Source organism: Amblyraja radiata, chromosome 16, assembly GCF_010909765.2.
Source record: "Amblyraja radiata isolate CabotCenter1 chromosome 16, sAmbRad1.1.pri, whole genome shotgun sequence".
Lineage (NCBI taxonomy): Eukaryota > Metazoa > Chordata > Chondrichthyes > Rajiformes > Rajidae > Amblyraja > Amblyraja radiata.
In genome coordinates, this window is record NC_045971.1 from 6,731,581 (window position 1) to 6,803,669 (window position 72,089).

Below are 72,089 nucleotides of genomic sequence, written 5' to 3' on the forward strand. Positions count from 1 at the left end.
AATGATACCAGGCTTGCCAGATGACAGATGCCCACGTGAGACATTATAATAGTTTGAGAAAAGCAGTGGTTTGTATTCAGGCCTTCTACCGCGGGGTCAAAGCCAGAGAATTGGTTGAAAAAACCAAGGCAGCACGCCATATTTATTCAGTCTTAATGATATGCATTACAAGCAAACATTTCTTGATTCAAAAGGTGGCTATAGTCACTCTGCAAGCTTCATTCCGTGGGTACCGATCAAGGGTACACTACAGAGCTTTGCGACAAGCAGTCATTTCAATCCAGGGATGGTACAAAGCATGCAAAATAGGGCAATCCCAGTTTGTGCAATATCAGTCAATGAGGTATGCAACCATTACCATTCAGTCTGCCGACAAGCGTATGGTGGTTAGGCAGTGGGTTAAGCAAAAGAGGGCTACTGTAAAAGTTCAGTCCGTACTCCGTATGATTTGGTATAGGAAAGACTTCCTCAGACTGAAATATACAGCAATTGTAGTGCAGTTTCACTACCGTGCTTATGAAGCAAGAAAACTATACAGAGCGCATATCAAAGCCACTGCTGTATTGCAAAGACAATATAGATCCTACTTCTTGATGAAGAACCAGAGATGTGACTTAAGAAGACTAATAGATGAACAACAGAAAATGCTTAAACGATACAAAGAACAGTTAAATAAATGTGTGCCAATGAGTAAAAAGCTGCTAATAGAAAAGTCTAAACAAGAGAGGCTTGCCAGTTGAGACAAAAGTATGCAGGGCCGATTGCGACTAGGTCACTTCACTACAGTCCGGCATGGAGCCTCCTTCACTGAGCAATGAACAGATGGTTATGCATTGCAGAATCTTATTAAACAACAAGAGCGGATAAATACACAGCGTGAGGAAATTGAGCGACAGAGGAAGCTGCTAGCAAAACGAAAACCTGTAGCCATGCCACCTACAAATAATGAACATAAACAGAGGAAAACAAAGCAGAACATGAAACGTTAACTTTAGCAAAATATCATGCTCAATGCGTTTTACGCACGCTTTGACAGGGAGAATACTGATGTGCCTTCCCGATCCCCCATTCGCTGTGATGGCATTTCAGTCTCAGTCACAGAGGCCGATGTCAGGAAATCCTTCAGAGGGGTGAACCCCCGAAAAGCACCTGGACCTGATGGTATACCCGGCCGTGTTCTAAAAACCTGTGCGGACCAACTGGCGGGAGTTTTTACGGACATTTTCAACCTCTCACTTCTGAGGTCTGAGGTCCCCACCTGCTTTAAAAGGGCATCAATTATACCGATGCCCAAGAAGAGTAAGGTGACCTGCCTCAATGACTATCGACCAGTGGCACTAACACCGGTGGTGATGAAGTGCTTTGAGAGGTTGATCATGGAGCAAATCAACTCCTACATCGACAAAAACCTGGACCCACTGCAGTTCGCGTACCGCCACAACAGATCAACGGTGGATGCGATCTCGCTGGCCCTCCACTCCGCACTGGACCACTTGGACAACAAAAACTCATATGTCAGGCTGTTATTCATTGATTACAGCTCGGCATTTAACACAATCATCCTCTCCAAACTGGTTACCAAACTCGCAGAACTGGGTCTCTGCGCATCCCTCTGCAACTGGATCCTCGACTTCCTCGTCCACAGACCACAGTCTGTTCGTATTGGTGGAAATGTGTCAGCCTCAATAACAATCAGCACGGGAGCACCTCAAGGCTGCGTGCTCAGCCCCCTGCTGTACTCACTCTATACCCATGACTGCGTAGCGAACCACAGTGCGAACTCCATCATCAAGTTCGCTGACGACACCACTATTGTGGGGCGTATCACTGATGGGGATGAGTCAGAGTACAGAAGAGAGATCGAGCAACTGTCCATATGGTGCCAGCGCAATAACCTGGCCCTGAACACCAGCAAATCCAAGGAACTGATTGTGGACTTTGGAAGGAGTAGGAGGGGGACCCACAGCCCCATTTATATCAACGGGTCGATGGTTGAAAGGGTCAAGAACTTCAAATTCCTGGGGGTGCACATCTCTGAAGATCTTTCCTAGTCCGAGAACACTAACGCAATTATCAAAAAAGCTCATCAGCGCCTCTACTTCCTGAGAAGATTACGGAGAGTCGGATTGTCAAGGAAGACTCTCTCTAACTTCTACAGGTGCACAGTCGAGAGCATGCTGACCGGTTGCATCGTGGCTTGGTTCGGAAATTTGAGCGCCCTGGAGAGGAAAAGACTACAAAAAGTAGTAAACACTGCCCAGTCCATCATCGGCTCTGACCTTCCTTCCATCGAGGGGATTTATCGCAGTCGCTGCCTCAAAAAGGCTGGCAGTATCATCAAAGACCCACACCATCCTGGCCACACACTCATCTCCCTGCTACATAGAAACATAGAAACATAGAAAGTAGGTGCGAGAGTAGACCACCAGGTCCGTCGAGCCCGCACCGCCATTCGCTCATGGCTGAACACTAAACAGACACACTTACCCACAAACAGTAGACACAAGACACAGAACACAAGACACTACCCTCCCCTTTATACCGCTATCACCCCTCTCCACCCCAAGAACCTTCAGGTAGAAGGTACAGGAGCCTGAAGACTGCAACAACCAGGTTCAGGAATAGCTACTTCCCCTCAGCCATCAGGCTATTAAACCTGGCTCGGACAAAACTCTGATTATTAGCAACCACTTCCTGTTATTTGCACTACCAGTTTATTTATTCATGTGTGTATATATTTATATCATGGTATATGGACACATTTATCTGTTTTGTAGTAAATGCCTACTATTTTCTGTGTGCTTAAGCAAAGCAAGAATTTCATTGTCCTATACAGGGACACATGACAATAAACTCACTTGCACTTGAACTTGAACAGGAAGAAATCTTCAAACTAAGGTTAGAATATTTAAAAAAAGGAAGAGGCAGAGATACAGGCAGTGCTAGAGTGATTAGAAAGAGTTCACAATTTACACATAAGGGAATGGAAAATGATAACACATAAAGCAAGGTGTAATGTATTTGGTTTAAGGAAAATGGGTGGAATGGAAACAATTATAAGTGTTAAGTTTAGATATGATTATTACGGTTATGAGGATGTATTGTAAGATGACTTTAATACTACAATTTTGCAACAGTGTATTAATCAATTACATTTTAGGTAAAGAGCATAAACCATGAAATAGAAATGGTGTTACTTGCCTCCAAGTTAAAGGGGAGGAGTGTATGCATGAAATATAATTAACATATTTGATGTCTCGCGCAATGGTACGCATGCGCAGGAGAGACTCTAGGTTGCGTCCTGAAATAAAGTAGCTTGTTAGTCCGAGTATTATTTAATGTCCGTTTCCAGCACCAATATACAACAGTACCACAGCCACACACTGCTCTCTGCGACTTGCTTCACTCATTCTCTGCAGTCAATGGGCTTCTGCTTGTCAGTGCCTGGGCATGTGCCTCGCTCTGCGACTGTGTGAACGGGCAAGGTGAGTGAGTCAGTGTTTTATGGTATTTGGCTCAATTGGAATTTTACCTCTGGGCCCCCAGTCCCACGTGTTGATCTCTGCCTCTCCAGTGTTCTCTACTCGTTATGGTTAGGTTAGGGGCGGGTTGTGAATGTAGGTGATGCTGCGGTACTGCGTCTCCACCAGTGAGCTGGGAAATGCCGAGGCTGGGCACCAAACGTGGCACAGAGCGGGCAGAGGGAAGCGACACCAGAACAGGTACAGAGCTGGATATACACACACGCACGATGCTGGCCGCTGCCCTCAACGACAGCAGCTTCTCATTCCATCCCGCGAAACCGTTGCATCGTCAACGATTGACAAAACCACCTCCTCGTCCTCTTTAGTTCAATGTCCAGCCTGCCCGGGAGGAGTATAGGCAATAAACACAGCGTGGGTTTATTGGTGTGTGTGTGTGTGTGTCTCCCTCCCTGGGGCAGCTGAGCCCAGTGTCAGTAGACAATGACGAGAGGGCATTCTGTCCCCCGTGGAAGCTGGAGAAACTTGCCTTGCCCACTACCGCTCAGCCAAGCCAGTAACAGTCACAGGTCAAGCTAAAGGGAGTGCCCCTCTGCTCTCTGCAGGGTTGCCATAGTCTGCTCTGAACGGAAGCCACGCAAGGGGGGGGGGGGGGGGCGCGAGTAGTTGTTTGTATTTGACTTTTTCACGGGAGGAGTGGGGGCAGCATCTGATATAATCCACGTACTGTAGGCGGGGGCCATGGAGGAGATTCCTTCAGCTAGCTGTCTCAGCCATCCATTGTTCTCACACACCTGGTATTGATTTTGACAGTTCATGTGTTATTGGAGTACGACTAATTGTGTTCAATAGTAATTTTTAAACAGGATGGGGAGGGAGGGTGGGGATATGTTTGTGTCTGAGGTATTTGTGGAAGAGAAACACAGAGCATGGAAACTACAGTATTAGTATCACTTTCCTAGTTTTCATACATTGCAGCTCTTCTGTCTGACTCGCATTTAATCATCGAGTGTAGTCTTTTAGAGGGGAGATCTGATTTTAGCTGGTTTTCAAGGATCTGTTTTTGTAGAATCCCTATTGAGTATTGTAATACTGCTCCTACTGTGTCACTAAACAGGCGAGCAAATATTATTGTGTAATAAAACCCAAAAAACAGCTTTGAATGAGTTCTACTCTTTGCAAATGATTCACACTGGGTATGCAAAAATGCTGGAGAAACTCAGCGGGTACAGCAGCATCTATGGAGCGAAGGAAATAGGCAACGTTTCGGGCCGAAACCCTTCTTCAGACTGATGCTACACTGGGTATGGGCGTGTTCACTTCTTTCACCCCTCCCATCCCCGGTTATCAGTCACTGTGGCGTCGCTGCTCAGAGCTGCCTCTTTTACTCTACGCTGCCCCATAAGTAGAACATAGAGTGTAGGAAGGAACTGCAGTTGCTGCTTTACACCAAAGATAGACACAAAATGCTGCAGTAACTCAGCGGGACAGGCATCACCTCTGGAGAAAAGGAATATATGATGTTTCAGGTCGGAACCCTACTTCAGACCATAGAACAGTATAGCACAGGTACAGGCTCTTCGGCCCATAATGTCTGTGCCGAACATGATGCTAAGTTAAACTGATCTCGTCTGCCTGCACGTGATCCATATCCCTCCATACCCACGTGCCTATCTCAAAGCCTCTAATGCTACTGTCGTATCTGCCTCCACCCCCAGCAGCGTGTTCCAGGCCCCCACAACTCCTTTAAACGTTGCGCCTCTCACCTTATAGTTCTACCATCTAGCCTTTGACATTTCCACACTGGGTAAAAAAGGTTCTCCCTTCCCTCATAATATATATATACTTCTACCTGGTCTCCCCTCATCCTCAAAGTGATTGAGATAAAACAATCCAGGTTTGTCCAATCTCTGCTTGTAGCTGGTCTCCAATGTCCAGCGTTTCCTGTTACTTCAGACCTGCAGTCTTTACTTCATTAACTCTTCATGTGGGGAGATGGGGTGAAACATAGAAACATAGAAATTAGGTGCAGGAGTAGGCCATTCGGCCCTTCGAGCCTGCACCGCCATTCAATATGATCATGGCTGATCATCCAACTCAGTATCCCGTACCTGCCTTCTCTTCATACCCTCTGATCCCCTTAGCCACAAGGGCCACATCTAACTCCCTCTTAAATATAGTCAATGAACTGGCCTCGACTACCCTCTGTGGCAGAGAGTTCCAGAGATTCACCACTCTCTGTGTGAAAAAAGTTCTTCTCATCTCGGTTTTAAAGGATTTCCCCCTTATCCTTAAACTGTGACCCCTTGTCCTGGACTTCCCCAACATCGGGAGCAATCTTCCTGCATCTAGCCTGTCCAACCCCTTAAGAATTTTGTAAGTTTCTATAAGATCCCCTCTCAATCTCCTAAATTCTAGAGAGTATAAACCAAGTCTATCCAGTCTTTCTTCATAAGACAGTCCTGACAGTCCGTGAACAGAGAAGGAACCTGGGCAAAGGAGCCAAGGCTGATTCTGAGCTACGACAAGGGTTTAAAAAGCAGACAAGGCCCCTCACTGCTGGTTCTGGCGGTTAATTCGATGTCAAAAAAAGATGCAAAGTGCGGAAGCACCTCAGCGGGTCAGGCAGCATCTGTGGAGAACATGGAAATGCGATGTCTCTGCTCGGGACCTTTCCTGAGACTGATTGTTGTGGGCTAGATGAGAGGAGAGCAGAACAAACCTGGCCAACTGACCATTGGGCAAAGGCCAGAGAGGAAAAGACAAGAGGCATGTGATGGGGATAGAAGAGGCATAAATTGTGAAGCCAGAGGAAGGAATATAGGTGGAAAGGGGGTGGAGGGAGAGGGATAAATGGGTGAGCAACAAGATGAGGCACGGGGAGAAGTTTTAGTTTAGATGCAGCGCGGAAACAGGGCCTTTCAACTCCATCGATCCCCGCACACTAACACTATCCGACACATTTGGGGCAATTTACATTTCTTACTGAAGCCAATTAACCTACAAACCTGTATCAGAATCTTCTGGAAATATTTTGAGGATGTAACTAGGAAAATTGACAAGGGAGAGCCAGTGGATGTAGTGCACCTGGACTTTCAGAAAGCCTTTGATAAGGTCCCACATAGGACATTAGTGGGCAAAATTAGAGCACATGGTATTGGGGGGGGGGGGGGGGGGGGGTAATAAAAAACGGATAGAAAATTGGTTGGCAGACAGGAATCAAAGAGTAGGGATTAACAGGTCCATTTCAGAATGGCAGGCGGTGACTTGTAGGGTATCGCAATGCTCGGTGCTGGGACTGCAACTATTCACAATATGCATTATGATTTAGATGAAGGGATTAAGAGTACATTAGCAAATTTGCAGATGGCACAAAGCTGGGTGGCACTGGTGTGTGGAGGATGCTATGAGGATGCAGGGTGACTTGGACAGGTTGGGTGAATGGGCAGATGGAAATGTGGAGCTGAGGTTACAATCAAAATGGTTGTAATCGTATCCAATGGCATTTAATATTATTATAGGGTGGCAGGTGAGGAATTTATTCCTTGGAGCACAGGAGGCTGAGGGGGTGATTTTATAAAATCACAGAATGGGTGAATGTACAGAGATTTTGTTCGAGGTTGAGGAATCAAGTACTATGTATTCCCCCGACGATTAACTGACTCAAGAATCGCAACCTAAAACGTTGCCTCTCCATGTTCTCCAGATACTGTGTGCCCCATTGAGTTACTCCAGCACTCGGCCTTTTTGTGAACTAGCATCTGCAGTTCCTTGTGTCTGCACCTTCCGGGTCCACAGTAGCACATGTCCCTCTAGTGGTCATGGAGCTCAGTGCAGACCAGAAGACAATATAGTGGCTTCCAGTGTTATACTGTATTGTCATATGTACCGAAACGGGACAATGAAATCCTTACTTACAGCAGCACAGCAAGTTTGTAAACACCACTCAATAGATTATTTAATGGATAAACAATAAAAAAAGTTCAATACATAAATATTAGCGCAAAACAAACCTGATTCATTCATCACAACTTTTGATTAGAGATTCATTCTACCCAGGTGTACTTTTCCACTTGAGAGCAGGTGACCCAAGGGTTTCAGTGGCCCAGACCTATTCCTATTGATCAGCTACACAGTGCTCGACTATTGGGGAAATATAATGATCTACTTTTGTTGGAAGTGCAGTAAAGCAGGATATAAGGAGGGAGTCTTTCTGCATGAAACTAGGAAGTCAAGTGCTATGCTATGGGAAGTGGAAGAGGAAAAGGCCACAGTTAGATCAGCCATGATCTTACTGACTGGTGGCTGGTTTGAGTCTACATTGCCTTACTCTGCAGTTGATTAAAAATCACTTCTCAGCCACACTTCAGCTAGGAAGCCTCCAGGTGCTGCAGCATGTTTAAAGTAATGGTCAGGCAATGATATGAAGGAACAGGGGTCCCACACATTGCTGGCACACAGGTGTGTGGGAAGGAACTGCAGATGCTTGTTTAAACCGAAGATAGACTCAAAAAGCTGGAGTAACTCAGCGGGACAGGCAGCATCTCTGGAGAGAAGGAATGGGTGATGTTCTGGGCCAACAACCTTCTTCAGACTGGTTAGGCACATGGGAAACGAGAGATATAGACGATGATGAAAGATAAAGAACGTGGCACACAGGTTGTTATTCCGTCAGCCTGTTTGTTACAGGAGCTCGTTGAGGTGGGCAGCTCGGCCTTTACTAACTGTAATAAGTGATAGGAGCAGAATTAGGCCATTCTGCTCCTCAAGTATGCTCCACCATTCAACCATGGTTGATCGATCTCTCCCTCTCAAATTCATTCTCCTGCCTTCTCCCCATAACCCGACCCGTGCTAATCAAGAATCTATCTATCTCTGCCTTAAATGTATCCACTGACTTGGTCCCCACAGCTGTCTGTGCCAATGATTTCCAGATTCATCACCCTCTGATTAAATTTTGCATATCTTTCATTTTTTCTTTATCTCGCTATATCACCGTCTATATCTCTCGTTTCCCTCTCCCCAGAATCTGTCAGAAGAAGGGTCTCGACCCGAAACGTCTCCAGAGATGCTGCCTGACCCGCTGAGTTACTCCAGCATTTTGTGTCTCCCTGCACTACATGGTCAGAGTGCCAGCAAGAGTGTTATGCCTTGGTGATATGTAAACTGCAGAGCCCACATGAGAGTATCATTTCTACAAACGGAGCAAGCTAGTAACCCGTCTGCGTAGAGTGCCTTTCACAATGTCCCACCACACTTTACAATCAATAAAAAGATTTTAATTGCCGGCCCTGCTGTAACACTGGAAGGCGGGCCGCCAAAACGCAGACTGTGGCTCCCACAAGCAATGAGGTAATGTCCAGTTAATATAGAAACATAGAAAATAGGTGCAGGATTAGGCCATTCGGCCCTTCAAGCCTGCATCGCCATTCAATATGATCATGGCTGATCATCCAACTCAGTATCCTGTACCTGCCTTCTCTCCATACCCCCTGATCCTTTTAGCCACAAGGGCCACATCTAACTCCCTCTTAAATATAGCCAATGAACTGGCCTCAACTACCTTCTGTGGCAGAGAGTTCCAGAGATTCACCACTCTCTGTGTGAAAAATGTTTTTCTCATCTCGGTCCTAAAAGACTTCCCCCTTATCCTTAAACTGTGACCCCTTGTTCTGGACTTCCCCAACAACAGGAACAATCTTCCTACATCTAGCCTTTCCAACCCCCCCAAGAAATTTGTAAGTTTCTATAAGATCCCCCCTCAATCTTCTAAATTCTAGCGTGTACAAGCCGTGCCTATCCAGTCTTTCTTCATATGAAAGTTCTGACATCCCAGGAATCAGTCTGGTGAACCTTCTCTGTACTCCCTCTATGGCAAGAATGTCGATGCTTTAGTGATCTTGATGGAGGAATAAATATTTGTCTTGGATCTAAATAGTCACGGGATCATTTAGCTTTAAGCTGCTGGGTGGGATGGGGAGTTGCAGACAGACGAGATAGGACACTTCATTCTTCACCAGTGCCTAAAGGAGAGGTCTGGACCTTTGATGTACAGGAAGGAACCGCAGATGCCGATTTATTACAGAAGACAGGCACAAAATGCTGGAGTAACTCAGCGGGTCAGGCAGCATCTCTGGGGAAAAGGAATAGGTGACGTCTTGGGTCGGGACCCTTCTTCAGATTCTGGACCTTTGCTGTTTGCAATACACCATGAGGGACCACGGACAAGTTAGCACATGATAAACAGCAGTGATCTGGAGCCAGATGGCTGGTCTCCATCCAGAGAACAAAATGGGCAAAGGAATGGCAGATGCCATTTAATCCTGAAAAAATCATGGCATTCTGGTAGAAAGAATACAGGATAAAATGGTGGCATCAAGTATTGAAGAAGTAACAACTTGGTTTACCAGTGGCGCAGCTGCTCGAGAGACCCGGGTTCAATCCTGACCTCAGGTGCTCTCTGTGTGGAGTTTCCACAATATCCCTGTGTCTGTATGGGATTGTAGGTCAATTGGGTTGTAAATCACACTTGGTGAGCAGGGAGTGGATGAGAAAGTGGGATCACAGAACTAGTGTGAACGGCTGGCTGATGGACACAAAGAGCTGGAGTAACTCAGCGGGACCGCCAGCATCTCTGGAGGGAAGGAACGGGTATCGTTTCGGGTGGAGGCCCCTCTTCGGATTGAATGTCACGGGAAAGGGAAACGGGCGATATAGGCGATGATGTAGAGAGATAAAGAACAATGAGTGGAAGATATGCAAAAAAGTGGCCATGAAACAGGCCGTTGCCAGCTGTTTGTTGGGTGAGAACAGCTAATGGCCAGTCAGCATGGAGTAATTGATCTGACCTTGAGCAGGGTCTCGACACTGAAACATCACCCATTCCCTCTCTCCAGAGAGCAGCCAGTCCTAAGGAGTTACTCCAGCATTTTGTGTCTATCTTCTGACCTTGAGAGAAGTGGTTCGGAAGTCCCAGCGGCGTCTGAGACACAAGTACTCACCTTCCTCCACGCAGTCGCTGTGACTTCCTCAACATTTCCGCCTCAACATTTAATTCCTCAACATTCCGCCTCAGCAAATAAAAAAGCATAAATACATGTGAAAAAATAACTAATTTATTGAATTTCCCCCCTGAAACAATCCTGGTTTGCTGCTAGTATCCATGGAAAAGAATAATATACAACAGAATTAAGTGATTCCCTGAAAAAAAAAATCAAGACATTTGTTACAGGCAACGTCGTAATGTGAACAAATCCGACAGAAAACTAACATTTAAATAGAGAGCGAGAGACTCCATCATTCATAACTTACATAAATAAGTACAAAACCAAAATACAACAGGAGGGTTATTGGTTATTCTGCAAAGGCTTCAGTGATAAGTTCATAAACAGGTGAAGGCTCCATCTGTGTCACACCCATTGTTTTCAAGCAGAGGCCAGCCAGCAATACACTACACCAGGCGCCGGGGTCAGTCAGCTACAACCATGATTTCAGGACATACAAACTCTCCCCCTGAGCTTCGGCCACCAACAACCTGGGGGGACGGGGGGGGGGGGGGCAATGGCAGCGCAGAGGCCGGGTCTGTACAGGTGGGAGATGCCCAGGTGGACACACCTGTACATTGGCCGTTGCACACCATCACAGTGCCCCACAACCTGCACGTTTAACCTTGATTATCCGTCACTTTTACACTATTATACATGGAGAAAGGGCCAGAACTCTGCTATCGCTGTAGGGCCAAACTCAATTCATCCAGGTTCAGGAACAGTGCCAGTGGCAACTCGTTAATAGAGTGCCAAGTGTTGAGTTGGGTCAGGATCTGGATCTCTGGGTCAGAACCTGCTCCCTTCCCCCCCTCCCCCCCCCCGTGCAGCATCTGCCTGTTTGGGCCAATGGCTCTTCTCCCTTGGATGGATGGAGTGGGGGGGGGGGGGGGGGGGGAGAGAGAGAGAGAGAGAGAGAGAGTCTGTCACCCCAAAACTGAAGAGCAAGTGGCCAGACCCAGAGAAGAGCAGAGCCGGAAGATTTAGGCAGAAAACGCACCCACCCCAACCCTCTATCACAGTTAGATCTGAGCTAAAGGGCTTGTCAACTTGTCAATTGGCAAAGGTGCCTGAAAGGGAAGCTGGATAGGTCTGATGGAGGAGGACTTCCGGACAAGCAACAGAGGCTGCTACTGTGATGGGCAAACACTTCACACTTGCTGGGATGATTGGACACATTTGAGTTCTGTAGAACCCCATATATTGCCCTTGCCGTTTGCTCCAGCCAGTCTCACGGCAGCTCGGATACAGGGTGCCTACAAGCAGGCCGTTCTCCAAGGCACTGGAGGACAAGGGTCTACCCTCACTCCTCTACCCTTCCCCAACGGCCCATGTCAAAGACCACATCAAGGGCAGTGTTTAAGAAGGAACTGCAGATGCTGGAAAATCAAAGGTAGACAAAAATGCTGGAGAAACTCAGCGGGTGCGGCAGCATCTATGGAGCGAAGGATATAGGTGACGTTTTGGGTCTCGACCAGCATTTTGGTCTATTATCAATAGTGCTGATCTATTTGAAATAAAAAGAGTGATGGAGAGTTTTTGGTCAGGTAACAAATTTTGCACCTTCGATATTTCTGTATTCCCTTGTTCTTGAGTTTAAGTTTTATCCATCATTCAGGTGAGTATTGTCGCCTTTTTCCTTCGCTCCATAGATGCCGCCTCACCCGCTGAGTTTCTCCAGCATTTTTGTCTAACATCAAGGGCAATGAGGGCTTTGCATATTGTAAAACTGCCCTTGGGGTGGGGGGGGGGGGGGGGGGGGGGGGAATAATGCACAAGCGTAAAGGTCCCTGTAGTCACTGGCGGGGCAGCAGGTACCAGGTACATGTGGAGCACTCACCCAGCGAGACTCAGCAGCATCCAACACACACACACACAATAAACAACGCATTGCACTGCACAAGTGACAATAAAGCATCATCAGTTATACTGGGGCCACACTGCGGCCCCCCCCCCCCCCCCCGCGGGGCCAGAGGACAAAGGGCCGAGCGACTGCGTGCCACCGAGACCCACACAGAGACGAGGGATGAGCCGTACAACCCAAATTAAACATTTCACACAAACATGGAGACTCCGTGGAGTTGATGTTAGTTATGAAGGTCAACACTATTAACTTTTCCTTTATGCAGACTAGTTAAGGGAAGAGTTAGGCATCTTGCAGGAAATAAAGAGTGAAGAGAGGGAGGGAGAGGGGGGAGGGACACCGCAGCACCTTCAGACCCACGACAGGGCTTCATAGAGAGAGCCGCCAGCCAGCAGCTGGAGGCTGGAGAAGCAGCAATGCTTCAGAGTGGTGCCAGTACATCGTTCTGGCTCCTTGCCTGGTCGTCTGGGCAAGTGGGGAGAGTGAATCTAGGCATCCTGAGCACCAGGGGTCGACGCTGTCAGAGTGGCGACGGTGGCTGTTTCATCAGCCAAACATGCCATGCAGGAGTGACGAGTCCGTACCGTGTGGGTGCTGCAGCAGCGGCTGATGCGGGGGAGCTGCAGCCAACCTCAAGCTGATCGGCAATGGACGTTCCCCCCCCACCCCCAGAAACTCAACGCCATCCACCACGGGGGCAAGAAGGTCTGGTCTCTGAAGGTGGTGTGTGGGTGTGTGGGGCTGGACAGGTGGTTTCAGTGGCCAGTCTTGTAGAGGGAACCATCACCACACCCCGAGCCAGATCCTCACTCATACACACAGCACACATGCATCCTGGAGCTACTAACCATCCCTGCACCAACCAGAATAAAACTAACCCGTGGAGATTACAGAGCAGGGGACACTCCAGAGCTTGGAGCCCAGCTCGTGTCTTCCCTACTCCCTGCATCACCAAGTTACAGCCCCCAGCTAACTACTCCTCAATATCTCACACCAAGAGTTTCACTTGGATCACCATTGATTGAACGGCATTTGGCTCCCGTGGCTCTGATAAGCCTGGAAGCGGTTTATTTGCCTTTTTCCCTCTTCCGACACGCATCAACCCATTTATTTAATCTTCCATTAAAACTGGTTCAATACAAATGGGGTTACTAGTTAGACAGCACAAGGCTTCAGTAAAGCACGGACATGGCCCGAGCATTCACTACCATCAATATTTGTCCGCAAAATCTGTGTCCAACATTGAAATGATTCACCCGATGGCTTCACAAAAGCTCGCTCAGCTTGTCTCCTTCCCCACTCTCAACCCAACATAGCATGGCCCAATGTGAGCAGGTGTGAGTGGACTCAGTGTGGGTCAGAGGGCCTGCTTCCATGCTACATCTTCCAACCACAAGGCCTGCAATTCCTCCTTGTAAATCACAGGAGGGACAGGAACCCACGCAGCCTCCACTTGCAGATCAAGCCACAGGGTGCTGGAGTAACTCAGCGGGTCAGGCAGCATCTGTGGAGAACATGGACAGGTGACGTTTCACAGAGTGCTGGAGTAACTCAGCGGGTCAGGCAGCATCTGTGGAGAACATGGATAGGTGACGTTTCACAGAGTGCTGGAGTAACTCAGCGGGTCAGGCAGCATCTGTGGAGAACATGGATTGGTGACGTTTCACAGAGTGCTGGAGTAACTCAGCGGGTCAGGCAGCATCTGTGGAGAACATGGATTGGTGACGTTTCAGAGTGCTGGAGTAACTCAGCGGGTCATGCAGCATCTGTGGAGAACATGGATCCTTCTTCCAAAATGACTGTGGTTGGGGGAGGGGGGGGGAAAGAAAACTGGAAGGGTCCCGACCTGAAACGTCACCTATCCATGTTCTCCACAGAAGCTGCCTGACACGCTGAGTAAGCCTGCACCTGCAGTTCCTCGTGTCTCCACAAGTAGATCCCCTGATCGTAGCTGAACTCAGGATATAATGAAGAGCTAATCGGCTGTGAGGCAAAGGGAGGGTTCTGTACACAGTCAACTCAAGACTTGGATCCTAGTGACACGTCATCGGTCCACTGAACAGCCAGGCGTGTGGTGCCGAGGGGAGAGGGGGACACTGCCTCTCTGCTTTGGAACTCCTTTTGCAAGGAGATCGCTTTTGAGCATTGCACAACTCAATGTTGCTGTCTTGCCCTTTGATGTACCAGCTACACAACCTGCACCATTGTGCATTTGAGAGCATCCAGAAACTTGCGGTTCGGAAGTCCCAAAGGCCATCAAACTCAACTTCAGTCAGGGGGGGGAGAATCAGTGATGTTGAGGATGGAGGGGAAGGAGGAGGTGTACTGTGGTGGGGAAGATGCAATGGCAACCGATAGGGTGACGCTGCCAGCATTGCAAGGATGCAGCAGAGATGATTGTACAGGGCTGGAGCTGTTTTATTTGGACCAGAGTTTGAGAGAAGAGTAGAGGAAATAGAATGACCAATTCCCCTTTGTAGTTGAAACCCAGGCAAGCAGGAAGAGGATGTGGGGGTGGGGAAGGATTAGAGGGGAGAGGTATTTATGCCACAGACTGTCATTAGGGCATTGAACTCACTGGCGGAGACCCTGCCCACATTTCAACAGACTTGCATGTGGAGCAGAGCTGAGATGGGCAGGGTTATGAGCCCCGTACTCATCGGTGGGACGAAGAACTCCCTCAACACAATGGGTCAAATGCACTCTGGTGATGCTGGCTTTTTGTGATACACAAGGGGCTCAGCTAGGCAACTTGTTTAAGAAAGAACTTCAGATGCCTTAAGGGGTTGGACAGGCTAGAAGCAGGAAGATGGTTCCCGATGTTGGGGAAGTCCAGAACAAGGGGGTCACAGTCTAAGGATTAGGGGGAAATCTTTTAGGACCGAGATGAGGAAAACATTTTTCACACAGAGAGTGGTGAATCTCTGGAATTCTCTGCCACAGAAAGTAGTTGAGGCCAGTTCATTGGCTATATTTAAGAGGGAGTTAGATGTGGCCCTTGTGGCTAAAGGGATCAGGGGGTATGGAGAGAAGGCAGGTACAGGATACTGAGTTGGATGATCAGCCATGATCATATTGAATGGCGGTGCAGGCTCGAAGGGCCGAATGGCCTACTCCTGCACCTATTTTCTATGCTGGAGAAACTCGGCGGGTGAGGCAGCATCTGTGGAGAGAAGGAATAGGTGACGTTTCGGGTCGAGACCCGAAAGGGTCTCGACACGAAACGTCACCTATTCCTTCTCTCCACAGATGCTGCCTCACCCGCTGAGTTTCCAGAAGGGTCTCGACCTGAAACGTCACCCATTCCTTCGCTCCACAGATGCCGCCTCACCCGCTGAGTTCCTCCAGCATTTTTGTCCAGCCAAGCAACTTGGTCAGCATGGACGAGGAGGGGCCCCGAAGAGCCTCCGCTGTCTGCGATGGATAATGCTGACTTCTGGGTCCAATGCCAGCCGTCGAAGGGCAAGCAGCTGGTCTGCTAATGTCCAGGGTGGTGTGGAGTTCAAGGCAGGGAAAGAGACAGGTTAAAGCAACCCCCCACCCCCCACCCCATCCTCGCTCATTAAATTAAACGACTATATTACAACAAAACTAAGCTGCTGTGCCTAATAAATACAGCCATCGCACCCAAGGGCATTCATTCACTTGCCCATCTCCCCCACACCACACACAGGATTTACCACCACCACTGGAATCCACACAGATCATGACCGACTCTCCCCCTCTCCACACCGGCTGCCTGACCTGCACACTTTCAGCAGTATCTACCTCTGTTCCCAGCAGGCTCGAGACAGCCCAGTGTCTTACAGTAGACATTAAATTAACCACAACTTGCCAACCTTCTCAGCTGTGGCCATCAGTGACTCTCACCCCAAATCTCAAACGTATGCAGCCACTTTATTCGGTAGGTTGTACCTAAATAAGAATAAATGCCCTTCTTAATTCTTTAAGGGAAGTATTCAGGCAAGAACGCACACAGCTTATAGATTGTGTGTGTGTACTGTGCAGAGCAGCGGGTGCTTTCAGCCTTGCATCATTTAGATTCAATAATATCGTTGAGTAATAAGGGAGTCTGGATCGGAGACAGAGCACGATGTTGGCCATGACCACAATGGCCCGTGCTCCAAACTACCACCACCTCTACACGCACACACATACACGCGCACTCACACATGCGCACACATACACGCGCATGTACACACATGTGCGCACACATACATGCGCATGTACACATGCACGTACACACATACCCGTGCATGTACACACGTGCACACACATACACGCGCATGCACACATATGCACACGCATGTATACACACGCACGTACACACACATACTCGCGCATGTACACGCGTGCACACACACGCGCATGTACACACACACGCGCATGCACTCTTCACCCGAGGGACATTACGGGCATGTGGACATTTGCTGATTTCCCAGCTGTGGCCAATCTATCAACTCAATGTATAAAGCTCTTGTCACCGACACTTGCTGGGATATTTCTCCATCTTAACTGACCTGCAGCTGCCAGATTTGCAAGATATTTTCCAAAACAAGAAGGTGCAATTGTCAGTCATCTATTTTGTTTGTTTTTAAAAAGCCAGCGATGCGGCTTTTACGGTGAGCGCTTTGCGAGTTCAGTGCCAGGCCGGGCTGTGGGTCTCACTTCTTCTTGCTGCCTTTCTTCTTGTCCGGCTTGCCCTGCTGGGTGATGAGTGTGTGAGGCATGACCAGCATGCTGCCGTTGTTGGCATATTGCAGGGTGTACTGGCTGGGGCAATAGGGCCTCCCGTCCTCATCGCGCAGGCGGTCAAACACCTCCTGGTAAAGGCCCTGCAGTTTCTGCTTCATCTGCCGCAGGGACTTGACAAAGTCCACCTTCTCCTTCAGTAGCCGGGCCTTCTGCTTCTTCAGCTGCTCCACATCCTGGTCCAGGTTTAGGATGGTGTCCAGCTTGCGCTTGCGGCAGTTCTGAGCCGCCAGCTTGTTCTTGCCCCTGCGCCGGATGTCGCGGATCAGGGCGAGCTGGGGCTCCGTCAGATGGGCCTTCTTCAGCAGCTCGTTGAACTCGTCCACAGGCAGGTTGACGATCTTGTCGTTGGTGAAGGGGATCTTCAGCACCCTGGCCCGGCGCTCGTCCCGCCCCACGTGCAGGTCGATGCAGCTGCGACGGGTCTCCCTGAACCCCGCTTTGTAGCCGGGGCCGGGGGGGGAGTGGGGGCTGGAGGCAGAGGCTCCGGGCGGGAGGTTGTAGGTGTGGTTGTGATGGATCTGATCCAGGTAGGGCGGAGAGTGGAAGTAGCTGGGGTTCTGGTAACTCATGCGGCAGAACTTGCTGAACTCCGGCTGATGGCCTCCCACCGCACCCTGGCCCTCCTCCGAATCCGTGTCCTCTGAATCGGAGCTGTAGCCCACCGCTCCCTCCTCGGAAAGCGACAGAGAGGAGGATGAGGAGGAGGAGGAGGAGGAGGATGTGGTGGAGGAGGATGAGGACTCCGAGCTGCTGGGGGAAACTGGGCTCTGGCTGGAGTCGAGCGAGAGGCCCGAGTCGGAATCGAGCTCCTCTTCAATCTGGGACGTCTCCATTGGGCCGAAACCTTCCTCCATGGCCAGGTCCATCAGGCTGATCTCATCCAACATGGCGTCGTCCAGCAGCCCCCTCAGAGGGTCCGCCATGGCTGGACTACACGTCTCATTGCCCGTCCCGTTAATGCGGTGAGGGAAGAGAAGCCCGGTGAAGTTGGTGGAGCCGAAGGTGGTGTTAAAGTCGGTGGAGTTGGTGGAGGCCAGAGGCTGGAGGCTGGGGCCGCTGCCCACTGCCACGTTGGCATTGAAGAAAGGAGGGAAATCCTGTCCACACAGAGGCAAGGTGGCATCATGGAGGCTGACGTCCTGGTTGATGGTGGTGGTGGGAGGCTGGATGTAGCTCATGGGCAGCTCAGCATTGCCGTTGCTAGTATCGTCACTAAACGAGGCTGCACTGTCGCCCATGTCCATGTCCTGTGTACGGGGTGAGAAACACCATGTTAAACATATTACCTACATACAGCTCATAAGTGATTGGAGCAGTATTCGGCCATTCGGCCCATCAAGTCCATTCAATCATGGCCGATCTATCTTCCCCTCTCAACCCCATTCTCCTGCCTTCTCCCCACAAACCCTGACACTCGTGCTAATCACGAATCTGTCAACCTCTATCTTAAAAATATCCTCCGACTTGGCCTCCACAGCCGTCTGTGCCGATGAATTCCACAGATTCACCACCCTCTGACTAAAGAAATTCCTCCTCATCTTCCTAAAGGAATGTCCTTTAATTGTAACTCTGGTCCCAGACTCTCCCACTTAAGTACTGACTATGGGAGCTGTCTGTGGTAGTGGGGAGCAGCTGATGGAGACCCAGGAATAGGTGCAGAGCCTGGAGCCAGGTCTGGCATTGGAGCCCACCGGGAAGGCCCAGTGCATGCTTACAGCAACAGTGCATGCTGCAGCCTGGGTTAACCTGCTCTACCCGTGGTCGTGCAACACTAGGTGGCGAGGGTGAGGGTGATGCAGGTTTGGGCAGAGTGCACTCCTCCTGCCCATCCCCACACAGACACATTAGTGGGAATGACAGAAGACAGGAGCATGGGGTACTTCAGTTAACACTGCAGCCACATCAGCCCAACTCATGCCGGCCGGTCGGCATTAGCAGCAGAAAATGCTTCAAACAATCCACAGGTCGGCAGCATCCGTGGAGAAAGAAACAGATACATCGCCGGTCAACGGATCAGTCCCGATGTAACGTCAACTGCGGTTCTCTCTCTCCCCACACATGCGACCCAAGCTGCAGAGTATTGCAGCAGGTACGCAGTGTGTGCTCGTGGTTGCTGGCATCCTCACTCAGTGACACACAAGGCACAGTTTATATCTGCAAGGCCGCGCACGGCAGGCAGACCCGGCGTGCACGACTTACACCCGCCAGTGGTTTGCAGCTGAAGGAGCGTTAAGTTAAAGCAAAGCCTAGACAGCGTACCTAGACACAAAGCAAAGAGAAGAAAGGTGCAAAGTGCCCACCTGGAGGTCCATGAGGGACAGGAGGTCCTGCCACTGCTGCTCTAGGTCTAAAGGAGTGTCCTGTGGCGTGAGGAGGGGTGGACGGAGGGTGGTCTGTGAGGATGCAGGCGGGCTGTCACTGGTACTGGCCAGAGCACTGTCTAAAGCCTCATTCAGCTCTGAAGACACGGCCGCTGGAAACTGATAACAGAAGACAGGGCATTCAGTCTCTTGCGGTGCATCAATGTATCCCAGCAGCTTCCTGCGCAACAAGTGCCCACGGAGCGAGTGGCAACACCAGGAGGCATCACGCACACACACCATTCAACGCACGGAGCATGTCACGCCACACTGAGGCCCAGCGCTGGCTGCTTGACCGTGCCGTACAATAAAGAGACAACAGGCCTCTCTCACTCACTCACTCAGTTTGACTCGATGGTTAGTGGCCGAGTGATTTGCAACGAGCAGATGCCGTGTCCTGATACCCGGCTAATGAGAACCATGAATACATTCTACAAAACATTCCAGCCAGACTACAGGGCTAATCTGGAGAAACTCAGCTGGTCAGGCAGCATGGAGGGACTAGATAGGTAGCACGGTGGCTCAGCGGTCCAGTTGCTGCCTCATAGCGCCAGAGACCCGGGTTCGATCCTGACTACGGGCGCTGTCTGTACGGAGTTTGTACGTTCTCCCCATGGCCGCGTGGGTTTGTAGATTAATTGGCCTCGGTAAAAATTGTGAATCCCTAGTGTGTGTAGGATAGTGTTAGTATACGGGGATCGCTGGTCAGTACAGACTTGGCGGGCCGAAGGGACTGTTTCTGCGCTATATCTCTAAACGAAACATTTTGGATAGGAGTCCTTCTTCATTCTGGGTACCAACCCAAAAAGTGGCCTGCCCATTGCCTCCGCAGATGCTGCCTGACCCGGTGAGTTGGTCCAGCTGTTCGTTTAGCTCAAGGTGCCAAGCATCTACAGTGTCTTGTGTCTACACGGGTGATGTGCAGGCTTCAGTGAACAGCTGGGAATACCACCCCAATTCATCCATTAATGGTCCCCTCATCTCACTCTCAACACGTCCAAGCTTCCTGCCCTCATTCTTCCCGCTGGAGATGGGTTGGCAGTGCCCAGCGTGCAGTCTTTGATTAGCTTCCCCTCTCCCAAACTGAATCTGAACTTTGGAGACACAAGGTACTGCAGACGCCGCAATCCTGAGCAAAACACAGAGTGCTGGAGAAACTCAGCGAGTCAGGCTGCATTTGTGGAGGGAACGGACGGACGACATCGAGTCTGAAGGGTCCCAAACCCGATCCAGTGTCTGACCGTTACCCTCCACAGACACTGTCTGACCCGCCGATGTCCTCCAGCACCGGCTTTTGAACCGGAACTTCGATGTCTTCACAAATGGCGTGGCTCACCTGTATTCCAGACCTGCCATTCACACGAGGCTCGCAATGACAGTGACTGCTTGACACCAAGTCAACACCCACATCCTCACCTGCAGCTCTGTTCATTCTTCACACTCCCAACCTCAGCAGTTCCCCGTGGCATTGGAACACATGCACTGCTCCAAGTGCAGCCTCCCGCATATCCCACATTTCATCACCCCAACAGTCACAGTATGTTTCCAGCTGCCTTGCTCTTGGAATTCCGGAATTCCTTCCAAGCATCCCCTTTGTCAATTTTGTTTGTGGTTTGTGTGTGATAACACTTTTGAAGTAACAGCAATATAGTGTCATACAGCATGGAGACAGGCCATTCGGCCCAGCTCGTCCATGCCGACCGATGATGCCTCATCTAAACTCATCCCGTTGGGCCTTCCACTCTTTCCGATCATGTACTGATCCAAGTTCCTTTTAAATGGCATTGTCGTACCTGCCTCAACTACGGACAGGAAGATAGACAAAAAAATACTGGAGTAACTCAACGGGACAGGCAGCATCTCTGGAGAGAAGGAATGGGTGACAATTCGGGTCGAGTCCCTTCTTCCGAGTCTCGACCGAAAACGTCACCCATTCCTTCTCTCCAGAGATACTGCCTGTCCCGCTGAGTTACTCCAGCATTTTGTGTCTATCTTCGATTTAAACCAGCATCTGCAGGTCCTTCCTACACATTTCAACTAGGTACAAACTCCGTACAGACAGCACCCATAGTCAGAATCAAAGCCGGGCCTCTGGGTTTCTGTGAGGCAGCAACTCTGCTCCCGTCACCATAGAAACATAGAAATTAGGTGCAGGAGTAGGCCATTCGGCCCTTCGAGCCTGCACCGCCATTCAATATGATCATGGCTGATCATCCAACTCAGTATCCCGTACCTGCCTTCTCTCCATACCCTCTGATCCCCTTAGCCACAAGGGCCACATCTAACTCCCTCTTAAATATAGCCAATGAACTGGCCTCGACTACCCTCTGTGGCAGGGAGTTCCAGAGATTCACCACTCTCTGTGTGAAAAAAGTTCTTCTCATCTCGGTTTTAAAGGATTTCCCCCTTATCCTTAAGCTGTGACCCCTTGTCCTGGACTTCCCCAACATCGGGAGCAATCTTCCTGCATCTAGCCTGTCCAACCCCTTAAGAATTTTGTAAGTTTCTATAAGATCCCCTCTCAATCTCCTAAATTCTAGAGAGTATAAACCAAGTCTATCCAGTCTTTCTTCATAAGACAGTCCTGACATCCCATGCCAACCCTTGTTTTCAAACTCCTTCACCCACAGGTTAAAACTCAGGTCCAGCAACATGTTGTTAATTAACGAGTCAGCGCAGCCTCTTGTGATGTTCACAAGTCATAGTAGAATGAGGCCATTCGGCCCATCGAGTCTACTCCACCATTCAATCATGGCTGATCTCTGTCATCTAATCCCATTATCCTGCCTTCTCCCCCACAACCATTGACACCCGTTCTAATCAAGAACTTGCCTAATCTAATCTCTGCCTTAAAAATATCCCCCGACTTGGCCTCCACAGCCCTCTGTGGCAATGAGTTCCACAGATTAACAACCCTCTGGCTAACAAAGTTCCTCCTCACCTCCTTTCAGAAGAGGGCCTTTAATTCTGAGGCCATGACCTCTGGGCCTAGACTCTCACCAGGGGAAACATCCTCTCCAGCGTCCGCTCTATCTTTGCCTATCATTATTCAGTACTTTTCAATGTTAACTGACAGCATTTCCAATGTAGGAAAACATCAGGTTACACAGAACTGATGTGACCAGGGGGAGAGTCTACACTCCTACATTCCTTCTCTCCAGAGATTCTGCCTGTCCTGCTGAGTTACTCCAGTATGGTAGACAAAAGTGCTGGAGAAACTCAGCGGGTGCAGCAGCATCTATGGAGCGAAGGAAATAGGCAACGTTTCGGGCCGAAACCCTGAAGGAAATAGGCAACGTTTCGGGACGAAACCCGGAAGGGTTTCGGCCCGAAACGTTGCCTATTTCCTTCGCTCCATAGCTGCTGCTGCACCCGCTGAGTTTCTCCAGCACTTTTGTCTACCTTCGATTTTCCAGCATCTGCAAGTTCCTTCTTAAAAACAACGAGTTACTCCAGCATTATGTGTCGACACTTAAAGAGTTCCGCTCACAGGGAAATGATCATAATGTCTGTGAGTTTGGCATCAGTAATATCCAGAGGGTGCAGGACGAGAGGGTTAACATGCACCTCTGCACTAATCCTTAGCCGTGTGCCAGCAATGCCGAACACTCACTTTGGGAAGCACCCACCCCCCGCTGAGGTGAAGGAGAGGAGCGACTACCAGCTGCCCACTTTTAGCCAACCTGGACGAAGGACCATAGAAACATAGACATAGAAACATAGAAAATAGGTGCAGGAGTAGGCCATTTGGCCCTTCGAGCCTGCACCGCCATTCAATATGATCATGGCTGATCATCCAACTCAGTATCCTGTACCTGCCTTCTCTCCATACCCTCTGACCCCTCTAGCCACAAGGGCCACATCTAACTCCCTCTTACATATAGCCAATGAACTGGCCTCAACTACCTTCTGTGGCAGAGAATTCCAGAGATTCGCCACTCTCTGTGTGAGAAATGTTTTTCTCATCTCGGTCCTAAAGGATTTCCCCCTTCATCCTTAAACTGTGACCCCTTGTCCGCACACGGCCAGTGAGTCTTGGGTCAATGTCACAAGTGGTTTACCTCAGAATCCTCAGCGAACGGGAACGTTTCCTCCAGGAGACGGAGACATTCCTCAAAGGAAGGCGTCTGGTCCACCAACTCCGGCACCTGCAAAACACCACTGGTCAATATACAATACAATATACAATATTTATTCATTGTCATTTGAACCTCAGTGAGGCTCAAACGAAACTCTGTTTCTACAGCCTTACAAACAAAACAATTCCTACAAGACACACAAACAATTCAATTCACACAAACATTCATCACAGTGATTCTCCTCCTCACTATGATGGAAGGCAAAGTCTTTTCTCTCCCCTGCTCTCCATTTTTCTCCCGATGTTGAAGCACCCTGGCGGGCGATGGTAAGTCCCGCGGCCGTTGAGGCCGAGCCGGGCGATGTATGGCCCCGCTCCAGATCTTAATGTCTCAACGGGGAGCCCCCGGCGGGCGTTGGAATGTCCCGTGACCATTAGAGCCGTTGGAATGTCCCGTAACCAATGATGAACGGCCCCGCTCTGGGTCGTTCCAACCCCGCGACATGGGCGGGAGAAGTTGCGCTGCAGAACTCCGAAATGCGGTCTCCACCAGGCACCCGCGAGCTCCCCATGTCCCGTCCACTGGGTCTGCGGCTGGAGCCTCCAAGCTCCGAGCAACACAGGCCAAAGCTGCACGAGCGGACAGTCACAAAGCTGCACGATGGGACCGTCACAGAACCAAGGAACAATCAGACTCAACTTCAGCACCCAACTTTACTTTAGTTCATTGTCACATGTACAATGGAAAGCTTTTGTTGCGTTCTAGCCAGTCAGCGGAAAGACAATACCTTATTATAATGGAGCCATCGGCAGTGTGCAGAATCAAGGGAGGAACGGGATTAATGTTTCGTGCAAGATAAAGTCTGATCCGATAGTCCGAGGGTCACCAATGAGGCAGAGGGTAGTTCAGGACCGCTCTCTAGTTGTTGGTAGGATGGTTCAGGTGCCCCACAGCTGGGAAGAACCTATCCCTGAATCTTGAGGTGTGCGTTTTCACACTTCTGTACCTCTTGCCCGATGAGAGAGGGGAGAAGATGGAGTGGCCGGGCTTGTTAGGTTTTGGTTGGCAAGGATGCTAAGAGAATCAAGGCGGTCAACGTACAGGCTGGATGCAGTCTAATTAAACCACGGGATCAGAAGAGATGACAAGCATCCTCGCATTTCATGATGTATGTACAGCAGCTGGTAATGCCCCATGATAGACACACACTGCTGGAGTAACTCAGCGGGACAGGCAGCATCTCTGGGGAGAAGGAATGGGTGACCTTTTGGTTGGAGATCCTTCTTCAGATTGAACTTCAGGCTTCAGTCTGAAGAAGGGTGTCAGCCCGAACATACTCCAGTTTTTTGTGTCTATCTTCTGTTGAAACCAGCATCTGCAGTTCCTTCCCAATGCACCCTGCTGTTGCCAAGTGAGCTTCAGATTAATGAAGGGGAAATATCCAGCAAGTACATTCAAAAGTCAGAATACAGCCACAGCATTGAGTTCATAACTAATGATGTCATGTTGCCTTTTGTGCTTCTATAACTTTGACACGACACTATAGCTAATCAATGCTGCATGTTTGGATGCATAAACATGAAGGTGTAGCTGCTCCTGCCAGTGCTGCAGTTAAAATGACTCATTCAACTTTGACACCGTTATGCAATGAAGGGCGTTTGAAGCTACTCCCATGTTCCCCGTTCCCCCTCCCTGCCCTTGGCAAAGGGGCACACCTTCCCATTTGAATGAATCTGCATGAGTGACTGTCCCCACGCACAAACCTTTCCAACGCCTAAACTCAAACCTCCCCCACAATCCACATAGGTCATGGAGACTGTAGTTACAAAATCGTCAAGGAGTCTCAGAAACACACCCACATTCCATGGCCAGAACGAGGCCCATTTTCAAATTTTCTTTTATTTTTTTTTATTTTTTAAATACAAATAAAAAGCGTCAAGCAGAAACTGAAGCAGATTAATTTTCGGGACAGCTGTCAACAACACAAAAGCAAGGCAAGGCCGTGGAGCAAATAGCAAAGCCCTGTAGAGCTGGGCATTAACCCCACAGATACCAGGCCCACGTTGCATTGTTGAACAAGCAATGGCTTTTGTCACAAACTGCTAACCATGCAATACCCCAGTTATAAACCTCCCCCCCACCCCACCCCTCCCTCCCTCCCTCCCACCCACCCACCCCCAGAACCCTCCCCCTTCCTCAGAACAAGGACATTTGTTTCCAGAGAACACACAGTATTGTGTGGAGATAATAGTTTGTTCAGGACTGCTTACAAAGGAAAATTCATTCGAAAGGATACTTCCCCACTGAACATGCAGCAATGTATCACAGCTAGCTTCATCAGTGAGGATCCATGCATTGCGGGTGGAGAGAAACACAAATATATACTTGTGTAAAGACCTTGCTGCATCGCATTCATTTGCCAGACTTCAGACACATTTGTGCAAATGCGCAAATACAATTTAAACAAGAGGAAGCTGGCGAACCTTACACCAGCCAGCACTTGCAAAAAGAAAAGCAGATACCGTTTCAGCTCAGAGACACAGAGAAAAACAAGTCGGGTGTCCTTAAAGCTGCACCTGTGCTGGGCTGGAGTGTGGCCAGGGTCAGGAGTCTGGCTGGACTCAGGAACACCTGGGGTTATGGTGTGACTTATGATATTTCATGCTCCCTTTAAACTTACCAGGTTCACTGGAAGAGTTGAAGAAGGAACTGCAGATGCTGGAAAAATCCAAGGTAGATTAAAAATGCTGGAGAAACTCAGCGGGTGAGGCAGCATCTATGGAGTGAAGGAATAGGTGACGTTTCGGGTCTAGACCCAGAAGCATCTATGGAGCGAAGGAATAGGTGATGTTTCAGGTGGAGACCCTTTCGGGTCTCGACCCAAAACGTCACCTATTCCTTCGCTCAATAGATGCTGCCTCACCCGCTGAGTTTCTCCAGCATTTTTATATACCTTTCTCCTTTTTATCTACCATCCCCTTTCCCATCAGAACAGCCCCCTCCATCGACTGTTTTAAGTCAAGACTAAAGACTTATCTATACTCCCAAGCCTTTCCTGACGTCCTCTGAGTGAGGGCTACATGTATATATGTATGTAGTTTGTTTTGTTGTGCTATTCTTATAACAAATGTAAAGCACTTTGGCCAACGAGAGTTGTTTTTTAAATGTGCTATATAAATAAATGTGACTTGACTACCTTTGATTTTTCCAGCATCTGCAGTTCCTTCTTAAACATTAAGGTTCACCGGAAAATGTCACTACTTTATACAAAATGAATTCAAAAGTGTTTAGTTATTCATAAGACTAACTAACCAATTGTTTGGAAAATCTTCTAATCCATCAGTGGTAGGAGCAGAATTAGGCCATCAAGTCTATTCCGCCTTTCCATCGCAGCTGATCTATCTCCCCCTCTCAACCCCATTCTCCTGCCTTCTCCCCATAACCCCTGATCAAGAATCTATCTATCTCTGCCTTAAAAAATAACCAATGACTTGGCCTCCACACAGGCTCCTGCGCCAATGAATTCCACAGATTCACCACACTCTGACTAAAGAAATCCCCAAAGTGCCAGATTATTAGTTTTCTTACAGTCACATTTCCAACATCTATAGATTTTATGATACATAAATGTGATTTTTTTTTTCCAGAAGTAGAAACAAGGAACTGCAGATGCTGGTTTACAAAGAAAATACAAAAACTAGGAGTAACTCAGCAGGTCAGGCAGTATTTCTGGAGAACATGGACAGGTGACGAGTTGGCACCCTTCAGTCTGAAGGGACCCGACACATCACCTATCCATGTTCTCCACAGATGCTGCCTGGCCCGCTGAGTTACTCCAGCACTCTGTGAAACATCACCTAACCATGTTCTCCACAGATGCTGCCTGACCCACTGAGTTACTCCAGCACTCTGTGAAATGTCACCTATCCATGTTCCCCAGAGATGCTGCCTGGCCCGCTGAGTTACTCCAGCACTCTGTGAAACATCACCTAACCATGTTCTCCACAGATGCTGCCTGACCCACTGAGTTACTCCAGCACTCTGTGAAATGTCACCTATCCATGTTCTCCACAGATGCTGCCTGACCTGCTGAGTTACTCCAGCACATTGCGTCTTATTTTGCTTCTTTTTTTTTTTTAAGTTGCTTTGAGTCTTATTGCATTGGTGCTGAAACTCTGGGCCTGGATGGAGCATTGATGCACGGGTGCCAGGCAACACCAGCTGCAATAACTGTGTGCAGCCATCTCCAACATGGTCGTCAGCAGATCATACATTCTGAGGGCCACTACTAACTAGAAGCAAACCAAAGCAACTCCATGTATACTGAGAACGGCAGGGATCAGAGGCTGGATATCCTCTGGTGAGCGGCTAACTGCTTGATGCCCAAAGGCTTTAAGTTACCAATAATGCACTTTGCAGGATGCCCATCCATGCTAATCCCAGTGGTCTACAACATGCCTTCCCTATCCAAGCACCGGCCCAAATGACTTGTATATTTCAAATGTCCCCTCCTCTATCACTTCCTCTGACAGCCTGATCCATATAACAACCACAGGTACACAAAAAAGTTGGAGAAACTCAGCGGGTGCAGCAGCATCTATGGAACGAAGGAAATAGGCAACGTTTCGTGGCAGTCTGAAGAAGGGTTTCGGCCCAAAACGTTGCCTATTTCCTTTGCTCCATAGATGCTGCTGCACCCGCTGAGTTTCTCCAGCATTTTTGTCTACCTTCGATTTTCCAGCATCTGCAGTTCCTTCTTAAACACCATATAACGACCACCCTCTCTCTGTGTGAACAACATAACCAGCAGGTCTTACACTTTTGCCGTCTCATGTTAAGTGACTGTGCGCCCTCTCGTTCTACCCACCTCTTCGTTGGAGGGGATAAAAGACCACCTCTACCATCAAATGGAGATTTAAAACTATTTGCCAATAGGACCCGTGGGAAAATGAGAATGTTATTGCCACTGTGAATGAGATAGGGAATGCAGTGATAGGACTGTCTGGAATATATATAGGTAGACACAATATGTCACCAATTCCTTCTCTCCATAGATGCTGCCTCACCTGCTGAGTTACTCCAGCATTTTCTCTACCTTTGATTTTACCAGCATTTGCAGCTCTTTCTTATACGAGAGCGAGAGAGAGCAAAGCAATGAAGGGGCTATGATTAGATAGCTGCTTTAAGAGCTGGCTCAGAGCAATGAGCTGTATGAGTGTATGGCTGTATTAGACAGTCGGGGGTAGGCATGCTGTGGGTGGGGTAAGCTAGAGACCTAAGCTGTAAAGCCGTACCTGATCCGGGATGCTTTCTCCAGTCTCCCCATCCACGTGAGCAGTTCCCTGCAGCAAACCACTCCTCCCGCTTGCACTGTCCTCTTCAGTCTTCTTTCTCTGATCTTCCTCACCTTGTCCGTTCTCCTTCTGCTTGGAGCTGTAGTCGAACACCTCTCTGCCAGCGCCCAGATCTATGTCCTGTCTCCATAGGATATCAATCAGATCAATGTCCTAGAACCAGAGAATTCCAATCACTCCATCTGCAACCAATTATCATGCCAATAACATTTTCACCAGCAAGTGTAAAACAAGCAGCAAACAGCAGAGCAGAGGCGGTGGGTCCAGCCCGGCCAACTGCCAGGCAAAGGGAGTCTGTGTCTATTGTGGGCAAACACAGGAACAGGGGGGCCATTCAGACCAAGACTGTTCTATTATTCCATTAGAGCCAAATACTGCCCGATCCACATCTTAATTCCATCTACACTCTGTAATCTTTCACATCATTATCCGTGAAAATGAGTGATATCTCCAGCCTCAACAACCATATGGGCTTTGGACAAGGGAAGAAGGAGGAGGAAAAGGGGAGGTAGAGGACAGTTGGGGTAAAAACCTTCCAGATTTCCACTCCACTTTGTGGTGTTCCCCTTAAACCACCGGCATATAACCTGGGTACAATCATTAGATTTCCTGTTCTCTCCCCTCCGATCAGAGGAATCTGTACCCACGTCCACTGTGCCCTTCTCAGTCAAACCTCGAATCTTAAAAACATCTCTTAATATACAATACATAAAAGGAATATAAATCGAGACAATGCACTACCAATTGCCAAAGTTGACTCTTAAAACAGGATTTGTATTCATGGTAAGATGCAAAGTGCATGGTAAAATGCAAAGTAACCTAGCGGGTCAGGCAGCATCTGTGGAGAGCGTGGATAGGTGACATTTCACAGAGTGCTGGAGTAACTCAGCGGGTCAGGCAGCATCTCTGGAGAACATGGATAGGTGACGTTTCACAGAGTGCTGGAGTAACTCAGCGGGTCAGGCAGCATCTGTGGAGAACATGGATAGGTGACGTTTCACAGAGTGCTGGAGTAACTCAGCGGGTCAGGCAGCATCTCTGGAGAACATGGATAGGTGACGTTTCACAGAGTGCTGGAGTAACTCAGCGGGTCAGGCAGCATCTCTGGAGAACATGGATAGGTGACGTTTCAAATAGGGCCTTCCATCAGAGGGAAGGGTTCCGACCCAAAACATCACCGATCCATGTCCTCCAGAGATACTGCCTGACCCACTCAGTTACTCCAACACTGTGTCCATTTTATCCTCTCTCCCAGGATTCAAATATTTATTTGGCTTGCTCTTGTTTAATTCCCCAAAATTAATTTTCCCCTTTCTATATATGCGCACACTGATCTTTTCTTCGTTTGGCATACTTGTCCAGTTTTCCATGACTTTGTTCAATATCAATCTACTTCGCTCACTTGAACGAGTGATTTCTTTGTCTGCGAACTTCCAACTGCTCCCTGTCTCCAGGCAAGCGACTTATCCTACAACTTTACATGCCATCTCTTTGCATCCTGTGTAATCCTTGACAACTTTTGTTTACCATGGTTGGGTCGCCATTTCTTTTATATTTTACCCCACAAAGTTATTGCAAGCCCTGTATCTGTTCCCCAAATGTCTGCCAGTGCCCATTACTGCACAACCATTTACTACAACTATATTATGTAATAATACATTCGTTACTGAAGTGAAACTTAACTGGACCCAGTCACCAAGGCAGCTGGGGAATTTATAAAACGCCAGGTCGAGAAAAGAACGAGCAATGACTCAACAAAACTTTAATGTCCTTCAAGGCAGACAATAACTTGGACGTAAACATAGACAGGCTGATAAGTAAGTTTGCAGATGACACCAAGATTGCTGGGGTCACAGACAGTGAAGTAGGCTGTCAAGGTGTACAGTGGGATATAGGTCAGCTACAAGAATGGGCAACACAATGGCAGAGGAAGTTTAATCCAGCAATCACAAGGTGGTGCATTTTGGGAGGTCAATGTAAGGGGGAAATGGCATGCCTTTTAACAGCATTGACGTACAGAGATCTCTTGGGAGTCCAAGTCCATAGTTCCCTGAAAGTGGCAGCATAAGTAGATAGAGTGGTATAGGTGGCATATGGTATTGCTTGCCGTCATTGCCAGGGGCATTGAGTATTAAGGGTCTGTCCTACTTACGCGATTTTATTGGTGACTTGCCGGCACCCGTCATTGTCGCAGCAGGCACGCCAAAAATTTTCAAAATGTTGAAAATCCAGCGGCAACCAGAAAAAGGTACGACTCTTTGGGCCACTCCTCACGACCATACAGGTGTCACAGGACAGCACCTTTGCATCCACTGGAGGTGTTGCCTCAGGCACACGGCCCCCATCCTCCTGCCCATACCCTCTCCTTGCTTCTACTATCAGGTCAAGTCCCACACCACCAGCTTCAGGAACAGCTACTTTTTACACCAATCAGGTTCTTGAACCAATCTGCAGAACCCAACTTTGGCACCAGAACACACCGGGCCACCTTTACCACTACATGGAACTGTTGTCTTATTGCATTTCGCAGGTGTTTGCTTTTCACCGCTTTCAGGAATTTGTGTAATTAATGTTTGTAGAATGTATGTTTCTGTATGTTGTCCTAGTCAGTGTCAAGTCAAGTCACTTTTATTTCTATAGCACATTTAAAAAACAACTCTCATTGGCCAAAGTGCTTTACATTGGTGGAGGTACTAACGTTATACAACATTGGTTCATAGATTATGTACTTACATAAATACATACATATAGCCCTCACTCAGAGGACGTCAAGAAAGGCTTGAGAGTAAATCCGAGATGAGAAAAACATTTTTCACACAGACAGTGGTGAATCTCTGGAACTCTCTGCCACGGAAGGTAGTTGAGGCCAGTTCATTGGCTATATTTAAGAGGGAGTTAGAAGCGGCCCTTGTGGCTAAAGGGATCAGGGGGTATGGAGAGAAGGTAGGTGCAGGATACCGAGTTGGATGATCAGCCATGATCATATTGAATGGCGGTGCAGGCTCGAAGGGCCTACTCCTGCACCTATTTTCTATGTTTCTAAAGACGAGTTTTAAGTCTCGACTTAAAGGAGTCGATGGAGGGGGCAGTTCTGATGGGAAGAGGGATGCCGTTCCACAGTCTAGGAGCTGCAACCGCAAAGGCGCGGTCACCCCCGAGCTTATGCCTAGACGTTCGGTAACCCCAAGTCGGCCGATCTGAGGGACCTGGATGGAGGTGGTTGCGATGCTGCTGAAAGCAAGATTGTCATCAAGCTGTACCCGACTGTCACCGGACTCAAGTATGAGAGTACACCGCCAACTCCATGCTCGCACACTAAGCTGACACGCTGGGCTCCAGGTGAAGAACTGAGTGCTTGAAACCTCAGCTAAAGGAAGAGTGAAGGATGTTCAGGAAGGGTGAAGGAGATGGACATGATCAGCAAGTTTACAGTTCATCATGTTCGCAGAGCATGATAATGACACCCCGCCATGACCTTGCGATCTGCTATTGATCAAACGTGACAGAATAAAAGCTCAAGGCAGGCTGAATTCCCACCAAACCGGCAACACCCCTTGCAGCCCAACCGCCCCGCTCTCTCTGGCAACAGGGAACATTCTATCCAATGTCCAAAGTGAGAAACACACACAGTCCCATCGGAGTGTAGCTCAGTTCCACTGGCCTCGATTTTATTGAGCTTTCAAAAGAGATATTGATCGATTCAAATCTGAGGCCCGCTCTGAAGTGGATTTGTTCTTTATTCTGCACTGAGAATACCAGGTAACTGTGACATCTCGTTTAAGAAGGAACTGCAGATGCTGGAAAATCGAAGGTAGACAAAAGTGCTGGAGAAACTCAGCGGGTGCAGCAGCATCTATGGTGCGAAGGAAATAGGCACCGTTTCGGGCCGAAACCCTTTCGGGTTTCGGCCCGAAACGTTACCTATTTCCTTCCGGGGTTTCGGGCCGAAACATTACCTATTTCCTTCGCTCCATAGATGCTGCTGCACCCGCTGAGTTTCTCCAGCACTTTGTCTACTGTGACATCTCACCATATTATTGATTATTAAAAACTAACAGGCTACAGTACCCTTTGCCAGCGGTCAAAAGAGAATGGTTCAATTATGCAATAAAGGCAAGTTTTCCTACTCATCTGATACACGAGCTGTTTACATAGAACATACGGTAGCACAGCACAGGATGCCATGCTCAAATCTCATCTACCTGCACATAATCGCACCAGAGGAGGGGGATGGCAGCCCTGCCGGCAGTCTGTTTGTTTTTTTCATCCTTTTTGTTATTTTAGCGTTTGTTTTAATGTTCTTCTGTTTGTTTTATGTGGGGGGAGGGGGAAACTTTTTTCTCAGGTTCTTACCTTCCCGGAGAGGTGATCAATTTTCGGATCACATTCTCCGGGCTCCGCGGCCTACCATCGCTGGAGCTGAAAGCCGCCTCGGACTGTCGTGAGCCCCACCACGGGGCGCGGACTTACCATCAGAGTGGATCCCTTGCCTGGGATCGCTCCCACTGCGGACTTACCATCAAGGGCTCACAGTCTCAGGAGAGGCAAGTCGGGAGCTCCAACGCCGCAGAAGGTACGTCCAGCCCCGACGCGAGGTTCGATCGCCCGGCGCGGGGGAGCTGACAATCCCCCGATGCAGGAGCTGAACGTCTCGATGCAGAGGGCCCGAACGCTGCCGGCTACGGGACTCAAGACCGTCCTGTCAACGGGGGGCTCGAGGCCTCCGACCAACGAGGAACAACAAGGGAAGGACTTGGAACTTTATTTTCGCCTTCCATCACAGTAAGGAATGTGTAGGAGTCACTGTGATGGATGTTTATGTTAAAATGTGTTTTTTGAGTCTGTTGCTTTTTTAAATTGTATGACTGACTTGGCCAGTAAATTTCACTACACCAATTGGTGTATGTGACAATAAATGAACTTATGAACTTATAATCACATCCCTCCTTTCCCTGTCTCTTGCATCCAAAAGTCTCTTAAATGCCACTATTTTGTCTGCCTACACCACCACCATACGAGTAAGATAACTCACCCCGCCCATCCATCCATCCATCCATCTATCTATCTATCTATATTTAAAACTGTGTGTGTGTGTGTGTGTGTGTTTCTGCCTGTCTTGTGGGTGCCAGCCTTTGATTCGTTGCTACGCCAACACCAGACACAGAAACGCCGAGATTTTTTCCATTTCGGTAGAGATTTCACTTTTCATTCCAAGTATCCACTCCTGATTAAATGTTGTCGTGTTTATGTACACATTTTTAATAAAATCCTTCTCCCGCCCCCCCCCTCACTCATTTTGTCGCCTCCTGCTGGCCAGCCACCATAACGGCTGCTGGCGCCCGCCTCTCGCCTCAAAGACGCCATTTAAAAACAGCCGCACTGCTGAGTGCTGGAATCTTATGTTCGGGAACGGCTTGAGTTGGAGGACCACGTCTCATGTGGGGGCTACGGGTAGGGAACGGGTGCGTTGGGGGAGCAGACCCAACGGGTCTGCACTTGGACTAGTCTCCTTTAATCCCCACACCTTAAAAACATCTCAGACGTATGGGAATGGGTTAAAGCCGTTAAAGCCGTGCCTCCAATCAATATTTATCCCCCTACCAGCACAAAACAGATTTGATCATTTACTGATATTGTTATAAAGCAATATGCTGCGGTGTCCACAATGACTTTAAATGTAGCACACTCTTCATTGCAAATCTTTAGTTTCTGTGAAGTATCTTGAGACAGGTTGTGAAAGGAGTTGGAGACTGAAAACCATTCATCGTTATTGGTCTGCGTTATAACTTCATGCTGGTCTTCAGAAATCAACACCATTACAAAAAGTCACATACAGTTTTGATTCAAGGATCCAAACCCCAAGCATAGTATGCTGGTTAAATGACCTTGCATCATGTCAGAGACACACAGAATCAGTGGGAGACGACCAGATTTATACAGACACTAAACTTACTGTGACCACACACAGGCTCAGACATTGACTTTGTTGCTTCCAGATGCATCAACTTCAACGTGTGATTATTTTTCAGATCAAATCCAAAAGGGTTTATTCCTGCAACCGGTTATTTCACATGGGTCTGCAAGATTGTAATCTTCAGTCTGTGGGGCATTTAACTGTGGTCTTCCCTTGTCCAACCTCAGAAACAGACGTTACCATCTGACCCTCCCCCACACAGACACATATACCATCACCCTCATATACACACACACACACACACACACACACACACGATGCAAGTGTTACAGGCCACTGTGCAACAGAATCTTTTAGATGATACTAGACCAAGGGGGACCCGTTGGGTCCCGTCCCTTCAACGTGCGGTTGCAGGGGTGGAGGGGGCCTGCAGCGTCAAACACACACACTCGAACCACTCCCCAAAAACACAGGGGGAGAGAGGGGGGGGGGGGGGAGACGGGGGGGAGAGAGGGAGGCAGAGGGGGGGAGGGGCAGAGGGGGATGGGATTAATTGCCATACATTTTTATTTCTTCTACTTCTTTGCTGATCAATCCCCTCCCCCCCTCCTGCTCACACTGCAGCACGATACAATGGCCATTTTAAAGGATAAATAAACACCACCGCTTGAAGTCAGTAAGTATTCAGTCATCTCACAGGCACATGGACCGTCTCAGATCCAATCACATGCTAGGTTGACAGATCGTATGTTTCATACAATTAGGATGCAGGGCATGATTTTGAGTAAGAGTTTATTTATAGGGTCAACAAACCCATAAAACCCAGACTCTCATCGTGTAGCCCAGCAGGGATGAATGTAAACAAGCAATGCTTTCCCCACTGGTGTAGAATCATCCATATGCAGTTTGGTGTAAATGAAGGTATAATTGCAAGTTTAACACTTTCAGTGAAATATGGGTGGCACATGGTAGGGAAATGCAAAGTTTCTTAACATTTGACAGGAATGTCAAAGGAGACATTCCAGGAGAAATATTTGCAAGATGCACAGCTCTTGGGATATGTTATGGCGTGAAAGGCAAAAGGTGACTGATGCAATTGAGTATCATCAAAACCATCAACACATATGCTGTTATGAATGGCAATAGAGAAACATAGAAATAGGTGCAGGAGGAGGCCATTCGGCCCTTCGAGCCAGCACCGCCATTCATTGTGATCATGGCTAATCGTCCCCTATCAATAACCCGTGCCTGCCGTCTCCCCATATAGTGCAAAGTGTCCAAAAAGATGAAAGAAACACAGATTTTGGAGTAGGTAGAAAATGACTCAATCTTATACTGGATCAATCAGTGAGAGAGCAGATAATCAGAGTCATGCAGCACGGAAACAGGCCCTTCGGCCCAACTCAACCCAATGCATTTCGTTGTCTCTGTACTGTACACTGACAATGACAATTAAAATTGAATCTGAATCTGAACTCGTCCATGCTGACCAAGGTGCCCCCATCTACGTTGGTCCTAACTGCCCTCTAAACCTTTCCTATCCATGTACCCGCCAAATGTCTTATCAATGCTGTGGTAGTGCCTGCCCCAACTACCTCCTCTGGCAGCTTGTGCCAAATACCCACCACCCTTGGCAGATAAAGTTGCCCCTCTGTTTCCTATTAAATCTTTCCCCTTTCACCCTAAACCCATGCCTTCTGGTTCTTGATTCCGCTACTCTGGGTAAAAGACTCCTGACTTTATACACTTCTATGAGATCACCGCTCATCCTCATGCACGCCATGGAATAAAATCCTAGTCTACCCAACCTCTTCCAGTAGCTCAGACTCGCGAGTCCTGGCCACATTCTCATAAATCTTCTCTGCACTCTGTCCAGCTAATAAAAATCAAAAATCAAAATTACATTCACTGCAAGGAGAAAAAGATAAGAGTTAATAAAAAAGCGAAATATTTGACAAATCTCAATTTTAAGGTTAAAGTCCACAGGATACAAAGTAGTCACTGAATGTAAGACATTTGACTTTGAGACGACATGCTGTAAGATGCCGCACAAGGCTGAAGCACCAACTGGGAGCTTATGCGATTTAGTATAACATTAACATGGACCAAGGTCTGGTTAACAGACAAAACAGAAAGGATGAAATATCAATTTCAGATAAGTATGGTGCCATTAATATCAGTACTTGGTCTAAACCATTTGCAAAATATTATTGATTTGGTTCATTATCAAAGCTGGCTAAAGATTAAAAAGCTAGATAGGAAAATAAAGCAGGAACACGCATAAGAGGCTGCAGAAAATATACAACTATTGCCAATGGAGTAGAAAATTAAAACTAAATAAAGAAATGTGAAATTATCCACAATGTGAGATAGGAAAAGGAGAATATTGAAATGTTGAAAGTTTGGTTATATCGGACCTGTTACAAAGATACAGCGTGGAAACCGGCTCTTTGGCCCACCGAGTCTGCACAATCAGCAATCCCCATATACTAGCACAATTCTACACACCAAGGACAATTTACAATCTTTACCTACAAACTTGTACATCTTTCAATGGTTCAAAGGTCTTTTTATCAATCAAGGTACATAGAAACATAGAAAATAGGTGCAGGAGTAGGCCATTCGGCCCTTCGAGCCTGCACCGCCATTCAATATGACCATGGCTGATCATCCAACTCAGTATCCCGTACCTGCCTTCTCTCCCTGATCCCTTTAGCCACATCTAACTCCCTCTTAAATATAGCCATTGAACTGGCCTCAACTACCTTCTGTGGCAGAGAGTTCCAGAGATTCACCACTCTGTGTGAAAAATGTTTTTCTCATCTCGGTCCTAAAGGATTTCCCCCTTATCCTTAAAGTACAGTGATATTTGATTTACCATACAGCCATACTAAAAAAAAGCAACAAGACAAATACATAAAAGTATAGAGTCTTTGGAGTGTGGGTAGAAACCAGAGCACCCGGGGAATACCCACAGTCACCTGAAGAACGTACAAACACCGTACAGACAGCACCCATAGTCAGAATCGAACCCGGATCTTTGGCGCTATGGCAGCAACTGTATGATAAAAATTGGAAATTAACATGCAGTTACAGGAAACCCTCACCTGTTGTACCTGTATGGTTTGACTGTACTAGTGTATGGTATAATTTGCTGGGATGGCATGCAAACAAAGGCTTTCACTGTAACTCAGTGCACGTGACAATAATCCAAGACCAATGGGTACATTAACCCTTATGACCAGCATTGTGAACATTTGGCCTCTCTATGCCACACACCATGCTGACTTGGAAATATACTGCCATCTTGGACCTACCTACCTACCCAAGAGTATTTTGTTAGAACCATAATCAGAATAACTGCAGTCATTCAAGTCAGCCTAACCCCCATCCTCTTAAGGAAATCAAACTCTGGCATTAACAACATTATCCACACCTTGAAAAATATATCCCAAGTTACGGAGCATTGAACCACGAGGCACAGATCAAATTACGACGCATTGGTGGCTTAGATAAAGAGCAATTTCTTTACTCTAAAGATTATGATTTTTTCATCTTCAATTCTCTACCTCAAAGGGCTGCAGATGTTCAGTTGTTGAATATTTTCAAGGTTGATGCAGATGTCCGGATTCCAACAGAAATAAGGAATGTGGATCCCATTCCAGGAAGGTGGAGGTGACGTCAGTAGAGCAGACCTACATGGCCAAATGTCATCCACCTGCGATTACCATGAAGGGCTATCAGGGTGGGCCGCATACATTGGATACCAGTCACTTGCTCTCCCTTGAACCGACCCCCCCACCTGGCAATCACTGAAGGGTCCTGACCCGAAACGTCATCTATCCACATCCTTCACAGATGCTGCCTGACCTACAGTTATTCCAGCATTTTATGTCTATTATTTATAAACCAACAGGTGTAATCCCTTGTTGCTCAACAAACACGGCTGTCCTTAACCTCCCTTTGAAACAGCTGCCTTGGAGCAAGCTCTTTCATTTTGTTCTCAAGTGATTTTCCAGCCACACCTGGAGCCAAGTCGCACCCAGGGCCAGGCTGCAGTGACGTGTTTGTACTCAGCCAGTGGAAGATCGACACTTGCCACAGCTGTTCTGTTTAGCAGTGATTAGACTGCAGACTTTCACCACTGGATCTTACAACTTTCTCAGCATTGGAACAGATAGATAATAAGGGAAAAACAATCCTAGAAGGCCATTTTAAGAAGAGAAGACAAAATGCACCTTGCCTGTCGTCTTTTGTAAATTGAATTGCACATCTACAGATTTCCTCTATCACTCTCAAAGAGTTGAGAACATTTATCATATACAACTCACTTCCATGAAACTACATTAATTAAGTTTGATTATATTCAGCATTTTTGAGTTATTTCCTCATTATATTCACAAAAACTTGCTATCTGATATTACATGCAAGTTCTCTCAAAATCAATCTCTTTTCTTATGAGCTGTAAGTGTGTTGAAGTTAAAAACAGTTCTCCAACTTACTTCAAAGCCTTCGCCACATAGCACGAGTCATATTTCAATTTAATATTATCCTCAGCCTCCACAGATTGGGCCTCCTTTCCATCTATCTGAACAGTAGACATTTCTGCTGAGTGTTCTACATCCATTGTTTGAATATCTGCCACTGTTTATCTACTAACCCATATCTAATCTTATATTTTGCAAATCAACTTTAGACAACTCGATCTTCATGGCATTATAATTTCCCTAGAAATAAATAGGGTTGATGGGATTGTACGGAAGTGGGCAGAGGAGGAGATCATTTGGCCATAAAATCATTTGGTCAAACACTTGGTGTCAGTACTTGCGGGTGTGTGGGGACAGGGTGCACCAGATGTGGCCCCCACTGCTCCAATTAAGGTCTTTTACCAAAGCCAAGCAGATTACAGAGCCACTATTTAGAAAGCTGTACCTGTTGCAAAATTGCATAAATAGATTTAGCAGAGTTAAGATGAAGGAGGCTCAAGTGGAACATAAACATCAGCATAGATTGGTTGGGTCAGGTGGGATGTTGCTGTGATAAAAACAAAATGCTCAGCTGGTCAAACAGCTTCTGTGTAAAGAGCAACAATGGAAAATAGGGGGAAAAAGTGCTGGAGAAACTCAGCAGGTGAGGTAGCATCTATGGAGAGAACAGGCAGACGATGTTTTGGGTTGGTACCATACTTCAGACTGATGTCTGCGGGGGAAGAAAGGAGGTATCCTGTTACCTGCCACTAATTCTTCATCCCATCTGACCTTTCTCTATCTCCTACACCATTATGGTTTAAGCCCAAAGTAACCTCTAGTAATAACACCCGATCTTCCACCTATCCCAGCTGCAGTCTACCGCACTCAATCCAAAACAATTGAAGAGGATTGTAGAAATCTTTAAAACCACGTGCCACACCATCAGCAGGTCAGGCAGCATTTGTGGAAAGATAATGGTGTTAATATCTTAGATCAAATACTCTTCCTCAGAATTAGTCTTTTACCGAGCAACCACATGACCTCATTTATAGTACATCCTCAGGACAGCTCCAATCTTGCCAAATCAGAGATACGCCACCTTATCCTTCCCTCCCTGCAACTTATTTCTCTCCTTCGGTGAAGAAGTGTCGTCAGCCTGAAACGTTAACCCTTTCCACAGATTCACTCAATCATTTAAACAGCTGCATTTTTTTTAGTTTTGTATTTTCAACAGCGATTTTTTTTTTGCCCTGTGAAAAATGTATTTGTATTTACGATCAGTACCCATAGAGACAAATGTGTTCTACAACGGCGAGAGAGGCAAAATGTGGATCAACACTGCATTGAACAGGAGTGCTGTTAACACAAGTGGGACAGTGTGCAGCTACTGTAGCTCACAAAGGTCCATGAACCACCTCCACATTTCACATGAAGAAACCCTCGTGCATCATTCCCTCTTCCCCCTAGTCTGAAGGGGGGGTCTCAACCTGCCTGCGCCGCTGAGTCACTCCAACGTTTTGTGTCCCTGATGGACTGATCTATAGGGAAAGTCTAAGATTGAGGAAACAGCCAGGAAATTCAGCCAGAGGTCAAAATGAGATCAGCCATGACAACAAACAGCAGAGCTGATACCAAGGACTGTTTGTTTACTCCTTGTTCCTCCATTCTCGGCACAGCTACAGACATGGACAGTAGTTGGGTATGGAAATCCCCCCCAAAATCCTGGCGACAGAAATAGACCTGCTCCAGATGGAGTTACTGACAAGCCAGCATGAGCTTTCACCACGCGATACTGGAACAGTTATTTTTAATCAGTCTAGGAACAAAATGTTGACGGCGATATACAGTAATCTTTGAGGGGTAAAAACAACTTGACTGACAGATGCCTGAACTCTATGGTTTCAAAACAGCTAAACATTTGGAGAAATCCCAACCAGCTCGATCACAAAGCCCTTACGCAACACATACCAGGGAACTAAACCTTCAATTATTTCCACTAATTTCCTCCCCGTGCTAAGGTAGTTAGTTGTCTTCTACTTGAAACATTAACTCTTTCCACAGATAAACTTAATGTTGTATGCATCTGCAGTTTTTCAGTTGTGCGTTTCAAGGAGTGAATTTTTACTTTTTTGCCCTGTAAATAGTTGATTTATAATCAGCACCCGGACACAAATGTTTCCAACCACAGCAAGCGAGGAACCATCAGCATTAACACCACGAGTCCCAGCGACAACTATCCCTGGGTGGACAAAAAGCTGGAGTAACTCTCTGGAGAGAAGGAATGGGTGGTGTTTCCAGTCGAGACCCTTCTTCAGACCCTAAACGTCACCCATTCTTTCTCCCCAGAGGTGCTGCCTGTCCCGCTGAGTTACTCCAGCTTTTTGTGTCTATGTTTGGTTTAAACCAGCATCTGCAATTCCTTCCTACACAACTATCCCTGGGTATTTTTAGGGCAAGGATTGACAGATACTTGATTAGTAAGGGTAATGGGGAGAAGACAGGAGAATGGGGTTGAGAGGGAAAGATAGACCAGCCATGATTGAATGGCGTGGTAGTCGATGGGCTGAATGGCCTAATTCTGCTCCTATGAAATGTTCTTTCAAAGAACAGTGCCTTATGCGAAAAATGTTCTCTCCCCAAATTACCACTTGTCATGGATAAATGTGGGGTTTTTTAATTCATGTACAGCAATTAATAAAATAGAAGGTATATTACTGGCAAATCCCGCAATACTCAATATATGCTTCCTACACAGAGGGCAAGACCCCGAGCTGATGTTGTCTCTTTCATAAAGATTACAGACCCAAGTAGTAATGCGCAATAATTCCATGTTTGTGGAGATTGGAGTGGGAGTGTTGAGGGGAGCCAACAGCATCTCATGTTGATCAGTGAACAGAGCATTTAGAGGGCCGTCATTAATATCTACATCCTCCTTGTGCATCCAATGTTATACACAAATCCACTGCCAAGGCTGCAGCTGCCCGGCTCTTGCATTAACAAGCATCACACTATCAATAGTGAAAGGCCCGGATAGAGTGGATGTGGAGATGATGTTTCCACTAGTGGGAGAGTTTAGGACCCGAGGGGGCAGCCTCAGAATAAAATGACGTACCTTTCGAAAGGAGACGAAGAGGAATTTCTTTAGTCAGAGGGTGGTGAATCTGTGCAATTCTTTGCCACAGACAACAGTGGGAGTCAAGTCAATAGATATTTTTACAGTGGAGATTGATAGATTCTTGATTATAGGCAATAGACAATAGGTGCAGGAGTAGGCCATTCGACCCTTCGAGCCAGCACCACCATTCAATGTGATCATGGCTGATCATCCACAATCAGTACCCCGTTCCTGCCTTCTCCCCATATCCCGACTCCGCTATCTTTAAGAGCCCCATCTAGCTCTCTCTTGAAAGCATCCAGAGAACCGGCCTCCACCGCCCTCTGAGGCAGAGAATTCCACAGACTCACAACTCTGTGTGAGTTCCACAGACTCACAACTCTCTGTAACACTCCCGAGGTGATATCCGAGCAAGTTACTTCAGCATTTTGAGTTTGTCATCGGTATAAACAAGGATGTCAGGGGTTATGGGGAGAAGGCGGGTTGAGGGGGAAAGATAGCTCTGCCATGATTGAATGGCAGAGTAGACTTGATGGGCCAAATGACCTAATTTTGCTCCTAGAATTTATGAACAAATAAACCTGACTTGTTACGATAGAATTAATTATGGAACTGACTCGTCTCCTCCCTAACCTCCAGTTATTTAAGTAACAACGAGACACAGCACTCAGTGCAACTTCCCATTGAGGCTGGGGAGGAGACTGATCTGGGTGGCAGTACTGCATCAAAATCAGAACAAATGCATCACTACTTCCTGTGCAACAAAAGAATCCCACAAAGTATAATCAGAAACCAAGACACACAAGGGGACCCAAAAGATTTCTTTAGAGAGAAATTAGTGATGTGGTAATTTCAAGGAGTCTGACATATCTGGCAGAAGAGATGAGAGTTTTGTACTGGATAGTCCTACTTGATAAAGGGGAAACAATTATGGATTAAGGATTGTACTCCTGTACATAGTCCAACCAACATAAACCTGAGCTGAATAGAGGGTAGATACAAAATGCTGGAGTAACTCAGTGAGACAGGTAGCATTGCTGGAGAGAAGGAATGGGTGACGGTTCGGATCGAGACCCTTCTTCAGACATCTGGAACTGAAGCTTGAGCTGAATAGGTTCCACATCTCCAAGTTTACATGCCCTGAAAGCACCAACCCAGGTGTCTAGCAGTTCGGCAGCAACACTGCCGTTCTGCCACTGTGTCGCCCCAAGTTCATGCTCTTCCAGCAAAAGAAATCCTATTGATATTCCCTTTCTCTCCCACCTTAGTCCGACAACTAGTTTTACTGTCCTTCTGATTAATATTACCGATTGTATGCCTCCTTGTCACCTTCCACACAGCTAAAAATGAACCATTCTACATTTCTTTATCATCAGTCTAGTTTAACTTTCATTTTCACACCTTACCCTTCCATATCTCTACACCCTTTCCCCTGACTTCTCAGTCTGAAGAAGGGTCTCGGCCCGAAACGTCACCCATTCCTTCTCTCCAGAGATGCTGCCTGTCCCGCTGAGTTAGTCCATCGTTTTGTGTCAATCTTCCATGGTTTTAGGAGGTCCACAAACCAAGAGAACTCCGCACTTCACTGTACATTGCAACCCTTTGCAAAGTCAGATGAACAGTGTTAATCATGTGTTCCTACCCAGCACTGATGTAGCATCATTAAAACAGCAATGCCACCCACGATATTTCGCAGGAGTACCATCAAATAATGACACTAAACCACACAAGGTGACCAAGTAGAGGCTGAAATACACAAGTTGTTTCAAGGAATACTGTAAATGGTGGAAAAGTGAAGATATTCAGATAAAGAACTCCAGAGTTCAAAATCTAAGCAGCTGAGGGATGAGGACACAGGTGCTAAACTGGGGAACAAATCGGGAAGTTCAAGAAGCCAGAACTAGAGAAAGTTCTAAACTTATGCCTCAGGACATTTGGTCCATGATATCGCTGTGGGCTAAAAGAAGAAGATACTCAGCCCAATGTAATCTTGCAACATTCGATTCGCAGCCCCTTCAGTCACATTTCTCCATACACACATCCAGGTACTTTACTTTTTAAAGATGAAAAAAGTGCTTTAGCATCACTCTTTCAGGCAGCAAGTTCCAGGCGCCTACTCCCTTCTCGATGAAACAATTTTTGACCATGTCCCCTCAAGTAAATGGTGGAGGCTTCAATGCAATCTGGACACAGCCCCCCTCCATTACGAGGTGCAATGGATAAATGAAAAGCAGAAACAAAGATTTGCAGATGTCAGTTGATGCACAAAAGGGCACAATAGGAGCAGGAGTACGCCATTCAGCCCTTCGAGCCATTCAATGTGATCATGGCTGATCATCCACAATCAGTACCCCGTTCCTGACTTCTCCCCATATCCCCCGACTCCGCTATCTTTAAGAGCCCTATCTAGCTCTCTCTTGAAAGTATACAGAGAACACTAAATGGGGGAAGAACTCCACAGGTCAGGCAGCATCTCTGGAGAAAATGGATAGGTGATTGATTAGTAAGGGTACCAGGGGTTATGGGGAGAAGGCAGGAGAATGGGGTTGAAGAAAAGATAGATCAGCCATGATTGAATGGCGGAGAAGACTCGATGGGTCAAATGGCCTACTTTCTGTTCCTATAACTTATGAACTTTTTGGGTGAAGCAGGTCTTGACCCAAAATGTCATCTATCCATGTTCTCCAGAGACAATGCCTGACCTGCTGAGTTACTCAGGCACTTTGTGTCCTGTTTGGAGAAAAGCAGGACTGGGCGAGGTTACAGATAGCCTGGAAATGTGAGGGGAGCGACGAGGACATTAGGGAAACGTCGCATATTCCTTCTGAGTTCGCTCACAATAGACAATAGGTGCAGGAGTAGGCCATTCGGCCCTCCGTTCTAAATGGCTTACTCCTTATTCTTAAACTGTGGCCCCTGACTCCGCTATCTTTAAGAGCCCTATCTAGCTCTCTCTTGAAAGCATCCAGAGAACCTGCCTCCACCGCCCTCTGAGGCAGAGAATTCCACAGACTCACCACTCTCTGTGAGAAAAAGTGTTTCCTCGTCTCCGTTGTAAATGGGATTACTCCTTATTTTGTGGCCCCTGGTTCTGGATTCCCCCAACATCGGGAACATGTTTCCTGCCTCTAGCGTGCGAGTCTAGCGTCTATTCCTTCTGAGTTCGCTCACCTGCTGCGTTCCCCCAGCATTTTTGTCTACCTTCGATTTTTCCAGCATCTGCAGTTCTTTCTTAAACAGGGCATTAGGGAAGATGTTTTTTTTTAAATATATAATTGAACCTGATGCAGTGCTGTCCAGCAGCCATACCCAACGTCACTTGAGCGTCGGTAAGTCCAGCCACGCTGTCTGACTGCCGTCGGTCTCTACTCATGACCAGCACAGCTGCTGTGAGAAGTTTGACTGGAATTCAAAGCGCGTTACATTCCTTTGTGAAGTCCAGTGTGGAAATAACACGATTATTTATAGCACCTTTAGCCTTGCAACATGCCATGGCAGGAACAGAATGGGTAAACAGGCAACAACAGCAAAAATGATTCAGGGGTGGGTGAATTTCCAGGAAAAGTAGGAGATACCAAGTCATAGAGTCTTACAGTGTGGAAACAGGCCCTCCGGCCCAACTTGACAATAAACTCTCTTGAATCTTGAACTTGCCCACACTGGCTAACATGCCCCATCCACAATAGTCCACACTTTAAGGATAAGGAGGAAGTCTTTTAGGACCAAGATGAGAAAAAAAAATTTCACACAGAGAGTGGTGAATCTGTGGAATTCTCTGCCACAGAAAGTAGTTGAGGCCAGTTCATTGGCTATATTTAAGAGGGAGTTAGATGTGGCCCTTGTGGCTAAAGGGATCAGGGGGTATGGAGAGAAGGCAGGCACAGGATACCGAGTTGGATAATCAGCCATGATCATATTGAATGGCGGTGCAGGCTCGAAGGGCCGAATGGCCTACTCCTGCATCTGTTTTCTATGTTTCTAGTCCCACCAGCCTGTGTTTGCCCCATATCCCTCCAAACCTGTCCAATGCATGTACCTGTCTCAACGTTGAATAAGTTCAAGGAGATCTATAGTTTCAATCCCAAGATGGCATTGTGGCATTGGTTCAAGTTACATTTATTGTCACATGCACCAATTAGTACAGTGAGATTTGAGTTACCAAACAGCCGCACGAATAAAAAGAACACAATAGAATTTAACATGAACACAAGAAAGTCCGAGAGTTAAAGGGTAAATGGATTCCCCAGAATGATGCAGAGGAGGGGGCTTGGAAATAGTGAAGTGGTGTGGTCTAAGTGTGCAACAGGTCGGTTGGCAAGGGCACGGATGTTAGAGGAGATCCGTCACATCTAAGGTTCCACCGACTCATCAAATGTCATCCTCAAATCTAGCACTAGCTTTATGGACTAGCTCTTAATGTATGCTCCGGAATTATCAATTCACAGTAGCAAGCCCTAAATACTGGGCAAGGACCTGCAAAATGTCCCACATAGTCCACTAATTAGGGCCAAGGGCACATGGGGAGAAAGCATGAAGTACTGAATATCAATGACCAGGGCTGAAAGGATAACTACTTTATACACATCTACTACTGACAGGATAGGAAAAATATTGTCATTCTATCCCAAGAATATATCTGTGACACGAAGAGGCTGGGGCACTGATCATCACTTGCCATCAGTGCAAATGACATCTACACTCGCCTGTGACCAGACCCCAAGGCAAGCAGGCTACTTGGAGCTCCATCACTGCAAGGAACTTTCAGCAAGGCAGAGGGAATGTTTCCAGGACATCCTCAAAGCCCCCCGTGGAAAAGTCCTGAGCCGAGATTGTTCACACAACGTCCTTTCCAACAGAAGCAGAAAGAGATCTTCCACAGAAGGTCATCGTTACCCTCAAACTCCACCTATGGCAGATGCTGTGCTTCCAGCATGGGATTCCTACTCATCGGAAACCCACCAAACTGACAGGATGCTAAAGGGTTGGAGGGTTTTCCTTTGGTGTGGGGGAAGGGAGAGCTTTCACCAAAAGGACAAGGCTTTTAGGTTATTTGTAGATTAGTAGGGAGGAGCAAAGACTGCACTGCAGGAATAGGATTGGAGAAGTGAAAGTTAAGAGGAGAATGCGCAAGAGCAGGTTTCAGTTCTGGGAATGAGAGCAGAGTAGGCAGGTCTGTTACATCAGAACATTCTGAGTCTTGATGGTGAAACTTAAATGTTTGCTCTGGTGGAATTATGCCAGAACCCATAGAGCAAGTGAAAGTTGCTTCCAGAAGAGCCTGATAGATTTAATGGGCACATCAACCCTGTAGTTTCAGTTTTCCATATCTTCCTACATCCTTCCCCTTTCATGTGGAGAAGCAAATAAATGACCTCCATTTGACAATGATCTCGGGAGGACTTGAAATATGAGGCTCATTGTATAACAGGCACAAGAGACCCACGCTCTGCAGAAACATATCTCATATTCCTTTTAAATTATTGCAGATAGAAGCCAGAGAGATTAAGGAGGAACTAGCCAATTGACGCTGGTGTCAACTTAAAACATACTTATCAATATTACATTCTACCATGACTACTTGTACAGAAGACCACATTTAATTTTAAATATAATCAGGGAATTGTTAAAGTTACAACCCAATGAGAATTTAATGAACGTCACTGATTCAAACAGTAATCCAAAATTGTCACACTGTGTAATGAACTGGATTTGATAAGGGAACTCAAGGTGAAGGACTCATTAGGAGGTAGTGACCATAATATGATAAATTTTAATCTGCAATTTGAGAGGGAGAAGGTAAAATCAGAAGTTTCAGTATTGCAGTTGAACAAAGGGGAATAGAGAGGCATGAGGGAGGAGCTGGCCAAAGTTGACTGGAAAGGGACCCGAGCGGGGATGATGGTGGAACAACAATGGCAGATATTTCTGGGAATAATACAGAAAGTGCAGGATCGGGTCATTCCAAAGAGGAAGAAAGATTCTAAGGGGAGTAATAGGCGACCGTGGCTGACACGAGAAGTCAAGGACAGTGTAAAAATAAAAGAGAAGACTTATAACATAGCAAAGATGAGATGGAAGCCAGAGCATTGGGTAACTTTTAAAGATCAACAGAAGGTAACTAAAAAGGCAATACAGGAAGAAAAGATGAAGTATGAAGGTAAGATAGTCAAGAATATAAAGGAGGATAGGAAAAGCTTATTTAGGTATGTGAAGAGGGAAAGAAATGTTAAGACAAATGTAGGTCCTTTGAAGACAGAAACTGGAGAATTGATTATGGGGAACAAGGAAATGGCAGACAAGTTGAACATGTACTTTGGTGCTGTCTTCACCAAGGAAGACACAAACAATCTCCCAGATAGATGTACTTGGAGACAGAGGACCTATGGTGATGGAGGAACTGAATGAAATTCACATTAGTCAGGAAATGGTGTTGGCTAGACTGATAGGACTGAAGGCTGATAAATCCCCAGGGCCTGATGGTCTGCATCCCAGGGGTACACAAGGTGGCGGCCCTAGAAATAGTGGGCGCTTTGGTGATCATTTTGAATGAATGAATGAGTTTAAGATTCATTCATTTTCCAATGTTCTATAGATTCTGGATCAGTTCCTGTGGATTAGAGGGTAGCTAATGTTATCCCACTTTTTAAGAAAGAAGGGAGAGAGAAAGCAGGGAATTATAGACCAGTTAGCCTGACATCGGTGGTGGGGAAGATGCTGGAGTCGATTATTAAAGGTGTAATAGCAGCACATTTGGACAACAGTAACAGGATCGGTCCGAGTCAGCATGGATATACGAAGGGGAAATCATGCTTGCAAATCTTCTGGGATTCTTTAAGGATGTAACAAGGTAAATGGACAAGGGAAAGTCAGTGGATGTAGAGTACCTGGACTTTCAGAAAGCCTTTGATAAGGCCCCACACAGATTAATGGGCAAAATTAGAGCACATGGGTAGGGTATTGACATGGATAGAAAATTGGTTGGCAGACAGGAAACAAAGAGTAGGGATTAACGGGTCCCTTTCAGAATGGCAGGCATTGACTAGTGGGGTGCTGCAAGGCTCGTTGCTGGGACCACAACTATTTACAAGATACATTAATGATTTAGATGAAGGAATTAAAAGTAACATTAGTAAATTTGCAGATGACACAAAGCTGGGTGGCAATGTGAACTGTGAAGAGGATGCTATGAGGATGCAGGGTGACTTGGGCTGATGCAGTATAATGGGGATAAATGTGTGGTTATCCACTTTCGTGGTGAGAATGGGAAGACAGATTATTATCTGGATGATGTCAGATTAGGAAAGGGAAAGTACAAGAAGATCTGGGGGTCCTTGTACATCAGTCACTGAAACTAAACATGCAGGTACAGCAGGCAGTGAAAAAAGCTAATAGCATGTTGGCTTTCATAACAAGAAGAGTTGAGTATAGGAGCAAAGAGGTCCTTCTGCAGTTGTACAGGGCCCTTGTGAGACCACACCTAGAGTATTGTGTGCAGTTTTGGTCTCCTAATTTGAGGAAGTACAGCGTAGGTTTACAAGGTTAACTCCCAGGATGGCAGGACTGTCATATGATGAAAGAATGGGCTTGTATTCACTGGAATTTAGGAGAGGGGATCTGATAGAAATATATTAAATTTAAGCGATTGGACACAATAGATGCAGGAAACATGTTCCCGATGTTGGGTGAGTCCAGAACCAGGGGCCACAGTTTAAGAATATGGGGTAGGTCATTTGGAACTGAGATGAGGAGAAACTTTTTCACACAGAGAGTTGTGAATTTGTGGAATTCTCTGCCTCAGAAGGCAGTGGAGGCCAATTCACTGGATGCATTCAAAAGAGTTAGATAGAGCTCTTAGAGCTAGCGGAATCAAGGGATAAGGGGAGAAGACAGGAATGGGGTACTGATTGTGGATAAATCAAAATATTGATAACAGGCACATCTGCAAGTTATCAATATCTGCAGTTTTCTCAATGCGCATCAGCAACTTACATAATCCAAAAAGCCATCTCATATGATCAATGAACAGCCGGATCAGAGGCTGGCCCGTTCCCTATGCCCATGGGCTAGCCTGCTAACGTAGCCTCCCATTTGACACCAGGCCCAGCAAAGAGGTTAAACTGAAATCATCATTTTGTTCTCAATTTCCCATGCCCTCCACTCAATCTCTATACTGTGCTAGTCTCTTGATCATCCATTTCAGTCTCTCTACTGCAGACCAATCTCTCAACCTGAGGTCTGAAATGGCTGGATTTCCAACCCAGATTAGGCTATTTTTATCAATGATGGCTTTTCACTTGTTGCAAGCCATTTGGCAGCTATTGTTTGACAAGTCCGTTCCTTTAAACGGCGTCACTCGCCACCCGATCAACTGGTAGCAAACTAATACACTTTCATATCAGGGTACGGTATTTTTCCCTCAGAGTACGGGGGAAATTAAGAATCAGAGGACATAGGTGTATGGATGGTGATGGCTATATGGAATGAGCTGCCAGAGAACATATTTGAGGCAGGTACAATACTATTTAAAAGACACTTGAACAGGTACAGAGTAGGGGCCTACTGTGGGCAAATGGGGCATCTCGACCGAGGTGTTGGGCGAAAGAACCAGTTTTTGTGTTGTATGACATTATGCTGCAACAAGCTAGGATCTCTCGCGGCTCTAGAGTCCAGATTAGTTGCTGCACACAGTAAGCAAGATGGATGGGAACATGTACAGTTCTGCTCTGTATATTAAACGGTGCAAGTGTGATTGCGAGCACGTTTTGTGGAAGGCTCGATTTGTTCAAAACGGCTCAGACTCAGCACAGAAGTGTTGAAATACCTCCTTGGTCAATTCGCTGCTCATTGGCAACCCGACAGCTCCCAGACTTTCCTCCACTTGCTCGGATGAGCCATTGGCCCTGTCGCTGTTCTCCGCGACCGCTCCCTCGTTCACTCCGCTCGTGTTGTCCAAGGGCAAACTGGGCTGCGAGGCGGGCACCGAGCCGTCCGCCTCCCGGCTGCTGCCACTGTGCACCAGCCAGGCGCTGAGCTCGGTGCTGGGCACCAGCAGCCGGTCCAGGCCCCTCACGTCGTTGAGCAGCCTCCGCGCCGTGAAGTAGTAGTCTAGGTCCACACTCTTGGGGTGAAGGTCGTAGCCGCCCAGCGTGTTCCTCCAGTTGTGAAACTGGGTCTGGGTGTAAGCCGAGCTCTGGCCCAGGATGATCTCCCGCAGTGGAGGCAGCTGAGCGTTCAGGTAAGTGTCCACGTCCACCCGGACCCCCATCAGGCTCAGCAGGATGGTGAACTGGATGAGCCCCTCGGTGAAGTACTTCTTCAGGGGGTGCATCTTCCCACCCACGACCAGCGGGCTAATTGCGGGTTAGAGCGGAGGGCGGGCACCCACCGGCCGCCCACAGGCTCCGCTCTCTCCTCAAGGCACAAAGGAACTAGTCTCAGGCGGCCGGCCACTCCCTGCTTGTGTTCCTCTCTCTCTGTGTCTACTCCTTGCTCCTTCCCCTCCTTGTAGCAGCGCGGCGGGCGGCTTTTGTCCCCGGGCGGCCTTCACTCGGCCCGGCTCCTGCAGTGGGCGGCTAGGCCCGAGGCTGGGCGTGTCTGCTTGGACTTCACGGTCACTCTGCCGCACTGGCAGCCTGGGCCCGCCTTGTTTTGTTATGTTATGTTGTGTTGTGACTCGGGCCGCCGGTTGCTGGCGAACTCCAACGTGTGCGACTGGAGACTAAATAAAGGAGCAGGAAGCGGCTCCTCCTCAGCAGCAGCCGCCGCTTCCGCTTCCGGCTGGACCCGCCCACTTACGCGTCATCCGCCAGCCTGACTGACGCGCCGCCTGCCCACTCGCCGCCCGCCACCTCACAACATCCGGCCCCGCACCGAGGGGCGGGACCTGTTGCTATGCGGCAAGCGGCCTAGGCCCCAGGCGCCGGCGGCCGGCATCATCACCTCGGCTCTCAGCTGCCTTTACACACATATGTGTGTTGGGAAGGGACATGTTCGACTCCCACTTGGCCCACGTCTTTACAGTGGATGTCTAATGAGTGCAGCGCAGTCGCTTGCGCACCCAACGCACCGATTGTCGGGGACTAGGGACCGGCCGGGCGCCACCCCCTCCCCTCCAGGGTGGGCGACGGATGCCACCATGACTTGCACTTCTACAGCGCATGTGCGGTTAGCTTGCGAGTGTTTGTCCCCCTCTCCCCACCACCACGTGACTTTAAATAAACAATCCCTGAGGCGCCATGTTGGGGAGGGCGTTCACGTGATATCATGTGCCCCGCCAGCGCCGCCATGTTGGGGAGGTCCCCCACGTGACTCCGTGTTGGCCCGCGGTTGGAGGGATCCTCCACGTGACTGTGCGGCAGACAAGAGGCGCCATGTTGGGGAGGGCGTCTAGGTGGCATCAAGTGGCCCGCCGGCGCCGCCATGTTGGGCAGGTCAGGCTAGGCCAGGCCAACAGACTCGGGCCTTCGAGCCTGCACCGCCATTCAATATGATCATGGCTGATCATCCAACTCAGTATCCCATCCCTGCCTTCTCTCCATACCATTTCCTCCCAGCGCAGCTTCAAGGAGGCAAAAGCGGAGGGAGAGGCCGGGTCAAAACCTTTTGAGTTCATTTATTTTTAGCAACAGTGAACCATACATTACAAGCGTCTCCGTTTTTGAAAGAGGTGATAGAGTATGGAATTCGTCCCATCTTCAAGGATGCTGCCTGACCTGCTGAATTACTCCAGCACTGACTTTGTGCCTCTTATTTTGTAAAACGGCATCTACAGTTCCTTGTTTCACTATACAATACAATACAATACCTTTTATTTGTCATTTGAACCTCACATGAGGTTCAAACGAAATTTGGTTTCTGCAGCCATACAAAAAAAGAACCAAGACACACTCCAACACAATTCAATTCACATAAACATCCATCACAGTGAGTCCTCCTCACTGTGTTGGAAGGCAAAACTTAAACATATCTCTCCCCTGCACTCCCCTCTCCCCCCCATGTCAGAGTCAAACTATCTCCCCATGACGCCACTTTCAAGATACGATACACCTGCACTCCTAGATCCCTATGCTCGACAACACCTTAATTTACAAGGAGATTCACAAAATCACACCATCAAATCTCCCGTCATCCCAGAGCACCAACTGTCATGAAACAAAACAAAATAACGGTCTCAGATTCAGATTCAGATTCAAATGTTATTGTCATTGTGCAGTGTACAGTACAGAGACAACGAAATGCAGTTAGCATCTCCCTGGAAGAGCGACATAGAATATGAGCAATAAATAAATATATTTACGTGCATACAGTCATAGTAGTGCAATTATTTTTTTCCTGGTGGAAGGAGTGTAGGGGGGGGTGGCAATCACCGAGGTACAGTGTTGAGTAGTGTAACAGCCGCAGGGAAGAAGCTGTTCCTGGACCTGCTGGTCCGGCATCGGAGAGACCTGTAGCGTCTCTACATCGTCAACTCGCTAAATTTCAATAAACTTTGCTACCAATATTCCCTTTACCCAAGGACGATAAGGGAATGGAATATGTTACCACCCAACACACGTGCTTCTCCTGATGTCGTCATTTAAAAAGGGGATTGAGCAACTAGATCTCCTCAACTTGGTCAAAAAGGCCCAGTTCAAAATTTAATCGCTACTCAACTCACTCCGACCTGCGTGAGATATCAACCGATGAGGTGTTTGTGCAGTAATTAACCAGAATCAGAACCTTCTAGAGCCCTGCCATGCACTGCGAAGGTTCTGCCCAGGTTTGTATTCCCAAAATGCAATGCCTTGCACTTATCTGCATTAAACTCCATTAACCATTCTTCAACTCGTTTGCCCAGCTGATCAAGATCTTGCTGTGATTTTTTATAACTATCTTCGCTGTCTACACGATACCACCCACTTTAGTGTCATCTGCAAGTTTAATAGCCAGGAACTTTGATTGAAGTCTGGCTGGTGGAATGGCTGCACCTTCACAGAGATTGGGGAAGCAGAGTGTTTAACTGTCATGCACCAAAAACAGAGCAGTGACATTCTTACTTTCAGCAGCATAACAGACCTGCAAACACAATAAACATAGACAATATATAATTTTTAATAAATTAATAAGCCAGTGCAAAAGAAATCCAAGAGTGCAACCAAAGTCAGTCCATAGGAGCTCATAGTTTAGGTGAGTGATGTCGTGTTCAAGAAGCCCGATGGTTGCTGGGCAGAAGCTATTCTTGAACCTGATGTTCACGATGTTTTAAGATGCCTGTGTTTTCTTCCCGATGGTCAGAGTGAAATGAGAAGGTCGACAGGGTGGTGTCAAGAGTGTTTAATTGTCATAAGTACCAAAACGGAACAATGAAATCCTTACTTGCAGCAGCAAACAGGCCTGTAAACACAGTACTCAATCGGTAACATAATAAGCAAACAAAAAAAGCGTTCAATAAATAAAATTAATTATATTAGTGCAAAACAAAACAAAAGGCCAAAGTCCCAAGTGCAACCAAGGCAGTCCATAGTTTAAAGTTTAGTTGGTGCTTGCTGTGTTCAATAGCCTGATGATTCCTGAGCCTGCAGGTCACAGTTTTCAAATGATAGTGTGAGTCCTTGATGATGCTTTGATGACAGGTGTCAGGGCTTATGAGGAGAAGGCAGGAGAATGGGGTTGAGAGGGAAAGATAGATCAGCCATGATAGAATTGCAGAGTAGACTTGATGGGCTGAGTGGCATAATTCTGCTCCTACAATTTATGAATTTATGATGCTGGCTGACTTTATGAGCCAACACCTCCCCAACCTTCGATGGTGGGGAGATCAGTACGCCAGTGTCCACCACTTTCTGTAATCTTCATTCTTGGGCGTTCGAATTGCTGAACCAGGCCATGATGCAACCGGATCACAAACCCCCTGCTGGACCCCTTGCTGTTTGCTAACCGGGCAAATAGATCACTGGATGACGCAGTCAACCTAGGCGTGCACTTCATCCTCCAGCACCTAGACCACCAGGGACCTATGCAAGGATTTCGTTTGTGGATTTAAGCTCAGCATTTAACACCATTGTGCCAGAGCTACTACACTCCAAACTCTCCCAGTTGACTGTGCTGAACCCCTCTGTCAGTGGATCATCAACTTCCTGACAGACAGGAAGCAGCAAGTGAGGCTGGGAAAGCACATCTCAGACCCGCAGACCCTCAGCATAGGAGCACCGCAAGGCTGCGTACTCTCCCCTCTCCTCTACTCTCTCTACACCAACGACTGCACTTCCACGGACTCCTCTGTCAAGCTTCTCAATTTTGCAGATGACACAACCCTGATTGGACTGATCCAGGATGGGGGGAATCTGCCTACAGACAGGAAGTGACACAGCTGGCGGCCTGATGCCATTGCAACAACCTGGAGCTCTATGCCCTTAAGATGGTGGAATTGACTGTAGATTTCAGAGAGCTCCCCCCACTCACCATCAACAACACCACAGTCACATTTGTGGTGTAATTGAAGTTCCTTGGAACCATCATCTCCAAGGACCTTAAGTGAGGGGCCAACATCGACTCCACAGTCAAAAAGGCCCAACAGAGCATGTACTTCCTGCGGTAGCTGAGAAAACACAATCTGCCACAGGCAATGATGGTCCAGTTTTATACTGCCATCATAGAGTCTGTCCTCACCTTCTCCATCATGGTCTGGTTTGGCTCAGCCACCAAGCACGACATCCGGAGACTGCAGCGCATCATTCGATCAGCCGAGAAGGTTGTTGGCTGCAACCTTCCCCCCCTATCGACAAACTGTACACTGCAAGGGCCAGGAAGAGAGCGGGTAAGATCATCTCTGACCCCCTCTCACCCTGGCCACAAACTCTTTGAAGCACTTCCCTCTGGAAGGCGACTCCGGACTGTCAAAGCTGCCACAGCAAGACATAAAAACTTTTTTTCCACGAGCAGTAGCTCTACTCAACAACCAAAAGTCTGTAGCCTCCTTTTGCTCTGGTATTTTATTTCATTCTTCACATGTTTAAATTATAATGCTTTATTTTTAATTACCTACTGTATATTGTGTTGTTACGTGAGCAGAGCACCAAGGCAAATTCCTTGTATGTATACATATTTGGCTAATGAAATTTATTCAATTCAATTCAGTTAGACTGGAATACAAAGGTATACTCAAGTCTGAAGAAGGGTCTCAACCTGAAACGTCACCTATTCCTTCGCTCCATAGATGGGGTGGAAGATTGCAACCTTCACGTGGTCCACCCTGTTTCTACGAATGCAGTCAACCCGGCGTGCACAATCAAATAAGATCAAATAGAACAAGTTGTCCTACAACTTTAGGCTGTGCACGCCATACGCAAGAAGAAGAAGAGCTCCATAGATGCTGCCTCGCCCGCTGAGTTTCTCCAGCATTTTTGTCTACCATCAAGTTAAACAAATGAGTGGGAGGGGATGAGTAACGTATAAACAACATTGTTCCACAGGATCACAAAGAAGTTACAACATGGTTTCAACAGTTTGCTCAGTTAGTACAGACAGGGGCTACATTCTTGAAAAGCAGTGCGCGATTCAAAAACGTGTAAGATAAACACATACACGGCAACACCACCAGGTGTAAATATGAGCGCTTTATTCCTAAAATACGAGCACATAAATCAAACTGTGGTATTAAAGGAACAAGCGCGTTATTTCAAAAACGTATAAATCAAACACGTGCAAAACACGAGGTGGCTGTAGTGACCAGATGGTATCAATCCTTCATCCTTTCACCAGTCCTCTTCGATTGTCCATTTAGATACTTTTGCAGCTCGCTCCCTTTTGAACTTTATTATGTAATCTACTCCCACTACACCTCCTGCCAGTGCATTACAAAACACGTTGATATTTCTGTTTAAGAAGGAACTGCAGATGCTGGAAAAATCGAAGGTAGACAAAAATGCTGGAGAAACTCAGCAGGTGAGGCAGCATCTGTGGAGCGAAGGAATAGGTGATGTTTCGGGTCGAGACCCTTCTTCAGACTGATGTGGGGGTGCGGGGGGGATGGGGGGGCGGGAAGAAGAAAGGAAGAGGCGGAGACAGTGGGCTGGGGGAGAGGAGGGGAGAAAGAGGGAGAAAGCAAGGGCTACTTATTGATGTTTTTATGAATGTTCTCCGTTGTACTTGGTCTTCTCCTGAACTGCCAGTAACCAAACCATACACTTACCAATGATGAAAAGGACCAAAATAGATCCCAATTATTATTATTTTTTTAACTATACTTTAGGTTTCATATGTTTTTTGAGCCACGCGCAATGAGCAATTGAATAAATAACATGCAGACCTCTTAAAAGCTTTGATTTGCCACATTTTTTTTCTGACAAATTGAAAGATACAACATGGAAACAGTCGCTATGGCCCACCGACCGAGTCCATGCTGAAGATTGAACACACTAGTTACCCATTTTCGCATCCACCCCCTCCACACTAGGGAACATTTAACTGAGGTCAATTAACCTACAAACCTGCACATCTTTGGGATGTGGGGGGGAAACCGGAGCACCTGGAGAATGTGCAAACTCCACACAGACAGCACCCGAGGTCAGGATTGAGCCCGGGTCTCTGGTGCTGGGAGTCAACTGCTCTACCATACATGAAGGCAGATTAAACTGAGGGCTGGGATTTATTTTTAAGGGCACCAACCGGATCTAATAACAATTCATAATTTATGTAAAATGTTATATAATATGTATACCAATGCATAATTTATGTACAGTTTGTTTTCATAAATTTTCTGAATCTATGCTGCTGCTGCAACCAAGATTTTTATTGTATCTGTACTTTGGGAGATGCCATTCGATATGGATGAATGTGATACAATGCTGGAGAGAGTTGTTTACAAGTAATTAAGGACTCTAATAATGGACTCTAAAATGTGCTCAGCGAGCTATCACAAACAGCAATTTAAATAATAAAACCAGATTTTTGTGTGATAATCTTGGCTCGGGGATAAATCCAACAATCCTAATTCGTCTTCAAAATGGAACATTTTACGATCAGCTGAGAAAGAGGCCGAGCCTCTTGGATTCCCCATATCCCTTGATTCCTTAAGCCCTAAGAGCTAAATCTAGCTCCCTCTTGTACAGACAGCACCCGTAGTCTGGATCGAACCCAGGTCTCCGGCACTGTAAGGCAGCAACTATATTGCTGTAATTTTGATAAACTCACAAGCTGCTGGAGGAAGTCAGTATGCCTGGCAGCATCTGGAGAGGGGATGTTCCTCAAGCACTTTGTGTTTTGATCCAATTGGATTTGGCAGGGAGAGAATTATGGCAAGGGGTTTCATCCATTGGCATTCCTTATAAAATAAGTCAGAAGGTCATAGAGGATAGGAGTAGGTTGAGGCCATTCGACCCATAAAGTCTACTCCGCCATTCAGTCATGGCTGATCTATCTCTCCTTCCTAACCCCATTCTCCTGCCTTCTCCCCATAACCTCTGCCACCCGTACTAATCAAGAATCTATCTGTCTCTGCCTTAAATATATCCACCGACTTGACCTCCACAGCCTTTTGTGGCAAAGAATTCCGCACATGCAACACCCTCTGACTGAATAAATTCATCCTCATCTCCTTCCTAAAATAACTTCCTTTCATTCTGAGGCTATAACCTCTAGTCCTAGACCCTCCCACTCATTAAGTCCATGGATTTAATAGATTTTCTCTAACTGAGAATCTTATGAACTGTTTCGAAAAGCCTGCTTTTTGGAGTTTCAAGATTCAAGATACATTTAATTGTCACATGTGCCAGATGGCACAGTGAAATGAAATTCCCATACAGCCATACAATAAAAAAATAAAGAACACAACACACTATAGAATTTGACATAAAACATCCCCACACAGCAGAATCAAGCAGAGTTATTCCTTATTGAATGATGGAACATATCAATGTCCTCTTGCACCGCTGTTAAACATTTAGAGGTTGACCTCTTGGAATACAGGAACTTCCTCACCCAGTCTCACAAACTGCGTCTGACGAACAACGACCATTACCTGTGGTTCCCGATGTAGCCTCCTCTACATTGGCGAGATTGAACCCACACTAGGTGACTGTTTAGCCAAACACTTGCCCTCTGCCCACCAGGGCCTGCTGGAGCTCCCGGTTGCTAGCCATTTCAACACGCCTTCCCATTCCCATACTGACTTATGGGCCGAATGGCCTAATCCTACTCCTATCCCCTTGGCCTGCTTCATGGCAGAGTAAGGACACACGCAAACTGGATGAACAGCACCAGTAGACAAAAGTGCTGGAGAAACTCAGCGGGTGCAGCAGCATCTATGGAGCGAAGGAAATAGAAACATAGAAAATAGGTGCAGGAGTAGACAATTCGGCCCTTCGAGCCTGCACCGCCATTCAATATGATCATGGCTGATCATCCAACTCAGTATCCTGTACCTGCCTTCTCTCCATACCCCCTGATCCCTTTAGCCACAAGGGCCACATCTAACTCCCTCTTAAATATAGCCAATGAACTGGCCTCAACTACCTTCTATGGCAGAGAATTCCAGAGATTCACCACTCTCTGTGTGAAAAATGTTTTTCTCATCTTGGTCCTAAAAGATTTCCCCCTTATCCTTAAACTGTGACCTCTCGTTCTGGACTTCCCCAACATCGGGAACAATCTTCCTGCATCTAGCCTGTCCAACCCCTTAAGAATTTTGTAAGTTTCTATAAGATCCCCCCTCAATCTTCTAAATTCTAGCAAGTACAAGCCGAGTCTATCCAGTCTTTCTTCATATGAAAGTCCTGACATCCCCTGACATCCCTGACATCGGGCCGAAACGTTGCCTATATCCTTCGCTCCATAGATGTTGCTGCACCCGCTGAGTTTCTCCAGCATTTTTGTCTCTTGGATTTTCCAGCATCTGCAGTTCCTTCTTGAACAGCACCAGTGGCTGGAAGAAGCATCGCCTACCTAGTCCCTCCACAGGTGCTGCCTGACCTGCCGAGTTACTCCAGAAATGTGTGTTTTGCTCAAGATTTCAGCAATTGCAAATCCTCGTGTCACCATATGAACGCAATTCCTCCATTTTCTACATATGTTCCCACCAAGCCATGGGCTTGATCCCAGCAACTTTCTGCACCAATAAATGCCAACTCTGCCTACTGTTCCGATATCCCAGAAATGAATTTAATCTTAGACCCTGTGTTTTATCAGAGATGAGAAAAACATTTTTCACACAGAGAGTGGTGGATCTGTGGAATTCTCTGCCACAGAAGGTAGTTGAGGCCAGTTCATTGGCTATATTTAAGAGGGAGTTAGATGTGGCCCTTGTGGCTAAAGGGATCAGGGGGTATGGAGAGAAAATAGGTACAGGATACTGAGTTGGATGATCAGCCATGATCATATTGAATGGCGGTGCAGGCTCGAAGGGCCGAATGGCCTACTCCTGCACCTATTTTCTATGTTTCTCTGTTGGAGACGAGATTGGTACCATCCAGTAGACTGAATCTCAACATGAGGTGGGCTGCAGTTATTGACCGAGATTTATCTTCCGGATCTGTTGCCCACATATGAATTGCCGTATTTAATCGAAATAATACCTTTTCTTTCTGACGTTTGCTTAATCAAGAGAATGTGAATGTCACTGTAACCTGTTTCACAAGAGTTGCAAATAAATAGTTGCTTGGCAACCTGAGAACTGCAAGGTTGGCAGCTTCTCAGTTCGTACTTGGACACTCGGTGTTTACAACAAGGCTTCGCCTCAAGTTGTGATCCTTCACAACAACACACGCCGCAAACTCCCGGAGGGAAGGACAACCTGCATTTACGTGGCACCTTTGCAGATCTTGGAGCAGCCGAGGGATTCAATCCAAAATGGAGTCGCCTCGCTAATGTAGGAGACAGCAGCAAAAAAGTGTGCACAGTAAGATGGCTCTGGGATCCGTGACCACTTTGTCGTTGGGTGAGGGAGGAGTGTTTTTCTTTTCCCGTAGAGGGCAGACATAGAACAGCACAGGAACAGGGCACTTTAGCTCACAATTGCCGTGCCGAGCATGATGTTGGGTAAAACTAATCGCCTCTGACTGCACGTGATCCACATCCCTCCAGTTCTTGCATATCCACGTGCCTATCATAAAGCTTCTGAAATGCCACTATTGTACCTGCCTCCACCACCACGCCCGGCAGCATGCTCCAGTCCTCCACCATTCTCTACATAATAACTTGTCCGCATACCTCCTTCAAACTTGCCCCCTCACCTTAAAGCTATGCCCGTATAGTATTTGACAGTTCCACCTTGGGGATAGGATTCTGCTGTCTGTCTACCCGATCTATGCCTTTCATGATTTTATACAGGTCTCCCCTCAGCCTCCAGCTCTTCAGAGAAAGCATTCCAAGTTTGTCCAACTTCTCATGGCTATAATCGAGGCCCTAGATTGTCTGAGGTTCAGGAAAAGTTCCGATCTCATGGTCAAGTCTAGAGGAGGTCCCCAACCCAACCTTATAGTTCTAACAGAGGTTCCTTTGGATAATCTCACTCCCTTTCTGGTCTGTGGCTGATTGACCAACGGGAGATACAACAAATTGACTGCAGCTGTGGAATGGGGAAACTGTCCAAGATTAGTGCCAAAGGAATTCTACTGAAGAATGAGACCAACTTTACCCGTTGGTTTACAGAGAGATAGGGAAGCTGAATGTGTGGCTGAGAAGTTGGTGCATGGGGCAGTGGTTTAGTTTTCTCGGCTGTGGGATCTCTTCTGGAGCAGGGGTGACCTGCACAAAAGGGATGGGCTGCATTTTAACTGGAGGGGGACCAACATTCTGGCAGGCAGGTTTGCTCGTGCGACACGGGTGGGTTTAAACTAAATAGTGGTGGGGTGGGGTCAACAACGTGGAAGGGTATACGTGGAGTAAACGGGAAAGACAGTGCAGGAAAGGGCACGGAAGTCTCCAGAAATAACAGGGCCGAAAATTTAAAAAGGGAGCAGAGATTAAGGTCGGGTAAAATCGGGATGGTTGTGAGAGGAGGTCAACACCGAATTGAAGGTATATTTGAATGCTCGTAGCATAAGGAACAAAGCGGGTGAGCTTGTAGCACAGTTGCAAACTGGCCGGTATGATGTGGGCATTACGGAGACGTGGCTGCAAGAGGATCGGAGCTGGGAGCTGAATATTCAGGGTTATACGTCCTATTGGAAAGACGGAGACGTGGCAGAGGGGGTGGGGTAGCTCTGTTGGTTAGGAATGAAATTCAGTCCTTAGCGAGGGGTGACATAGGATCAGAAGATGTAGAATCATTGTGGATAGAGCTGAGAAATTATACGGGTAAAAAGACTCTAATGGGAGTTATTTACAGGCCCCCAAATAGTAGCCAGGATACCGGTTAAAGTTCCATTAGGAGATGAAATTGGCATGTAAAAAAGGCAATCCTACGGTGGTTATGGCAGATTTCAATATGCAGGTAGACTGGAAAAATCAGGTTGGTACTGGACCCCGAGAAAGGGAATTTGTAGAGTGCCTCCGAGATGTATTCTTAGAACAGCTTGTAGTGGAGCCTATCAGGGAAAAGGCAATTCTGGATTTAGTGTTATGTAAAGAACTGGATTTGATAAGGGAACTCAAGGTAAAGGAACCATGAGACCGAGTGCTCCGGTTTCCTCCCACATCCCAAAGACGTGCGGACTTGTATGTTAATTGGCCCTCTGTAATTTGCCCCCTGATGTGTAGGGATTGGATGAGGAAGTGAAATAGCATGGAACAGGTGATCAATGGACAGCTTGGGTTAGTTGGGCTGAAGGGCCTGTTTCCATCTCTAAACCAAACTAAACATTTGTAAAAATTGGGTCCTCGTACTTCTGTCCTACAATCCACATAATGGGAAAGTAAAAGCCTGTGATTATGCAGCACCAGCCTTACACCAACTAACATGTTTGGAAGTGTTACTTCTGTTGGAATGTAGCACTCACATGGTAAACAAATGCAGGCTGGTTCAAAGAAAATTGACTGAAAAAATTCCATTCTGCATTCTGTACAGAAAGTCAATGAGGACACAAGGAACTGCAGATGCAGGTTTACAAAAAAAGACACAAAGTGCTGCAGTAACTCAGAAGGTCAGGCATCTCCAGTTTAAATTCCATTTGGAATATTTTGGAGGACCAAGAAACCAAGAACCAGGCAGCATCTCTGGAGAACATGGAGAGATGGTGTTTCGGGTCGGGATCTTTCTTCAGACTGATTGTGGTGGGGTGGGGTTGGAAAGCTGGAAGAGATGTTAGGACAGGACAAAGCCTGGCAAGTGATAGGTGGATACAGGTGAGATGGTTGGTCAGAGGCCAGAGATGAAAAGAGAAGACATGAATGAATGTGGATCAATCTTCTCCACTGTGTTAACCCGTTTCTACTGAATGTTGCTGGATGATGTGGATAGTGCTCAGGGTTTGCTACTAGCTGGGAAACTGCAGTACACACTGGTCATGTTCACACCCTCTTGCCCCCTGCCTTTGGCATCAAACCAGCTCATCCGACCTTGCATCACCTGCCCAGGCAGCAGGTAGTCTTCCAAACGCGAGTTGAACCAGAGTCAAGGCCTTGTCCTGGGAGAATGGTTCTGCCGTAGGTCAACGTGACCTGATCACGGCTGCAAGCTCAGGAGCTGGAAAGCTGTAACAGTGTGTCTGCGCTGGGAGCCGTGGGAACTCGCCAGTTAGCATTGTTTTTAAACTTGAGGCGAGTGTGGTGATGTACGGATTATATCCTCGTGCCTCGAGATTTTTAATCGGAAACATCTCTGCAGGATTTTCCCAGCTAGGAGCCTGAGAAGGTGAGAAGAGGGCTCCCAGTATTCAGATCAAAACCCCAATGAGAGGCAAGTTAAACACAATAAGCTGCAGTAATAATAATAATAATAATAATAATAATAATATATTTTATTGTCAATGCACATAAGCGCAACGAGATTTGGTCTGCAGCTTCCATCCGATGTCATAACTTAAATAACTAATAAAATTTAGATTTAGATATCCCGAGAACATGGTTTGTAAAAAGAACATTACAACAGTGGGTCAGCGGAGTAACTCAGCGGGTCAGGCAGCATCTGTGGAGGACATGGATAGGTGACGTTTCACAGAGTGCTGGAGTAACTCAGCGGGTCAGGCAGCATCTGTGGAGAAGACTGCAACAACCAGGTTCAGGAATTGCTACTTCCCCAAAGCCACCAGGCTATTAAACCTGGCTCGAACAAAACTCTGATTATTAATCATCAGTCTGAAGAAGGGTTTCGGCCCGAAACGTCGCCTATTTCCTTCGCTCCATAGATGCTGCTGCACCCGCTGAGTTTCCCCAGTAATTTTGTGTACCTTCTGATTATTAATAACCACTTTCTGCTATTTGCACTTTATCAGTTTATTTATTAATGTGTGTATATGTTTATATCATGGTACAGTATATGGACACATTTATCTGTTTTGTAGTAAATGCCTACTATGTTCTGTGTGCTTAAGCAAAGCAAGAATTTCATTGTCCTATACAGGGACACATGACAATAAACTCACTTGAACTTGAACTTGAACATGGATAGGTGACGTTTCACAGAGTGCTGGAGTAACTCAGCGGGTGAGGCAGCTTCTGTGGAGAACATGGATAGGTGACGTTTCACAGAGTGCTGGAGTAACTCAGCGGGTCAGGCAGTATCTCTGGGGAGAACATGGATAGGTGACGTTTCACAGAGTGCTGGAGTAACTCAGCGGGTCAGGCAGTATCTCTGGGGAGAACATGGATAGGTGACGTTTCACAGAGTGTTGGAGTAACTCAGCGGGTCAGGCAGTATCTCTGGGGAGAACATGGATAGGTGACGTTTCACAGAGTGTTGGAGTAACTCAGCGGGTCAGGCAGTATCTCTGGGGAGAAGGAATTGGATGATAATTCAGGTCGAGACCTTTCTTCAGACTGAGAGTCAGGTGCGAGGGAAACCGAGAGATATGAAAAGGAACAAATTAGTGAAAGATATGCAAAAAGACAGATCAAAGCCAGCAACGATGATCAGGAAAAGGTGGAGCCCATAGTGGTCCATTGTTGGCTTTGGAGAGGGTGGCAATGAGTAATACAAACAGTGAAACTCAGCAGGAAGACAGTGAAACTAGTACAAAGGCAGATACAAAATGCTGGAGTAACTCAGCGGGACGGGCAGCATCTCTGGAGAGAAGGAATGGGTGGCGTTTCGGGTTGAGACCTTTCTTCAGACTGAAGACAGAAGAAGAAGGGTCTCGAACTGAAACATCGCCCATTCCTTCTCTCCAGAGATGCTGCCTGTCCCGCTGAGTTACTCCAGCGTTTTGTGTCTACCTTCGATTTAAACCAGCGTCTGCAATTCTTTCCTACACAGTGAAACTAATACAACGACTCGGGTGGGAGAGGGATGGAGAGAGACGGGATGCAAAAGGTTAAGCCCTTCAAAACATTCTTGTATACTTTGAAGCAAGATGCAAAATCAAATTATGCCTCAAAGACTAACTCATGTCAGCTTGTTACACTAAATATTGCAGGATTACCTTGTAAACATCTAGAGACATTTTAGAAACATAGAAAATAGGTGCAGGAGTAGGCCATTCGGCCCTTCGAGCCTGCGCCGCCATTCAATATGATCATGGCTGATCATCCAACTCAGTATCCCATCCCTGCCTTCTCTCCATACCCCCTGATCCCTTTAGCCACAAGGGCCACATCTAACTCCCTCTTAAATATAGCCGATGAACTGGCCTCAACTACCTTCTGTGGCAGAGAATTCCAGAGATTCACCACTCTCTGTGTAAAGAAATGTTTTTCTCATCTCAGTCCTAAAATATTTCCCCTTTATCCTTAAACTGTGACCCCTTGTTCTGGACTTCCCCATCATCGGGAACAATCTTCCTGCATCTAGCCTGTCCAACCCCTTAAGAATTTTGTAAGTTTCTATAAGATACCCCCTCAATCTTCTAAATTCTAGCGAGTACAAGCCGAGTCTATCCAGTCTTTCTTCATATGAAAGTCCTGACATCCCAGGAATCAGTCTGGTGAACCTTCTCTGTACTCCCTCTATGGCAAGAATGTCCTTCCTCAGATTAGGAGACCAAAACTGTACGCAATACTCCAGGTGCGGTCTCACCAAGACCCTGTACAACTGCAGTAGAACCTCCCAGCTGCTATACTCAAATCCTTTTGCTATGAAAAGATTTTAGGTTAAACGTGTAAACCCAACTACACTTGTTCTTAAGATAGCCACAAAGTGCTGGACGAACTCAGCGGGTCAGGCAGCATCTCTGGAGAAGAAGGGATCGGTGACGTTTCAGGCGTGAAGAAGGGTCTCGACCCAAATTTTGTCACTCATCCTTTTTCTCCAGAGATGCTGCCTGACCCTTTGAATTACTCCAGCACTTGGTGTCTATCTTTGGACTGAAGCAGCATCTGCAGTTCGGGTTTAGCCCAGCAATCCTTGTTCTTCCATCATACCCTACAATTGACTCCAGTCAAGATTAAAATGAATCACCTTAGACCATCATGGACTGCATTCTCCTGTATTAAGAAGGAACTGCAGATGCTGGAAAATCGAAGGTAGACAAAAGTGCTGGAGAAACTCAGCGGGTGCAGCAGCATCTATGGAGCGAAGGAAATAGGCAACGATGCCTATTTCCTTCGCTCCATAGATGCTGCTGCACCCGCTGAGTTTCTCCAGCACTTTTGTCTACCTTCTCCTGTTTTAATCTGCTACTGTACATCAAAGGTCCAAAGGTTTGTTTATTGTCACGTGTACCAATTAAGGTGCAGTGAAACTCGAATTACCATACAGCCATACTAAAAAAAAGCAACAGGACACACAGCTACATAACAGTTAACATAAACATCCACCACAGCCACAGTTTAAGGATAAACTGGGGCCACAGTTTAAGAATAAGGAGGAAGCCATTTAGAACGGAGACGAGGAAACACTTTTTCTCACAGAGAGTGGTGAGTCTGTGGAATTCTCTGCCTCAGAGGGCGGTGGAGGCAGGTTCTCTGGATACTTTCAAGAGAGAGCTAGATAGGGCTCTTAAAGATAGCGGAGTCAGGGGCCACAGTTTAAGAATAAGGTGTAAGCCATTTAGAACGGAGACGAGGAAACACTTTTTCTCACAGAAAGTGGTGAGTCTGTGGAATTCGCTGCCTCAGAGGGCGGTGGAGGCAGGTTTGTTGGATGCTTTCATGAGAGAGCTAGATAGGGCTCTTAAAGATAGCGGAGTCAGGGGATATGGGGAGAAGGCAGGAACGGGGTACTGATTGGGGATGATCAGCCATGATCACATTGTATGGCGGTGCTGGCTCGATGGGCCGAATGGCCTACTCCTGCACCTATTGCCTATTGTCTATTGTCCACAGCGGAATCCTCACTGATGGAAGGCAATAAAGTCCAGTATTCGTCCTCTTTATTCTCTCTCGGGCGGGTCAGCCGAACCATCCTCAGTCGGGGCGGTCGAAACTCCTGCGGCCTGGAGCTCCAAGGTTGATCCCCGACAGGGATCGCAAGCTCCATGATGTCAAGTCCCCAGGCTCCCGCGGCTGGTGATCCCGAAGTCGACCTCCGGCAACTCCACCACGTTAGGCCGCAGTGCTGACGGAGATACGATACAGAAAAAACTCGCATCTCCGTCGAGGTAAGAGATTTAAAAAAGTTTCCCCCAACCCCCCACATAAAACAAGCTGAAGATCACTAAAACATCCATTTAACACATACTGTAAAATAACAAAGAAGGAAGGGACAAGAGAGACAGACTGTTGGCGAGGCAGCCATTGCGGGCGCCACCCGGTGATTTGGACAACCCCCAATTACACCAAAATAATTAACCTGGATCTCACCTTCATCAATTCTACCCACCACCCTCCATCTCAAATCTCTTGCATCAACCTCCATTTTATACAACCATTGCGACTAATGATCTCCAAACGTTTCCAACTGCTACCTGTTCAGACTCCAAATCCTTTATGTGGATAAATGTGAGGTTATCCACTTTGGTGGCAAAAACTGGAAAGTAGACTATTATCTGAATGGTGGCCGATTAGGAAAAGGGGAGATGCAAGGAGACCTGGGTGTCATGGTACACCAGTCATTGAAAGTAGGCATGCAGGTGCAGCAGGCAGTGAAGAAAGCAAATGGTATGTTAGCATTCATAGCAAAAGGATTTGAATATAAGAGCAGGGAGGTTCTACTGCAGTTGTACAGGGTCTTGGTGAGTCCACACCTGAAGTATTGCGTACAGTTTTGGTCTCCTAATCTGAGGAAAGACATTCTTGCCATAGAGGAAGTACAGAGAAGGTTCACCAGACTGATTCCTGGGATGGCAGGACTTTCATATGAAGAAAGACTGGATAGACTCGGCTTGTACACGTTAGAATTTAGAAGATTGAGGGGGGATCTTATAGAAACTTAGAAAATTCTTAAGGGGTTGGACAGGCTAGATGCAGGAAGATTATTCCCGATGTTGGGGAAGTCCAGAACTAGGGGTCACAGTTTAAGGATAAGAGGGAAGTCTTTTAGGACCGAGATGAGAAAATCATTTTTTACACAGAGAGTGGTGAATCTCTGGAATTCTCTGCCACAGAGGTTAGTTGAGGCCAGTTCAATGGCTACATTTAAGAGGGAGTTAGATGTGGCCCTTGTGGCTAAAGGGATCAGGGGGTATGGAGAGAAGGCAGGGATGGGATACTGAGTTGGATGATCAGCCATGATCATATCGAATGGCCTACTCCTGCACCTATTTTCTATGTTTCTATGTTTATCTCTGGTGGTGACCAAAGGGTCTTTAAACTTTAGAGATACAGTGTGGAAACAGGCGCTTTGGCCCACCGAGTCTGCACCGACCAGTGATCACCCTGTATACTAACACTATCCTACACACTTGGGACCATTTACAATTTAACCAAAGCCGATTAACCTATAAACCCTAGAGTGTGGGAGGAAACTGGAGCAACCGGAGAAAACCCAGGTCGGTCACAGGGAGAAAGTACAAACTCCTGGGTAGACAAAATTGCTGGAGAAATTCAGCGGGTGCGGCAGCATCTATGGAGTGAAGGAAATAGGCAACGTTTTGTCCCGAAACGTTGCCTATTTCCTTCGCTCCATAGATGCTGCCGCACCCGCCGAATTTCTCCAGCAATTTTGTCTACCTTCGATTCTCCAGCATCTGCAGTTCCTTCTTGAACAAGTACAAACACCTGACAGACTGCACCCGTGGTCAGGATCGAACCTGGCTCTCTGGCGCTGTAAGATAGCAACTTTACCATTATATGGTATCACATTCCTCATCAACCTCATCTATATTATCCCTACCTATAACACATATTGTAATTCACTTGAATCATGTGGGTTTTTGTAGGTTAATTAGCCTCTGTAAATTGCCCGTAATGTGTAGGGAGTGGATGTAAAAGTGGGATAACATAGAACATAGGAAAGACATTCTTGCCATAGAGGGAGTACAGAGAAGGTTCACCAGACTGATTCCTGGGATGGCAGGATTTTCATATGAAGAAAGACTGGATAGACTCGGCTTGTACACGCTAGAATTTAGAAGATTGAGGGGGGATCTTATAGAAACTTACAAAATTCTTAAGGGGTTGGACAGGCTAGATGCAGGAAGATTATTCCCGATGTTGGGGGAGTCCAGAACAAGGGGTCACAGTTTAAGGATAAGAGGGAAGTCTTTTAGGACCGAGATGAGAAAATCATTTTTCACACAGAGAGTGGTGAATCTGTGGAATTCTCTGCCACAGAAGGTAGTTGAGGCCAATTCATTGGCTATATTTAAGAGGGAGTTAGATGTGGCCCTTGTGGCTAAAGGGATCAGGGGGTATGGAGAGAAGGCAGGTACAGGATACTGAGTTGGATGTTCAGCCATGATCATATTGAATGGCGATGCAGGCTCGAAGGGCCAAATGGCCTACTCCTGCACCTATTTTCTATGTTTCTATGTTTCTAAAATGACTCTAGATGTTTACAAGGTAATCCTGCAATATTTAGTGTAACAAGCTGACATGAGTTAGTCTTTGGGACATAATTTGATTTTGCATCTTGCTTCAAAGTATACAAGAATGTTTTGAAGGGCTTAACTTTTTTGAAGGACCTGTTTCCATGCTGTATTTTTCAATCAATACACTCTATCCTGAAACTTTCTCCTGCCCCTCTACACTAGAAAGGAGGGATTTCTTTAGAAAGGAGATGAGGAATTTTTTTTCGTGGTGAATCTGTGGAATTCATTGTCACAGACGGCTGTGGAGGCCTAGTCAGTGGTGGAGATTGACAGATTTCATGATTAGTACGGGTGTCAGGGGAGAAGGCAGGAGAATGGGGTTGAGAGAGATAGATAGATCAGACATGATTGAATGGTGGAGTAGACTTGACGAGCCAAATGGCCCAATTCTGTTCCTCCAACTTATGAACTTACACCGATACAGTACCTAATACACCAGGTACAGTACCTAGGTACACCTTTATTTTCACCACGTGTACCGTGGTACAGTGAAAAGCTTTGCTTTGCACGCTATCCGATCCGAGCACAAATACTACTGTAACGTAATCAAGTAATTAGAAAATAGGTGCAGGAGTGGGCCATTCGGCCCTTCGAGCCTGCACCGCCATTAAATATGATCATGGCTGATCATCCAACTCAGTATCCTGTACCTGCCTTCTCTCCATACCCCCTGATCCCTTTAGCCACAAGGGCCACATCTAACTCCCTCTTAAATACAGCCAATGAACTGGCCTCAACTACCTTCTGTGGCAGAGAATTTAGGTCATGTACAACAGGTAGAGGAAAGAGGAAGACACAGAGTGCCGAATATATCTCTGAGCATTGTAGCACGTCGGTTCTATGTCCTTGTGAACCGCACACATCCACAGGGGGGGACGTGCCAACTCCACACAGACAGCACTGGAGGTCAGGAATGAAAAGCTGGGTGACAGGGGCTGTGGGTCTAAGCAGTGTAGTCCCGTGCGTTCGTTGCCACACAGAGTTCTATGTGCGCCTTACCAAAGATCTTAGAGTAGATCTCTGCTCTAAGATCTTTGCGCCTTACTGCCAACTCCTCACTCAAACCCCTAAACGCCTCTGGGACCAACCCATAAATAAGATCTTTGGGTAGCAGGAACTAGGAGTCATCCAGAATCCCGTCGGCCACCGTTGCATCCTAAATAAACCCTCCTATGGTGACGGAGCCAGTCAGAGAGGCTGGGAGTGGAGACGAGATTTGTCCACGTCGGCACAGCTGCTGTAACATGGATCCCGCTGCACTGGTAACGCCGTGTGTGTGTAGTAACATTCTCCAGCTTTCTTTTTCACCCCTCTTTAGGTCATGTCAGCCGCAGCGGTTGATGCTCCTGTTGAAACAAGACTGGGAACCTGGTGAAACTGTCCTCTCCTGCACCCCCCAGCTAACAAATCTGCTTTTATTCTGTGTTGGTTAAAGATTTCCATGTAAACGCGTTGCAGAGTCTGGAATCCACAACTCCGCCGGGAAGGGAGGGGGATGGGGATGGGGGTGGGGGTGGGGGTGGATTCCGATCTAGGAATTAGTCGCTATATATATTTTTAAAATATATTCTTCATAAGACTAAACCACAAAGTTGAAGAAAACGCTGGCCAGAACTGTGTTACCCGCGTCGAGTAAAGTTGTAAGATAGATATATGGGCGGCACAGCTTGTGTGAAA

General features: G+C 47.0%; 2 protein-coding genes and 1 long non-coding RNA gene across 6 annotated transcripts in view; 1 reads left to right on the forward strand and 2 right to left on the reverse strand.

The window, feature by feature from the left end:
• Nucleotides 1–4,579, reverse strand: part of LOC116981843 — a 7,019-nt gene extending 2,440 nt beyond the window's left edge. Inside the window, exon 1 of the long non-coding RNA XR_004414303.1 lies at nt 3,372–4,579. This is a non-coding gene — a long non-coding RNA (uncharacterized LOC116981843). The remainder of the gene's footprint in view (nt 1–3,371) is intronic.
• A 12,401-nt stretch (nt 4,580–16,980) lies between these two features.
• Nucleotides 16,981–52,582, reverse strand: nfe2l1 (nuclear factor, erythroid 2 like 1). 3 transcript variants are annotated; one of them, XM_033034975.1, is made up of 5 exons: nt 51,257–52,580; nt 28,878–29,090; nt 23,566–23,652; nt 19,445–19,624; nt 16,981–18,391 (listed from the first exon to the last, which is right to left on the reverse strand). In XM_033034975.1, the coding sequence occupies exons 1-5, from the start codon at nt 51,761–51,763 to the stop codon at nt 17,054–17,056; spliced, it is 2,325 nt and encodes a 774-aa protein (XP_032890866.1). In that variant the 5' UTR covers nt 51,764–52,580; the 3' UTR covers nt 16,981–17,053. The 3 variants fall into 3 exon arrangements, with proteins under 3 accessions (XP_032890866.1, XP_032890867.1, XP_032890868.1); XM_033034976.1 differs by lacking the exon at nt 19,445–19,624 and having other exon boundaries at nt 51,257–52,582; XM_033034977.1 differs by lacking the exon at nt 28,878–29,090 and having other exon boundaries at nt 51,257–52,221.
• Nucleotides 52,583–71,558: 18,976 nt separating this feature from the next.
• copz2 (COPI coat complex subunit zeta 2) overlaps nt 71,559–72,089 on the forward strand; it is a 26,506-nt gene continuing 25,975 nt past the window's right edge. The window contains exon 1 of one of the 2 annotated variants that reach the window (XR_004414305.1): nt 71,559–71,674. Coding sequence is in view for 1 of the 2 variants with exons in the window: in XM_033034978.1 (XP_032890869.1) it covers nt 71,585–71,674 (90 nt within the window). In the remaining variant the exon portion in view is untranslated. The remainder of the gene's footprint in view (nt 71,675–72,089) is intronic. The other variant, XM_033034978.1, reaches the window with a different exon arrangement.

Coding starts and splice junctions, on each gene's coding strand:
- nfe2l1 (XM_033034975.1), bottom strand. CDS start 51,763: ATGCACCCCCTGAAGAAGTACTTCACCGAGGGGCTCATCCAGTTCACC. Junction 23,653..28,877: donor GAGAAAGCATCCCGGATCAG/GTACGGCTTTAC, acceptor GGTGTTTTGCAG/GTGCCGGAGTTGGTGGACCA. Junction 18,392..19,444: donor TGTCCCTCATGGACCTCCAG/GTGGGCACTTTG, acceptor CCCCGTACACAG/GACATGGACATGGGCGACAG.